The 72,089-nt window shown below is 43.3% G+C and overlaps 1 long non-coding RNA gene across 1 annotated transcript; it reads right to left on the reverse strand.

Annotated features, from left to right (window-relative positions):
- Positions 1-15,713: 15,713 nt before the first annotated feature.
- LOC122559202 (uncharacterized) lies at positions 15,714-40,348 on the reverse strand. The gene is made up of 3 exons (XR_006314362.2): positions 40,294-40,348; positions 22,300-22,382; positions 15,714-16,049 (listed from the first exon to the last, which is right to left on the reverse strand). It is a non-coding gene; the product is annotated as an uncharacterized LOC122559202 (long non-coding RNA).
- Between the last annotated feature and the right edge of the window lie 31,741 nt (positions 40,349-72,089).

Consider the following 72,089-nt stretch of genomic DNA (forward strand, 5'->3'; position numbering starts at 1 on the left):
AACGTGGATAGATGTGGGACAGGAATGGCTATTGGAGGTTCCTGGTTACAGGTGTTTCAGTAAGATTAGGGAGGGTGGGAAAAAAGGAGGGGGAGTGGCATTGCTAATTAGAAATGGTATAACGGCTGCAGAAAGGAAGTTTGAGGGGTATCTGCCTCTGGAGGTAGTATGGGCTGAAGTCAGAAATAGGAAAGGTGCAGTCACCTTGTTGGGTGTTTACTATAGGCCCCCCAATAGCAGCAGAGATGTGGAGAAACAGATTGGGAAACAGATTTTGGAAAGGTGCAGAAGCCACAGGGTCGTAGTCATGGGCGACTTCAACTTCCCAAATATTGATTGGAAGCTCTTTAGATCAAGTAGATTGGATGGGGCGGTGTTTGTGCAGTGTGTCCAGGAAGCTTTTCTAACGCAGTATGTAGATTGTCCAACCAGAGGGGAGGCCATATTGGATTTGGTACTCGGTAATGAACCGGGACAAGTGGTGGGCTTGTTAGTGGGTGAACATTTTGGTGATGGTGACCACAATTCTGTGACTTTCACCTTGGTTATGGAGAGAGATAGGTGCGCACAACAAGGTAGATTTTATAACTGGGGGAAGGGAAATTACGATGCTGTAAGGCAGGATTTGAGGAGCATACGTTGGGAGCATAGGCTGTCAGGAAAGGATGTGGTGGAAATGTGGAACTTTTTCAAAGAGCAGATACGACGTGTCCATGATATGTATGGTACCTATCAGGCAGGAAAGAAATGGTCGTGTGAGGGAGCCTTGGTTGACGAGAGAGGTTGAATGTCTGGTAAAGAGGAAGAAGGAGGCTTACATAAGGTTGAGGAAACAGGATTCAGACAGAGCAGTGGAGGGATACAGGATAGCCAGAAGGGACCTGAAGAAAGGGATTAGGAGAGCTAAGAGAGGGCATGAAAAATCGTTGGCGGATAGGATCAAGGATAACCCCAAGGCATTTTATGCGTATGTGAGAAACCTGAGAATGACGAGAACGAGGGTAGGTCCGATCAAGGACAGTAGTGGGAGACTGTGTATTGAGTCGGAAGAGATAGGAGAGGTCTTGAACAAGTATTTCTCTTCAGTATTTACGAACGAGAGGGACCGTATTGTAGAAGAGGAGAGTGTGAAATGGACTGGTAAGCTAGAGGAGATACATGTTAGGAAGGAAGATGTGTTGGACATTTTGAACAACTTGAGGATAGACAAGTCCCCCGGGCCTGACGGGATATATCCTAGGATTATGTGGGAAGCAAGAGAGGAAATTGCAGTACCGTTGGCAATGATCTTGTCGTCTTCACTGGCAACGGGGGTGGTACCAGGGGACTGGAGAGTAGCGAATGTTGTGCCCCTGTTCAAAAAAGGGAATAGGGATAACCCCGGGAATTACAGGCCTGTTAGTCTTACTTCTGTGGTAGGCAAAGTAATGGAAAGGGTACTGAGGGATAGGATTTATGAGTATCTGGAAAGACACTGCTTGATTAGGGACAGCCAGCACGGATTTGTGAAGGGTAGGTCTTGCCTTACAAGTCTTATTGAATTCTTCGAGGAGGTGACCAAGCATGTGGATGAGGGAAGAGCAGTGGATGTAGTGTACATGGATTTTAGTAAGGCATTTGATAAGGTTCCCCATGGTAGGCTTATGCGGAAAGTCAGGAGGCATGGGATAGAGGGAAATTTGGCCAATTGGATAGAAAACTGGCTAACCGGTCGAAGTCAGAGAGTGGTGGTAGATGGTAAATATTCAGCCTGGAGCCCAGTTACAAGTGGAGTTCCGCAGGGATCAGTTCTGGGTCCTCTGCTGTTTGTAATTTTTATTAATGACTTAGATGAGGGAGTCGAAGGGTGGGTCAGTAAATTTGCAGATGATACGAAGATAGGTGGAGTTGTGGACAGTGAGGAGGGCAGTTGTCGGCTGCAGAGGGACTTAGATATGATGCAGAGCTGGGCTGAGGAGTGGCAGATGGAGTTCAACCCTGCCAAGTGTGAGGTTGTCCATTTTGGAAGAACAAATAAGAATGCGGAATACAGGGTTAATGGTAGGGTTCTTAGTCAGGTGGAGGAACAGAGGGATCTTGGGGTCTATGTACATAGATCTTTGAAGGTTGCCACTCAGGTGGATAGAGTTTGTAAGAAGGCCTATGGAGTATTATCGTTCATTAGCAGAGGGATTGAATTCAAGAGTCGTGAAGTGATGTTGCAGCTGTACAGGACTTTGGTTAGGCCACAGTTGGAGTACTGTGTGCAGTTCTGGTCGCCTCACTTTAGGAAAGATGTGGAAGCTTTGGAGAGGGTGCAGAGAAGATTTACCAGGATGTTGCCTGGAATGGAGAGGAAGTCATACGAGGATAGGTTGAGAGTTCTCGGCCTTTTCTCGTTGGAACGGCGAAGGATGAGGGGTGACTTGATAGAGGTTTATAAGATGATCAGAGGAATAGATAGAGTAGACAGTCAGAAACTTTTTCCCCGGGTACAACAGAGTGTTACAAGGGGACATAAATTTAAGGTGAAGGGTGGAAGGTATAGGGGAGATGTCAGGGGTGGGTTCTTTACCCAGAGAGTGGTGGGGGCATGGAATGCGCTGCCCGTGGGAGTGGTAGAGTCGGAATCATTGGCGACCTTTAAGCGGCATTTGGATAGGTACATGGATGGGTACTTAATCTAGGTTAGACGTTCGGCACAACATCGTGGGCCGAAGGGCCTGTTCTGTGCTGTATTGTTCTATGTTCTATGTTCTATGTTCTACCACCGCCATGGGAACACTGTTCCTGCTATTGCCATCGTCATGGGAACCCTGTTCATCGTTTTGCCACCGTCATGGGAACCCGGTTCCTGCTATTGCCTCCGCCACGGGAACACTGTTCCTGCTATTGCAACCACCATGGGAACCCTGTTCCTGCTATTGCCACCGTCAGGGGACCCCTTTTCCTGCTATTGCCAGCACCACGGGAACACTGATCCTGCTATTGCCACCCCCACGGGAACCCTCTTCCTGCTATTGCCATTGCCACGGGAACTCTGTTCCTGCTATTGCTACACCCACGGGATCCCTGTTCCTCCTATTACCCTCTGCCTCGGGAACACAATTCCTGCTATTGCCACCATCACAGGAAACCTGTTCCTGTTATTGCAACCGTCATGGGACCCCTTTTCCTGCTATTGCCACCCCCACGGGAACCCTGTTCCTGCTATAGCCATCGCCATGGGAACCCTGTTCCTGGTATTGCCACCCCCACGGGAATCCTGTTCCTGCTATTGCCCCCTGCCACAGGAACCCTGTCCCTGCTATTGCCCCCTGCCACGGGAACCCTGTTCCTGCTAATGCCATCGCCACGGGAACACTGATCCTGCTATTGCCGCTCCTACGGGAACACTGTTCCTGCTAATGCCTCTTCCACGGGAACACAGTTCCTGCTATTACCACTACCACGGGAACACTGTTCCTGCTATTGCCACCGTCACGGGAACCCTGTTCCTCCTTTTGCCACCATCATGGTAACACTGTTCCTGCTATTGCCACCACCACGGGAACCCGGTTCCTGCTATTGCTACCCCCAAGGGAACCCCGTTCCTGCTATTGCCTCCGCCATGGGAACACTGTTCCTGCTATTGCCACTGTCATGGGAATCCTGTTCCTGCTATTGCCACTGTCACAGGATTCCAGTTCCTGCTATTACCTTCGCCCCGGGAACACTGCTCCTGCTGTTGCCACCCCCACGGGAACCCTATTCCTGCTATTGCCACCCCCACGGGAACCCTGTTCCAGCTATTACCACCGCCATGGGAACACTATTCCTGCTATTACCACCGCCACGGGAACTCTGTTCCTGCTCTTGCCAATGCCATGGGAACCCTGTTCCTGCTAATGCCACTGCCCCGGGAACCCTGTTCCTGCTATTGCCATCGCCACGGGAACCATGTTCCTGCAATTGCCACCGTCATGGGAACCCTGTTCCTGCTATTGCCATGGCCACGGGAACCATGTTCCTGCTTTTGCCATCATCATGGGAACGCTGTTCCTGCTATTGCTACCCCCATGGGAACCCTGTTCCTGCTATTGCAACCGCTACGGGAACCCTGTTCCTGCTATGGCCACCCCCCACGGGAACACTGATCCTGCTATTGTCACATCCACGGGAACCCTGTTCCTGCTATTGCCATCGCCACAGTAACATTGACCCTGCTATTGCCACCGCTACGATAAATCCTATTCCAGCTATTGCCTTCATCACGGGAACACTGTTCCTGCTATTACCACTGCCATGGGAACCCTGTTTCTCGTTTTGCCACCGTCATGGGAACCCGGTTCCTGCGAATACCACCACCATGGGAACACTGATCCTGCTGTTGCCACCACCATGGGAACCCTGTTCCTGCTATTGCCACCCCCATGGGAACCCTGTTCCTGCTATTGCCACCCCCACAGGAACCCTGTTCCTGCCATTGCCACCATCACGGGAACCCTGTTCCTGCTAATGCCATCGCCACGGGAACACTGTTCCTGCTATTGCAAACACCATGGGAACCCTGTTCCTGCTAGTGCCACCGTCAGGGGAACACTGATCCTGCTATTGCTATCACCACGGGAATCCTGTTTCTGCTATTTCCACTCCCCACGGGAACCCTGTTCCTGCTATTGCCACTCCCCACAGGAACCCTATTACTGCTATTTCCACTCCCACGGGAACCCTGTTTCTGCTATTTCCACTCCCCACGGGAACCCTGTTCCTGCTAATGCCACTCCCCACGGGAACCCTGTTTCTCCTATTTCCACTCCCCACGGGAACCCTGTTCCTGCTATTGCCACCACCACGGGAATACTGTTCATGCTATTGCCAACGTCACGGGAACCCTGTTCCTGCCAATGCCTCTGCCACGGGAACACAGTTCCTGCGATTGACACTGCCACGGGAACACTGTTTCTGCTATTGCCAATGTCATGGGAACCCTGTTCCTCATTTTTCCACCGTCATGGGAACCTGGTTCCTGCTATTGCCACCACCATGGGAACTCTGTTCCTGCTATTGCCTCCGCCACGGGATCACTGTTCCTGCTATTGCCCTCTGCCAGGGGAACCCTGTTCCTGCTATTGCCAGCGCCACGGGAACACTGATCCTGCTATTGTCACATCCACGGGAACCCTGTTCCTGCTATTGCCCTCTGCCACGGGAACCCTGTTCCTGCTATTGCCACCCCCATGGGAACCCTCTTTCTGCTATTGCCACATCCACAGGAACCCTGTTCCTGGTATTGCCACCCCCACGGGAACCCTGTTACTGCTATTGCTAATGCCACGGGAACCCTGTTCCAGCTATTGTCACCGTCACGGGAACCCTGTTCCTGCTGTTGCCATCGCCACGGGAACACTGATTCTGCTATTGCCATCGCAACGGGAACCCTGTTCCTGCTATTGCCACCGTCATGGGAACCTGGTTCCTGCTATTGCCTCCGCCACGGGATTTCTGTTCCTGGTATTACCACTGCCATGGGAACCCTGTTCCTGCAATTTCCACCCCCATGGGAACCCTGTTCCTGCTCTTGCCACCGTCACGGGAATCCTGTTCCTGTTATTACCATCGCCACGGGAACACTGGCCCTGCTGTTGCCACCCCCACGGTAACCCTGTTCATGCTATTGCCACACCCACGGGAACCCTGTTCTTGCTATTGCCACTGCCACGGGAAGCCTGTTCCTGCTAATACCATCGCCACGGGAACTCTGATCCTGCTATTGCCACTCCTACTGGAACCCTGTTCCTGCTATTGCCACCACCACGGGAACCCGGTTTCTGCTAATACCTCTGCCACGGGAACACAGTTCCTACTATTACCACTGCCACGGGAACCCTGTTCCTGGTATTGCCACCCCCACGGGAACCCTGTTCCTGCTATTGCCCCCTGCCACAGGAACCCTGTTCCTGCTATTGCCATGGCCACGGGAACCCTGTTCCTGCTAATGCCATCGCCACGGGAACACTGATCCTGCTATTGCCGCTCCTACGGGAACCCTGTTCCTGCTAATGCCTCTTCCACGGGAACACAGTTCCTGCTATTGCCACCGTCACGGGAACCCTGTTCCTCCTATTGCCACCATCATAGTAACACTGTTCCTGCTATTGCCACCACCACGGGAACCCGGTTCCTGCTATTGCTACCACCAAGGGAACCCCGTTCCTGCTATTGCCTCCGCCATGGGAACACTGTTCCTGGTATTGCCACCGTCACGGGAAACCTGTTCCTGCTATTGCCACTGTCATGGGAACCCTGTTCCTGCTATTGCCACTGTCACAGGAACCCTGTTCCTGCTATTGCCACTGTCACAGGAACCCTGTTCCTACTATTACCACTGCCACGGGAACCCTGTTCCTGCTATTGCCACCGTCACGGGAACCCTGTTCCTTGCTATTGCCACTGTCACAGGAACCCTGTTCCTGCTATTGCCACTGTCACAGGAACCCTGTTCCTACTATTACCACTGCCACGGGAACCCTGTTCCTGCTATTGCCACCGTCACGGGAACCCTGTTCCTGCTAATACCATCGCCACGGGAACTCTGATCCTGCTATTGCCACTCCTACTGGAACCCTGTTCCTGCTATTGCCACCACCACGGGAACCCGGTTTCTGCTAATACCTCTGCCACGGGAACACAGTTCCTACTATTACCACCCCCACGGGAACCCTGTTCCTGCTATTGCCCCCTGCCACAGGAACCCTGTTCCTGCTATTGCCATGGCCACGGGAACCCTGTTCCTGCTAATGCCATCGCCACGGGAACACTGATCCTGCTATTGCCGCTCCTACGGGAACCCTGTTCCTGCTAATGCCTCTTCCACGGGAACACAGTTCCTGCTATTGCCACCGTCACGGGAACCCTGTTCCTCCTATTGCCACCATCATAGTAACACTGTTCCTGCTATTGCCACCACCACGGGAACCCGGTTCCTGCTATTGCTACCACCAAGGGAACCCCGTTCCTGCTATTGCCTCCGCCATGGGAACACTGTTCCTGGTATTGCCACCGCCACGGGAAACCTGTTCCTGCTATTGCCACTGTCATGGGAACCCTGTTCCTTGCTATTGCCACTGTCACAGGAACCCTGTTCCTGCTATTGCCACTGTCACAGGAACCCTGTTCCTACTATTACCACTGCCACGGGAACCCTGTTCCTGCTATTGCCACCACCACGGTTATCCTGTTCCTGTTATTGCTTCCCCCATGGCAACCATGTTCCTGCTATTGCCACCATCACGGGAACCCGGTTTCTGCTAATACCTCTGCCACGGGAACACAGTTCCTACTATTACCACTGCCACGGGAACACTGTTCCTGCTATTGCCACCACCACGGTTATCCTGTTCCTGTTATTGCTTCCCCCATGGCAACCATGTTCCTGCTATTGCCACCATCACGGGAACAATGTTCCTGCTATTGCCATGGCCACGGGAACACTGTTCCTGCTTTTGCCATCACCATGGGAACGCTGTTCCTGCTATTGCTACCCCCATGGGAACTCTGTTCCTGCTATTGCCACTGTCACGGGAACCCTGATCCTGCTATTGCCACTCCTGCGGGAACCCAGTTCCTGCTATTGCCACTGCTACGGGAACCCTGTTCCTGCTATTGCCTCCGCCACAGGAACACTGTTCCTGCTATTACCACCGCCATGGGAACACTGTTCCTGCTATTACCACCGCCATGGGAACACTGTTCCTGCTATTGCCACCGTCATGGGAACACTGTTCCTCGTTTTGCCACCGTCATGGGAACCCGGTTCCTGCTATTGCCTCCACCACGGGAACACTGTTCCTGCTATTGCAACCACCATGGGAACCCTGTTCCTGCTATTGCCACCGTCAGGGGACCCCTTTTCCTGCTATTGCCAGCGCCACGGGAACACTGATCCTGCTGTTGCCACCCCCACGGGAACCCTCTTCCTGCTATTGCCATTGCCACGGGAACTCTGTTCCTGCTATTGCTACACCCACGGGATCCCTGTTCCTCCTATTACACTCTGCCTTGGGAACACAGTTCCTGCTATTGCCACCATCACAGGAAACCTGTTCCTGCTATTGCAACCATCATGAGACCCCTTTTCTTGCTATTGCCACCCCCACGGGTACCCTGTTCCTGCTATAGCCATCGCCATGGGAACCCTGTTCCTGGTATTGCCACCCCCACGGGAACCCTGTTCCTGCTATTGCCCCCTGCCACAGGAACCCTGTCCCTGCTACTGCCATTGCCACGGGAACACTGATCCTGCTATTGCCGCTCCTACGGGAACCCCGTTCCTGCTAATGACTCTTCCACGGGAACACAGTTCCTGCTATTACCACTACCACGGGAACACAGTTCCTGCTATTGCCACCGTCACGGGAACCCTGTTCCTCCTATTGCCACCATCATAGTAACACTGTTCCTGCTATTGCCACCACCATGGGAACCCGGTTCCTGCTATTGCTACCACCAAGGGAACCCCGTTCCTGCTATTGCCTCCGCCATGGGAACCCTGTTCCTCCTATTGCCACCATCATAGTAACACTGTTCCTGCTATTGCCACCACCACGGGAACCCGGTTCCTGCTATTGCTACCACCAAGGGAACCCCGTTCCTGCTATTGCCTCCGCCATGGGAACACTGTTCCTGGTATTGCCACCTTCACGGGAAACCTGTTCCTGCTATGGCCACTGTCATGGGAACCCTGTTCCTTGCTATTGCCACTGTCACAGGAACCCTGTTGCTGCTATTGCCACTGTCATGGGAACCCTGTTCCTGCTATTTCCACCCCCATGGGAACCCTGTTCCTGCTATTGCCACCGTCACGGGAATCCTGTTCCTGCTATTGCCACCGTGACGGGGACACTGATCCTGCTATTGCCACTCCTGCGGGAACCCAGTTCCTGCTATTACCTTCGCCCCGGGAACACTGATCCTGCTGTTGCCACCCCCACGGGAACCCTGTTCCAGCTATTACCACCGCCATGGGAACACTATTCCTGCTATTACCACCGCCACGGGAACCCTGTTCCTGCTCTTGCCAATGTCATGGGAATCCTGTTCCTGCTAATGCCACTGCCCCGGGAACCCTGTTCCTGCTATTGCCACCGCCACGGGAACCATGTTCCTGCAATTGCCACCGTCATGGGAACCCTGTTCCTGCTATTGCCATGGCCACGGGAACCATGTTCCTGCTTTTGCCATCGCAATGGGAACGCTGTTCCTGCTATTGCTACCCCCATGGGAACCCTGTTCCTGCTATTGCAACCGCCACGGGAACCCTGTTCCTGCTAATGCCATCGCCACGGGAACTCTGATCCTGCTATTGCCACTTCTACTGGAACCCTGTTCCTGCTATTGCCACCACCACGGGAACCCGGTTTCTGCTAATACCTCTGCCACGGGAACACAGTTCCTACTATTACCACTGCCACGGGAACACTGTTCCTGCTATTGCCACCACCACGGTTATCCTGTTCCTGTTATTGCTTCCCCCATGGCAACCATGTTCCTGCTATTGCCACCATCACGGGAACAATGTTCCTGCTATTGCCATGGCCACGGGAACACTGTTCCTGCTTTTGCCATCATCATGGGAACGCTGTTCCTGCTATTGCTACCCCCATGGGAACTCTGTTCCTGCTATTGCCACTGTCACGGGAACCCTGTTCCTGCTATGGCCACTCCCCACGGGAACATTGATCCTGCTATTGCCACCGCCACAAGAACACTGTTCCTGCTATTACCACCGCCATGGGAACACTGTTCCTGCTATTACCACCGCCATGGGAACACTGTTCCTGCTATTGCCACCGTCATGGGAACCCTGTTCCTCGTTTTGCCACCGTCATGGGAACCCGGTTCCTGCTATTGCCTCCACCATGGGAACCCTGTTCCTGCTATTGCCACCGTCAGGGGACCCCTTTTCCTGCTATTGCCAGCGCCACGGGAACACTGATCCTGCTGTTGCCACCCCCACGGGATCCCTCTTCCTGCTATAGCCATTGCCACGGGAACTCTGTTCCTGCTATTGCTACACCCACGGGATCCCTGTTCCTCCTATTACCCTCTGCCTTGGGAACACAGTTCCTGCTATTGCCACCATCACAGGAAACCTGTTCCTGCTATTGCAACCGTCATGGGACCCCTTTTCCTGCTATTGCCACCCCCACGGGAACCCTGTTCCTGCTATTGCCACCTGCCACAGGAACCCTGTTCCTGCTATTGCCATCGCCACGGGAACCCTGTTCCTGCTAATGCCATCGCCACGGGAACACTGATCCTGGTATTGCCGCTCCTACGGGAACCCTGTTCCTGCTAATGCCTCTTCCACGGGAACACAGTTCCTGCTATTACCACTACCATGGGAACACTGTTCCTGCTATTGCCACCGTCACGGGAACCCTGTTCCTCCTATTGCCACCATCATAGTAACACTGTTCCTGCTATTGCCACCACCACGGGAACCCGGTTCCTGCTATTGCTACCACCAAGGGAACCCCGTTCCTGCTATTGCCTCCGCCATGGGAACACTGTTCCTGGTATTGCCACCGTCACGGGAAACCTGTTCCTGCTATTGCCACCGTCACGGGAACCCTGTTCCTCCTATTGCCACCATCATAGTAACACTGTTCCTGCTATTGCCACCACCACGGGAACCCGGTTCCTGCTATTGCTACCACCAAGGGAACCCCGTTCCTGCTATTGCCTCCGCCATGGGAACACTGTTCCTGGTATTGCCACCGTCACGGGAAACCTGTTCCTGCTATTGCCACTGTCATGGGAACCCTGTTCCTGCTATTGCCACTGTCACGGGAACCCTGTTCCTGCTATTGCCACTGTCATGGGAACCCTGTTCCTGCTATTTCCACCCCCATGGGAACCCTGTTCCTGCTATTGCCACCGTCACGGGAATCCTATTCCTGCTATTGCCACCGTGACGGGAACACTGATCCTGCTATTGCCACTCCTGCGGGAACCCAGTTCCTGCTATTACCTTTGCCCCGGGGACACTGATCCTGCTGTTGCCACCCCCACGGGAACCCTGTTCCTGCTATTGCCACCCCCACGGGAACCCTGTTCCAGCTATTACCACCGCCATGGGAACACTATTCCTGCTCTTGCCAATGTCAATGGGAACCCTGTTCCTGCTAATGCCACTGCCCCGGGAACCCTGTTCCTGCTATTGCCATCGCCACGGGAACCATGTTCCTGCAATTGCCATCGTCATGGGAACCCTGTTCCTGCTATTGCCATCGGCATGGGAACGCTGTTCCTGCTATTGTTACCCCCATGGGAACCCTGTTCCTGCTATTGCAACCGCTACGGGAACCCTGTTCCTTCTATGGCCACCCCCCACGGGAACCCTGTTCCTGCTATTGCCATCGCCATGGGAACCCTGTTCCTGCTATTGCCATCACCACAGTAACATTGACCCTGCTATTGCCACCGGTACGATAAATCCTATTCCAGCAATTGCCTTCATCACGGGAACACTGTTCCTGCTATTACCACTGCCATGGGAACCCTGTTTCTCATTTTGCCACCGTCATGGGAACCCGGTTCCTGCGAATACCACCACCATGGGAACACTGATCCTGCTGTTGCCACCACCATGGGAACCCTGTTCCTGCTATTGCCACCCCCACGGGAACCCTGTTCCTGCTATTGCCACCCCCACGGGAACCCTGTTCCTGCCATTGCCACCATCACGGGAACCCTGTTCCTGCTAATGCCATCGCCACGGGAACACTGTTCCTGCTATTGCAAACACCATGGGAACACTGTTCCTGCTATTGCCACCGTCAGGGGACCCCTTTTCCTCCTATTGCCACCGCCACGGGAACACTGATCCTGCTATTGCCATCGCCAAGGGAACCCTGTTCCTGGTATTGCCACTGCCACGGGAACACTGTTCCTGCTATTGCCACCGTCACGGTAACCCTGTTCCTGCTATTGCCACTGTCACGGAAATCTGTTCCTGCTATTGCCACCGTCACGGGAACACTGTTCCAGTTATTGCCATCGCCACGGGAACCCTGTTCCTGCTATTGCCACCCCCATGGGATCGCTGTTCCTGCTATTGCCTCCACCCCCACAGGAACCCTGTTACTGCTATTGTCGCCACCCCCACAGGAACCCTGTTACTGCTATTGTCGCCACCCCCACAGGAACCCTGTTACTGCTATTACCGCCGCCATGGGAACCCTGTTCCTGCTATTTTTGCCACCCCCATGGTAACCCTGTTCCTGCTATTGTCGCCACCCCCACAGGAACCCTGTTACTGCTATTGTCGCCTCCCCCATGGGAACCCTGTTCCTGCTATTATCGCCACCCCCACAGGAACCCTGTTACTGCCATTGTCACCACCCCCACGGGAACCCTGTTCCTGCTGTTGTCGCCACCCCCACAGGAACCCTATTCCTGCTATTACCGCCGCCATGGGAACCCTGTTCCTGCTATTGTCACCACCCCCACGGGAACCCTGTTCCTGCTATTGTCACCACCCCCACGGGAACCCTGTTCCAGCTATTATCGCCACCCCCATGGGAACCCTGCTCCTGCTATTGCCACCGTCACGGGAACCCTGTTCCTGCTCTTCCCACCCCAACGGGTACCGTGTTCCTGCTATTGTCGCCACCCCCACGGGAACCCTGTTCCAGCTATTATCGCCACCCCCATGGGAACCCTGCTCCTGCTATTGCCACCGTCACGGGAACCCTGTTCCTGTTATTGCCACGCCCATGGGAACCCTGTTCCTGTTATTGCCAACTCCACGGGAACCCTGTTCCTGCTATTGTCGCCACCCCCACGGGAACCCTGTTCCTGCTATTGCCACCACCCCCACGGGAACCCTGTTCCTGCTATTATTGCCACCACGGGAACCCTGTTCCTGCTATTGTCGCCACCCCCACGGGAACCCTGTTCCTGCTATTATTGCCACCACGGGAACCCTGTTCCTGCTATTGTCGCCACCCCCACGGGAACCCTGTTCCTGCTATTATTGCCACCACGGGAACCCTGTTCCTGCTATTGCCACCACCCCCACGGGAACCCTGTTCCTGCTATTATTGCCACCACGGGAACCCTGTTCCTGCTATTGCCACCACCCCCACTAGAACCCTGTTCCTGCTATTGCCGCCGTCACGGGAACCTTGTTCCTGCTATTGCTACCCGCATGGGAACCCTGTTCCTGCTATTGCCACCGTCACGGGAACCCTGTTCCTGCTATTGCCACCACCACGGGAATCATGTTCTTGCTGTTGCCACCGCCACAGGAACTATGTTCCTGCTTTTGCCGCCACTGTCACGGGAATCCTGTTCCTGCTGTTCCCACCACCATAGCTTTTGCGATGTCCAGTCTTCCAACTGTTTCTTGACATCATGTTGAGTAAATCGAATTGGATGAAAACTGGTTTCTGTGATGTTGGGGATCACTGGAGGAAACCGCTGAATGGATTATCCATTCGACGAATCTGACTGACATTGTACGCTTCCGTCATATCTTTGATATTGATGTGCTCCCTCATCATTGAAGATAGGAATATTTATGGAGCCACCTTCTGTATTGAGTTATTTTATTTTCTACCACCATTCATGACTAAATGTGCCAAGACTGCACAGCTTTTCCCTGAAATGTTGGGTGTGAAATTACTTAGCTCTGTCTATCATTTGTTGCTTCTGCTTTTTGGCATGCAAGTAGTCCTATTTTGTAGCTTCACCAGGTTGACACCTCATGTTTAGATATCCCTGGTGCTGCTAATGGCATGCCCTCCTGCATTCTTCATTAAAGAAATAGGAGTAGGCCATGTGACCCCTCTTGCCCACACTGCCATTCAATAAGGTCATACTGTTCTGATTTCCTATCTATCCCTGATAACCACTGACTCCCTTATTAATCAAGAATCTGTCTCCTTCACCTTAAAAATAGTCAATGATCCTAGCTCCACCTCTCACTGGGTAAGAATTCCAATGTCAAATAACCTTCCAAAAGGAAAAAAAGCTCAGCAATATTCATCTTAAATGGTAGATACCTTATTTTTAACCAAATCCCTTGGACGTACTCTCTCCCACAGGGGAGTATCCTTTCAATATCCACTCTGTCATATCCCCCTTGCATCTTATATAATTCAATATTCTTATTCTTCTATGTTCTAATGTATACAGTGCTAACCTTTACAATATTTCCTCATGAGATAGCATCACTCCTCATCCCAAGTATGAGTTGGGTGAACAATCACCTTCAGATAGCAGTGGTTACACAAGAGTGAGTAGCGTACTTGAAATATTCTGTCTTTGAGGTAGCATAACTGAATGTTCTGGTTGTAAGTTTGCTCACTGAGCTGGAAGGTTCGTTTGCAGATGTTTCATTACTGTACTAAATAACATCATCAGTGAGCCTCCGGTGAAGCGCTGGTATTATGTCCTGCTTTCTACTTTTGTGTTCATGTTTCCTTGGATTGGTGATGTCACTTCCTGTGGTGACATCATTTCCTGTGTTGGTGATGTCATTTCTTGTTCTTTTTCACAGAGGGTGATAGATGGGATCCAAATCGATGTGTTTGTTGATAGAGTTCCAGTTGGAATGCCATGCTTCAGGGAATTCTTATTTGTGTGTCAGTTTGGCTTGTCCTAGGATGGATGTGTTGTCCTAGTCGAAGTGGTGTCCTTCCTCATCTATATGTAAGGATACTAATGATACTGAGTCATGTCTTTTTATGGCTAGTTGACGTTTATATATCATGGTGGCTAGTTTTATGCCTGTTTGTCCAATGTAGTGTATATTACAGTTCTTGCAAGGTATTTTGTAAATGACATTGTTTTTTCTTGTTGTCTGTATAGGGTCTTTTAATTTCATTAGCTGCTGTTTTAGTGTGTTGGTGGGTTTGAGGGCTACCATGATGCCCAAGAAAAAGAACAGGAAATGACATCACAACAAAGGAAATGGCCACAGCACAGGAAATGGCATCAACGACCCAAGGAAACCTGAACACATAAATAGAAAGGAGGCCATAACACCAGCGCTTCACCAGAGACTCACTGATGATGTTACCTAGTATGGTGACAAGTTGTCTGAAAACAAACCTTCCAGCTCAGCGAACTTACTTCCATCCAATACCTCAATCTGAGCTACAAACTCGATAACTGACTGTGCTCCAAAAATTAAGCAAATAAAGAACTGAACATACTATGTTAGTTTAATGAACAAGTTGAAGGTTGCTAAAACTGATGAAATGTCTTTTGAAAATTATTTGTATTGGATACTGCTTTGACCAGTCCTACTTCTTCAAAATGTTTTTGCTTTAATTAACAAGGTGAAGAAAAGAATTTGCTTGTTAAGTTTAGCTAAGGTCAAAAGTGAAGTTAGAGCGCCACCACAATAGTGACACAAGTTTTACACCTTTTGCCAGAGAGCAATGGCAATAGTATCAATTAGCAAGTATCCTGTAGGCAGCACAGCTGAGAGAGCTGGGAATGCAAAGGAGCTGAAGGAGCTATATGACAATGAATGCTACTACTTCAGCCAATCACTGTGAGAATCAGCTTTCTGTAGCAGAGAACTGACATATGAGCAGGTTCAAGGTCGTACAGGGCAATGTCTCAGGTAGATTATTTGGTTATGCAGATTCAAGAAACAATCGATCATTTGTTGCTCTACCAATTGCAGTTAAGGCCACCACTGCCCTCAAATACAAAATGGGGCATCTTAAGTGATAAACGGTTAAATAATATTTGAATTTATAAAGAATCTTACCACATTCCAGAATGTCAAAGCAATTTTCATATTGGATTACTAGTATTCATCATTACTAAGTAGCAATGGCATGAGGCTATAGTGCTGACTGGTTAGTAACATGAACTTTGGAAGAAATCATTGCTATCAATTATGGACAGGGATGAATCCATTCTTGAAAACTTGAGGTTATTTTGACTAGAACAACACAATTGCTGGGTAGGCCCTAATAACTGAAATTCCTCCAGGTGAGAATGCCTTCAATTGCATTTTCTTGTGAAGTCAGTCAGTCTCGTTTTCAGTTTTTGATAGAGTCTGCCTAAAAAACATACACATTGAATGTAAAAATATTGATTGCCTCACAATACTCAATAAGCACAGAAAACATTTGCGCTTGTCCATTTCAACGTTTTTTAAGTGTTGAGTTTTTTTATGCATCACAATATATCTTACTTACTGCCTGTCTGAAAATGAAAATTTAGTTTCTTTTACAAGCATGGAGGCACATTCTTTCAAATTTTGACTCTGGTGGAAATATAAAGGTATTAAAATAGTTGGTTTACATTTTCCTGTTTCTTCTGTTTTTCTATCTCTTAGTCCCAGTTTTCTTTCCATTTCTTTATTTTGCTTTCTGTGCATTATCCTACTCAGTATTAAATATTTGACTTATATTTTCTTTAAAGAATCTGCATATCTTTAATCTGATTAGTTAAAGAGGATGCACTGTTTTTTGTGCTACTCAGATAGGTCTACATTCTCATGAGATGATGCCATACTGTATCAAACGTGTTAACTGTCAATGTTTATATAATAGCTCACAAAACGTTTGTGGCCAGCTGTGAACTAATGTACAGCAAGCATCTTTTGCTTGTGGAACATCTCGGTCATCATCTTCTAAACTTGGTAACATGTATACACACAGAACAATTGTACCCTTTAGGTGGTGATGAACAGTGATAGCTGTGGACCCACTGAAGAGTGATAGCAGTCATGGTTGACTGCTTTTTTACTATCAGGTTTCATTGATGTGCTGGTTGCTCACTTTCCAAATTTCCTTTATTTTCATTCTGCATGTTATTTCAACTATTTCTTCAAGTTCCTTTCCAAGTCTAATGTGTGTCTTTAGTTCTATGTTTACTGCCATTGGTGTCAGCTCCGCCCTCTGCTACTGGATCCTGTGCTTCCTGACCCATGCACCACAATCAGTGAAGACAGACAACTGCACTTCCTCCACGATAACATTAAACACTGGAGAGGCCCTAACCCCTGGATGTATCCTTAGCCCCTTCTGTACTTCCTGTCCACCCATGACTGTGTCACCAAATTCCAAACCTACACCATCTTACTATGACACCCCCATAGTAAGATGAGTCAGAGTACAGAGGGAGATAGAGAATATGGTGACGTGGTGCAATGAGAATAACCTCTCTCTCAACATGGCAAAACCAAAGAACTGATCACTGACTTTAGTAAGAAAGGAGGAGAACATCAACAGAACTAAGATCGAGAGGGTGGAGAGCATCACGTTCCTTGGACTAACCTGGTCTTCCCATGTAGTTGTGACGGTCAAGAAGTCACAGCAACACCTTTTCTGGAAATTTGGCATGTCCATAAGGACCCTCACTAACTTCCACAGATGCACAATTGAAAGCATACTGTCCAGGTGCATAATGGCCTGGTATGGCAACTGCTCTGCCCAGGACCCTAAGAAACTATAGAACATTGTATGCAAAGTCCAGATCATCACAGAAGCCAACCTTCCATCTATGGGCTTCATTTACACAGCTCGGTGCTGTGACACTCATCAATGACACTTTATACCTTGGTAATGATCTCCTACAATCTCTTCCATCAGAAAAAAGATAGAGGAGCCTGAGCATTTGCACAGGTTTAGGGACAGCTCCTTCCCAGAAGCTATTAGACTATTGAATGGACTTTCGAGCCTCAAATAATGCTGATCTTGCTAACTTGGAACTCTCTCGTGCGCCCTGTGCAATGCTACCTGTATGCCTCTGTCTAAATCTTTTGATCCGTACAAACTTGCTTGCTATGTACTGCTTATAAATAAAGATTTTCACTGTATTTTGGATACAAGTGACAATAAATAAATAAATAAATATCTTCGTCACTATCCCTTCAAAATTGTGTCATCCTCAACCGAACCCAATTTATGGGATGGCAATTACTACAAGAAGTGTGGTGAAGTTCCACCACCTTCGTCTCCTGGCAAAGCAGGTATGCAAAACAAATATAGCATGCTGTGTTACAGCTTTAAGAGCTATATGTGTTAATCCGCCAATGACCAGGAGGGACAACATGACCAGCAGCCGTGAGGAGTCCAAGCAGCAGCATCCTAGACTCAGGCTATGAACAGCTCCTCAATAAATGCAAGTTACTAGTTTGTAGGTTAAAGGAAACCTCTTTGAGATTTTGAAGTAAATTGAGCCTGAGAGACGAATCCAGTATGATAGCTTTAATTCAGTGTTAAAGAATATCGCCCAAGTGCATAGCTCATCATAAAACAAATGCTTAGAAAAGCCAATTTTCCACAGTTTTCTTCCTGCTCCAAAATATATCTAACCTGAATTAGTATTTTGTCTTTGGACTGATTTTCTTTTTATTTTAGAGAACCAATATCATTAATTTTTTGACTTTTGCAGCTTTAACATCCACATCAATTGAAATGTGCTAATTTTAAAATATTTTGCGTTTAATCATTCTAATCAAAAACTATACTGTACTCAGCCGAATAATAGTAAAACATGAACCAGATACTTCTTAAATATACCTCACGTTATACTTTGTTATAAATTAACTATTGGTGAGCTGTTTGACCTCTGTACTCAAGCCCACTGCTTGAGGCTATCATAAATACCAGTATTAGCTTCTAACTAGCATATCTTCTGTTTGGACTTTGATGGTGTGAAACAGAATAGAGACCTTACCATCAGCAATGAGTGCTCCAGGCTACTTGTAATTATCACAGTCAAACATTTTCTGTATTTAAAACTATTTTAATGTACTAAATAATGGTTACTAACTGCAAGAATTGATGATCAGTAGTTAAATATTCTGAACTGTATAAATGGTGCAAATACCGGAGACTATTATTGCTCCTAGTTTCATTTCCTAGAATGCAATTACCTGTTATCATTTTTCATTAAATTTATAATAGTTTTGAAAGGATTAATTGAGAAATAAGTCAAACATTTCAATTAAAATCCTGTTTCTATTGATGGAGTTATAGTTTACGGTAAGTTAATATGTGGGATTAGGGAAACTGGAGAGGTAGCAGGCTTCTTTTAGTAATGGCATTTTAACCCAAACTTTCATCACCTGCGTAAGGTGGGTCTTGATACAACAAAGGATAATGATGATGATGGATAGTTTCACTGCTTTCTTATGTGGCGTTCATCTATCACTTGTCAGCATGCTATTGGTTATACATGGCAGCCTTCCACAATTCTAAAATTTTAGTTGAAAGATTTTGTAATTTACTGGGAACAAGAGGAACTATCCCAGTGCTTCAAGAGTGCACAAGTCTTCATTACCCACAACATGGAAATCTTGCTAATAATCTAGTTATGAAAGAAAGTTTGGATGATTTCCTTATGTGTTGAAGCTCATGTCAGACCAGAGTTGTCCTTTCATCAGGCAAAACATAGATATTGGAAAAATGTATTGCATCCACAGCTTAAATATGTCAGAGTTTCACACAGCAAGCAGAGGAATTGACCTGGAATGGAACTTTTTGTATTTTTTGCTGCCCGTAGGGTTTTTTTTTTGTGTGTATTGACCATGAGGAGAATGTCAAATGTGGGTGTACCTGACTTAGTAAGGTTTAATTTCAATACAAAATACAATTTTATAAAATGCAATCTGAAGTAATAAGTATTTACATGTGATATTTATATGCAATAATTGGTGTTTTTGTAATAAAGGTCATTGTGTTTCTAATCACAAACTTTATAAATTCCAATACATTGAAAACAATGGATAGATACTTGTAAATTTTAAATTCAATGGTAATACTCTGGACAATGAGTTAAATCACAGTTATTATTATAACTGGTCTAAAGATGAAACAATAATCTGAATGGTCATTAGTTCAGATCTTGTATGTGAAAAATTAAAAGTTTAAGTTTAAGTAATGAAATGTGATCATTGTACACATAATTGTATAATGATCAAATCTGCAACTTGAAAAAGGTGATAGAATTGTTTCAAACTTCAAGAAAACTGATTGAAATGTAACAATGAAAAAAATCTTAAATATCAATTAAACAACTGGAAAGGAAGATGTGAAGCAACAAAAGAAATCACTTTTTAATGATGAAGGAATATGGAGATATTGGTTTAATTTCTGCTTACTCTTTAAGGTCGTTTTAGGATTATTAGTAGTCAGTATATAAAGTAATAGCATTCCTCTAATTTTAGGTTATATTTAAGAAAATATAGTATGTATATAGTTACTTTGTAGTTTTTAAATGATTTATTCTGAAATACACTTCCACGTAGTCCCTTTCAAATTATTCAACTTGTTCCCCAGTAAGATGACAACCAGATTAACCAGCAGAAGTGTACTTCAATTTTATTATGTATGATAGATTGGCCTGGAGATCTGATAGATTACTCAGTGCAGTACAACATATAACAGTGTATATGGACAATCATTGGGGTTCTGCCCCAGAACAAAGGCAGCTCTATTTGTTCAACTAACATTAAAGTGATATAGGTAAAAATGTCTCTTTGCTGGCTACGTAGAACAGTTGATCTTCCGTAATTACACCGGTACCACTCCCCACCTCTTCCTCCGCTACATTGGTGACTGCATTGGCGCCACCTCGTGCTCTCGCGAGGAGGTTGAGCAATTTATCAACTTCACCAACACATTCCACCCTGACCTTAAATTTACCTGGACCATCTCTGACACCTCACTCCCCTTCCTGGACCTCTCCATCTCCATTAATGACGACTGACTTGACGCTGACATTTTTTACAAACCCACCGACTCGCACAGCTACCTGGATTACACCTCTTCCCACCCTACCTCTTGCAAAAATGCCATCCCGTATTCCCAATTCCTCCGCCTCTGCCGTATCTGCTCCCAGGAGGACCAGTTCCACTACAGAACACACCAGATGGACTCCTTCTTTAGAGACCGCAATTTCCCTTCCCACGTGGTTAAAGATGCCCTCCAATGCATCTCGTCCACATCCCGCACATCCGCCCTCAGACCCCACCCCTCCAACCGTAACAAGGATAGAACGCTCCTGGTGCTCACCTTCCACCCTACCAACCTTCGCATAAACCAAATCATCCGCCGACATTTCCGCCACCTACAAAAAGACCCCACCACCAGGGATATATTTCCCTCCCCACCCCTTTCCGCCTTCCGCAAAGACCATTCCCTCCGTGAATGGTCAGGTCCATGCCCCCCTACAACCCACCCTCCCATCCTGGTACCTTCCCCTGCCACCGCAGGAATTGCAAAACCCTGCGCCCACACCTCATCCCTCACCTCCATCCAAGGCCCAAAAGGAGCCTTCCACATCCATCAAAGTTTTACCTGCACATCCACTAATATCATTTATTGTATCCGTAGCTCCCGATGTGGTCTCCTCTACACTGGGGAGACTAGACGCCTCCTATCAGAGCGCTTTAGGGAACATCTCCGGGACACCCGCACCAATCAACCATACCGCCCTGTGGCCCAACATTTCAACACTCCCTCCCACTCTGCCGAGGACATGGAGGTCCTGGGCCTCCTTCACTGCCGCTCCCTCACCACCAGACGCCTGGAGGAAGAACACCTCATCTTCCGCCTTGGAACACTTCAACCCCAGGGCATCAATGTGGACTTCAACAGTTTCCTCATTTCCCCTTCCCCCACCTCACCCTAGTTCCAAACTTCCAGCTCAGCACTGTCCCCATGACTTGTCCTACCTGCCTATCTCCTTTTCCACCTATCCACTCCACCCTCCTCCCTGACCTATCTCCTTCATCCCCTCCCCCACTCACCTATTGTACTCTATGCTACTCTCTCCCCACCCCCACCCTCCTCTAGCTTGTCTCTCCACCCTTCAGGCTCACTGCCTTTATTCCTGATGAAGGGCTTTTGCCCAAAACGTCGATTTTACTGCTCCTCGGATGCTGCCTGAACTGCTGTGCTCTTCCAGCACCACTAATCCAGAATTAAAGTGATATAGTCTGTTCACAATTAAATTATGTTGACCGTTCACAATTTAAATGCTATTTAAATTACTTCTATCTTCTGTAAAATACTCTTAAATGAAATTTGTCTCATATGTTATACACTAGCCATGTGTGATTTATTTGGAATTGAGATGCAACTAATCATTTCAGATTATTTATGAAAAAAAAATTGACAGTTATTAGGTGTGATCTTAACTCTTATTCTCCGATGTGTGTAGTTTTATAATTTTTCTGTTTTTGTTGATGAAGGTCTTAACAAATACTGTGTAAGCAAGTGGTTGTGTGTGGAATTTAGTGCCAACATTATTGAGTATTTGTCAACATAGTGTGCAACATATGTGAAATATCCTTACTTTGGTGCCATTGAAACACCAGCAACATTGTGTGGTAAGAGCAGCCGTCATTGTGGTCACCTCGGCCAACTAGAATTACAAATCTAGAACAACAGAAAGAAAGCAAACATCACCATTCACAAGTCATTCCATCAACGCAGGTCAGGACAAAGGACAAACTGCATCCAACAGCATTTTAGATTCAGAGTAATGGCAGGTCTGATGTATCGAGATGTGGAAGTCAACATCTGTAGCAATTACTTAATAAAGTTAAAGTTCCACTTACTGTTGGGAAGAAATAGAGAAGCAGCACTGAGATGTGATGTTTCTAATAGATTAGTACTAGATTTTTAAATTTTGATGAACAAAAATACTGAGTTTCTTTATACTGAATTGAAAATATTTAATTAAATACATATATAAAGCATTTTAGTGTAATATGTTTTGAACTAAGGTTACAGCATGTGACTCAAGCATTATCATCCTCGTTACCCCTGTACTAGTTGGTGATTTCTGTTGGACAACACAATTTTAAATGGCTTTATTGATCCTTTGATCAAGACAGTGATCAAATGGTCAAGCCATAAATTACATTTTGTCAGTCAATTTAAAACCAAATAAATAACATTGCTGATGAGTCCTGTATTGGACTCTGCATGGGGTCTCATTCTTGTTATTTTAAGCCCAGCCCAAATCAGTTTCAATACTGTGTCCATTTTCTGTATTGATTTGATTAATAATCCTGTTACTGCCATCAAATTGATTCTCAGTGCTAAAATTTGTTTTCTGGGGGCAAGGGAATATTTGTTTCATTTTGAATCATTCGATATAGTAACATCTGCTATGGTGTGAACTACTAACGTTGAAATCACTTGCAGAAGTATCTGTCCAGATGATGAATTAAATTGAAGGGGACAATAGTGGGTGCCAACATTTCCTTGTAATAACAAAGGGCAACATTGCTTTGGGCTTTATTGACATTATTCCACGGGAACTAAGGTGTGTCATGAAGTAGCATGAAGCTTTCGAAGAATGTAGGTGCCTGGAGGTCTGAATTTTTCTTGCTTGGGGCTTGGCTACCTGTCATACCATTTTTGTCAGAAGTGGAGATATAAGTCATCTAATAGTATTCAGATAGTTCCAAGTGGTAGTTCTGAGTTATTGTAAATTACATTTGATGTCCTGAAGACTGGTGGCGAGACTTCATCAAGCAGAAAAATCCTAGTAGACATTTGACAGAGTTCAGTGTAGAATATAAGTCTTTGCTAGAATGTACTGCAAGAGAAGGTTCAACTGGCTTCGTGCTTTCTGGCTTGGGCTGTTGCATTTAAAGCTCCTGTATTACTGACGGTATCACTTATGGTGCCCTAGCAAGGCCAAGACTTTGATTCTTTGTACCTAAAGTAAAGATGGGTCTGTACATTTATGCCTATTGCTGAAAAGAGTTCTATTCAAATGATAGATTATTTCTTTTCATCACTCAATTAATTTTGAACTCTGCAATTTCCCTGCCATCTTAAAATACTGCGAGTGATTCAATATGACAATTAAATGTTGAATCAAGAAGCCCCCATCATGGATCTGCCAATTTTTTGAAAACGTTTAATCAACTTTGCTTTGTTGTTATGCAGCTATTAAATTCCAATCTTCAATTGGAGACTCTGGATGGAAGCATTTCATTTGCAAGAGAAGACATCTTGGAAGCGTTCAGATTACCAACATAATTTGTTCGCTTCATATGGATAGGTTGATATTAATAGGACAATTATTTTGTTGTCATTGAAAGGTCAGGCTGAATCTTGAGGCTTTGTGGGTCTCACCAAAGATGAGAGATCCATGCTGTCTCTTTTCAAGAAGGCTCACTAAACCACACGCTAATCAGGCAGTGGCAAAGCTAGTGAAGGGCCTCCTCTCATAACCAAGACACTGAGAGCTAAAGTTTCACCTACTGAGAACTGGCCAATCAGTGGCTAGCAAATCTTGTACTCAACAACGCCACTGGTTGCTGCAAGAAGGACAGGTGCTGGATTCCCAGCTTCACTAGAGCGACTAGGCGACAAGTTGTAATATGAAGGTAAAGAGGGGTTTTCATTGGCTGGGAATCACAGAGAGGTGCAGGAAGTCAACAACAAAAGCAGGTAGTGTATCTGTCAGCAGGCCCTTTGTCATTAGGCCATGCATGTTGCATTGATACAGACCTGCCCACCACTGGGTTAATGCCAGCAGTAACGGGAGGCTGACCAGGGTGAGATGCTGGGCCATTTGCCTTCCTGTCCAGAACTGAATTCTGGTGGAACCAGGAGAGCAGCAAGGTTTAGGTGTGCTATCACCCCACTTAATTATATGCCCTTCCTTTGTCCAAGCTCACCACCAGTAGGAGCAAAATATTCTGCCCATCAACATGATTAATATGATGTGTATTTGCTGGGAATTTATGTGGGTTCCATTTTCTTTTTGTCTGTTTTGACAATTTGCTATTCAGAAAAATGGCCAAATTAAATTGTAGTGGCCTAGAGTAACAAATCTTTTGAGGAATGCATGCTATCTGCTCCCAAAGGATATATGGCAATAAATTTCCTGTGACAAACTTAATGATAGGGTTTCATTATGATAAAATGTTTGAACTTGTCTTAAACAAAACAGTGTTAGTTTAGAAAAAACAGACCATAGTTTTTTTTTCTGTTGAGTCTTTCCCAACAAAATGAATCCTGATTGCGGCAGCCATTTTTCTTGCTGTTGTGTCTCAGGATTCAGTATGGAATCTTGGTGAGGTAAATTGTTACATTACAAATATTCATATACAAAAGGTGAAAATCTCACTCTGCTAATATACACTTCCATTTAGTTTATTAGCAGATGTTTGCCTCCATGGTTAACTGCCTCAATAGCTAGAAGTCAATGTATGATTGATGGTTCCTTTTTGTAAAAGCCAAATATTTTTTCAATGGTGATATAGTGGCTGTATCCTCCTCTAGCATAACAACGTTGAAAAATTTCTGCAATATTCCAAATCAAGCTCTTGCATTTTTCTTGCTTTAAGATTGGTAAGTGTGTCTTCAGTCACCTCGGCCTCAAATCTGAAATTTCATTTCTAAACTGACCTACCTGTCTATTTCTTTCTCCTCCTTTAAAATGCTCCTTAAAATCTATCTTTTTAACCAAGCCTTTAGTTACTTGTCCTCCTATTTTGCATCCACATTTCTTATGATAGCTCCTGAATACAGTATTTCAGGTTCCTGGGCAAGCAAGAAGGTTAGAAGACATTGTGGTTCACAAAGCTCAAATGCTAAACTCTCATTCTTCATGTTGAAAAATGTCTATTGCATGGGTGTAGCACGTATATATAAATTACCTTTGATAAATGTTCAATAATAATAATTGCAGAAATATCTAGAAAGTTCCTTTTATTGATATTACTACAGCTATAACATTGGAGGCACAGCATTAGTCAGGTTGCTATGCAACCATCATTCATGCACATTCACTCATGCCACAGGATATTGCTGCAGGAATTCATCAGGATAATGCTCCCATAGTGTTTAGACCCATTTATGGCTTCTCAGATACAGCAGCAAATCCTGTCCATTCACAACAAAAATTGGACAGCTTTCAGATTTGGGCTGGTAAGTGGCCAGTAATATCAATGCCTCACAAGTACCAAGCAATGTCCACCCTCAATTAAAGATAATCCAGCATTTTCCCTGAAATTCAATAGCAATAATATTGCTGAACCCCAACTGACAATATCCTGAACCTTCATGATTTGTGGCTGCCCCTCGGTTCAAGGATGATGTCTACTCAATGTTATGAGTTTCTGCCATGTGTCTTCATGCTACTGAACAAGCTTATTCTTGACCTGCAGAACTTTAATATTGAATTCATAAGCACCATTCATTGTAAAGGCAACAGGGGGACTTAATGACATAAGGTTAGGACCACCCAACAGTGTTGTGTTGTAGAGCATATTCTTATAACCTGCAAATAGTTGCAGAGATGTAATAAACTACATCTCATTTATTCTACAAGACTCTTCTCATTTGACCAAATGGTGGCTACCGTCATACAGATGAGACTATGAATACCCATACAGAATCTACATGCTTTGAAGATATAAATGTCAGCTAACACAACATTAGTATTTATTCTCTTTCTCCCATGGAATATAGAGATTGAGGCAGAGGCATTGCTGATGCAATTCCTCTAGCTCTCTATGTGTTGCTGATAGTCTTTGTGTCACTGCAATACAGGACTATGGTGATGATGACTGTTCATTATATGAGGACTTTTATTACTTAAAGAGCTCTTTTTTCTCAATATCACATTGCCATAATTTGAGGAAAGGTGAACTGGCACAGATATTATGGTATTGGGTTTTTTTGTCAATGGTGGCCTTGTGAGTGAGGTTCTGGATCAATGGTGCTGGAAGAGCACAGCAGTTCAGGCAGCATTGAGGAGCTTCAGCAAAATCGACGTTTCGGGCAAAAGCCCTTCATCAGGAATAAAGGCAGAGAGCCTGAAGCGTGGAGAGATAAGCTAGAGGAGGGTGGGGGTGGGGAGAGAGTAGTATAGAGTACAATGGGTGAGTGGGGGAGGAGATGAAGGTGATAGGTCAGGGAGGAGAGGGTGGAGTGGATAGGTGGAAAAGGAACTAGGCAGGTCAGACAAGTCCGGACAAGTCAAGGAGACTGGAAGTTTGAAACTAGGATGAGGTGGGGGAAGGGGAAATGAGGAAGCTGTTGAAGTCCACATTGATGCCCTGGGGTTGAAGTGTTCCGAGGCGGAAGATCAATGTGGACTTCAACAGCTTCCTCATTTCCCCTTCCCCCACCTCATCCTAGTTTCAAACTTCCAGTCCCCTTGACTTGTCCGGACTTGTCTGACCTGCCTAGTTCCTTTTCCACCTATCCACTCCACCCTCTCCTCCCTGACCTATCACCTTCATCTCCTCCCCCACTCACCCATTGTACTCTATACTACTCTCTCCCCACCCCCACCCTCCTCTAGCTTATCTCTCCATGCTTCAGGCTCTCTGCCTTTATTCCTGATGAAGGGCTTTTGCCCGAAACGTCGATTTTGCTGAAGCTCCTCGGATGCTGCCTGAACTGCTGTGCTCTTCCAGCACCATTGATACAGAATCTGGTTTCCAGCATCTGCAGTCATTGTTTTTACCTTGTGAGTGAGGTGGCTGCCAAAGCATAGGATGTGCTCAATATATGTCTTAGTCTCCCCTCAACATATATGGGAGGTGGAATATTGGGCTGGCCAGGTGTGTGTGTTAAAATGAGTTTTGTTTCTACAATACTCAAGAATGATTTGTGCTTTCTTGTGTGTAAAATTAAAGAAATTGAGGGTGTGTTGTAAGTTTGACACAGTGTGGGTATTAATTCTACAGTCATGTGCAAAGTGTGGATCATATATGTATATGGTGGTCAGTTTAGATTTGACATGGAATCGGCTAGCTGGCTGGCATTTAATATTGATGCCAAAGGGCTTTTCAACTTCCTGAGCTGGATAGCCGCTTTTGGGTAGATTGTAAATAGCATGTAGTGCAAGTATTCCTGACAGAGGATGGTGGTGGAGGGTTGCTCTTCAGACTGGAGGCCTGTAATCAGCAGAATACCGCAAGGATTGGTGCTTGGTCCACTGATTTTTTCATTTCAATGTGAATATAGGAAGTATGGTCAGTAAGTTTGCAGATGACACTAAAATTGATGGTATAGTGGATAGTGAATGTGAGGTGCTGCATTTTGGTAATGCAAATCAGGGTTGGAGTTATACACTTAATGATAAGGTCCTTCGGGGAATGTTGCCAAACAAAGAGACCTTGGGGTGCAGGTTCATAGTTACTTGAAAGTGGAGTCACAGGTAGACAGGTTGGTGAAGAAGGCGTTTGGTATGTTTGCCTTTATTGGTCAGTGCATTGAATATAGGAGTTGGGAGGTCATGTTGTAGCTGTATAACACATTGGTTAGGCCACTTTTGGATTACTGCATGCACTTCTGGTCTCTCTGCTACAGGAAGGATGTTGTGAAAATTGAAAGGACTCAGAAAAGATTTACAAGGCTGTTTCCAAGATTGGAGGGTTTGATCTATAGGAAAATAGCTGGGGCTGTTTTCCATGGAGCATTCGAGGGTGAAGGGTGACTTTATAGAGATTTATAAAATCATAAGGGCCATGAAAAGCCAAGGTCTTTTCCCTGGGGTGGGGGAGTCCAAACCTGGAGGGCAAAGGTTTAAGGTAAGAGGGGAAAGATTTAAAAGAGACCTAAGGGACATTTTGTCACACAGAACATGGTGCATGTATGGAATGAGCTGCCAGAGGAAGTGGTGGAGGCTGGTACAATTACAACATTTAAAAGGCATCTGGATGGGTATATGAATAGGAAGGGTTTAGAGGGATATGGACCAAATGCTGGCAAATGGGGCTAGATTAATTTAGAATATATGGTCGACACAGATGAGTTGGACTGAAGGGTCTGTTTCCCTACTGTATATCTCTATGACTCTGTGACTATGACTATTGAACCCACAGATTTACTGCCCAATTAGATTGACTGGCAGCTGTCAGTAATGAGGCTTCTTGTCCCTAAGGGATAGAAGTTCCACTCTAACCTTATAAAAACCATCCCCATCTCCAAGGCATAAGTCAGGTGTGATGAAATTCTCCCCACTTTCTTGGATGACTGAAATGTCAACAGTATTCAGGAAGCTCAATACAATCCAAGAAAAAGCAGTCTATTTGATTGACACCCAAACCAGCACCTTAATCATTCACTCCCTCCACCATTGATGCACAGTAGCATCAACGCACAGCAGATATAAAAATCCCTGCACCCAATACACTTTGGTTGGCATCTTCCAAACAGCCAAGTGGAAGTATAAGGGTAACAGAACTCCACCATCTGCACTTTGGCCTCCCAGCACACAGCATCTGATGGGGAGCTTTCACATTGTCCCTTCACTGCCATTAGTCAAGTCTTGGAACCCCCTACCTAACAGACATGTGGTTGTTCATGTATCAGATGGATGGCAATGGTCCTACAAAGTGGTTCCCCACCACTATCTCAAGGGCAATCAGCAGTGTCCATTGTCACTCACAGTCACATCCCATAAAAGAATTAAGAAAATTAGACATGGTTTATGAATGTGCAATTTTGGAAACTTTTCCAATTTAAAGGTACATTACATTGATGCAAAAATTTGAATTAAAAGAAACAGAAACCATAAAACAAGTCTGGCAAGATCCATGATAATGCAAATGCAAAACTAAAGGTCCAGAGCTGAACCATATTTAGTGATATGAGGTTTTACTGTCCAAGGTGTAAATTGAGCAGCTCTTGTACTATGTACATGCCATGGGAATGTGGAGAGCTTACTACTTTGGCAATTAGGGTGAATCTTCCCAGGCTGTAATACATTGTTTCTGCTTCTCAGCCATTACTGGCATTGCTTCCAGATCTGGTAAACAGTGTTTGGGATGAGGATTTGCTGTCTACATGACACGTTAATGCCTAATGTTCATAAAGAACATGTATGTCTCACAGGGGTCTTTTACCCCATGCTATAGGCATGTCTACATAATACTGTCATCTTTGAAGGGCCTCACATCATTAAAAAGTAAAGCTTCCCCCCCCCCCCACCCCCCAGAAGGAAACATTTACAAGCCCATTCCAAATCTGATGGCAGCCATCTCGAGTTTCATTGCTTACTTAGTGTTTATAGAATGATAGAAGGAAACAGTATTTGCTTCTCAGGTAACAAGTCCCAGGCTCAGCCTCTTACTCATGGTAAGTCTCCAAATGTACACAGTCCCTCTTTGGTAGAAGCCAGAAGTGCCAAATGGATGATCTATATCCAGTGGTCCCCAGCATCACAGATGCCAGTATTCAGCCAAATCAATTCACTTCAAGTCATATCAAGAAACTGGTGGAGGCAGTGGATACTGCAGAGGCTATGGGGCCTCACAACATTCTGGCAATGATACTGAAGGCTTGTGCTCCAGAACTTGTCACTCTCCTAGCCAAGCTTTTCAAGTACAGTTACAATACTGGCATCAACCTGACAATGCGGAAAATTGCCCAAGTATGTCCTGTACACAAATAGAAAGACAAGTCCAGCTTGGAAAATTACCGTCCCATCAGTCTGCTCTTGACCATCAGTAAGGTGATGGGAGGTGTTATCAACAGTGCTATCAAGCAGCACTTGCTCAATAATAACCTGCTCAATGAAACCCAATTTGGGTTCTGCCAGGACCATTCCGATCCTTATTACAGCCTTGGATCAAACATGGACAAAAAGCTGAAATCTAGAGGTGAGGTGAGAATGACACCTCTTGATATCAAGGCTGCATTCAACTGAGTGTGACATCAAGGAGCCCTAACAAAATTAGAATCATTGCCTATCAGGGGGAGAACTCTCTGCTGGTTGGAGTCATACCTGGCACATAGGAAGCGATGGCCTAGCAGTATTATCACTTGACTGTTGACCCAGGTAATGTTCTTGGGACCCATATTCAAAGCCCCCATGGTGGAATTTGAATTTAATAAAATTCTCGAATTAAGAGTCTAATGATGACCTTGAATCCATTATTGATTGTCAGAAAAACCAAACTGGTTCACTAATGTCGTTTAGGGAAGGAAACTGTCATCCTTACTTGGTCTGGCCTACATGAGACTCCAGATCCATAGCAATGCGGTTGATTCTTAATTGCCTCTGGGTAATTAAGGATGGGTAATAAATGCTGGCTTGACCAGTGACACCCTCATCATATGAATGAATAAAGAAAAAGCATCGGTTATGGTTATTAGAGGTCAATCATCTCAGCTCCAGGACATCTCTGCAGGAGTTCCTCAGAGTAATATTCTAGGGCCAACCATCTTTAGCTGCTTCGTCAATGACCTTCCCTCCATCGTAAAGTCAGAAATGGGGAGGTTGTCCGATAATTGCACAACATGCAGCACCATTTGCAACTCCTCAGATACTGAAGCAGTCCACGCTCAAATGCAACAAGATCTGGACAATATCTTGGCTTGGATTGACAAGTGGCAAGTAACATCTGCATCACGTAAATGCCAGGTAATGACACAAAAATAGGGGAAAACCAAGTTGTGAAAGGGATACAACCAATTTACAGAATGAAATTTTAGTTCAAGTTAGTGGGCAAAAAATTGGCAATTGGAGTGTAATATGGGAAAATGTGAAGATGTTCATTTTGGATAGGAGAACAAAAGAACTGATTTAAATGGAGGAAAGCTGCAATGCAGATGGACTTGGGGATACTTGTGCACAAAACACAGAAAGCAAGCACATAGGTGCAGCATGTAATCAGGAAGTCTAGTGGAATGTTGGCCCTTATTTCAAAGCGGTTGGAGCATAAGGGTAAGGAAGTCTTATTACAACTGTATAAGGTACTGGTGAGACCAAATCTGGAGTACAGTGAGCAGATTTGGTCCCCTTATTTAAGGAAAGATGTTGTTTCATTGGAGGCAGTTCAGAGAAGGATAATCTCGGGTATGAAGGAGCTGTCTGATGAGCAAATGTTAAACAGGCTAGGACTCCACTCATTGGAGTTTAGAAGAAAGAGAAGTGATCTCACTGAAACATAAAGGATTCTTAATGGGCTTGACAGGGTAAATCCTGAGTGAATGGGAGAGTCTTGGACCAGAGGGCATAGTTTCAGAACAAAGGACTGACAATTTAAGATTGAGATGAGGAGGAATTTCTCCTCTCAGATGTTTGGAAGTCTGTGGAACTCCTTGCCACTGAGAGCTGTTGGGATAGAGTCGTCATGTATAATTAAGGCTGACATTATTAGATTCTTGATCAGTAGGGGAATCAAGGGCTATGGGGAATAGGCAAGAAAGTGGATGTAAGGAATGCTGGATCCTATTGAATGGTAGAGCAGACTCGAAGGGCCGAATATCCTGCTCCTGTTCCTATTTCTTATGGTCTTATAATTTAATGTCTTAGCCAAATGACAGTATCTCAGCCAATGAAACATTCTTTCAAAATTGTGTCAACTGTTCGCTTGGATAAGATGCTTTCTAATCATTCCAAGATGACCATATAAACCGCAAACACTTGGCTGGATAGGATGGGTACGGGGGATGAAAAGCAGTTAATATTCTCCCCATTTCATTTTTTTGTTTTCACTCTCCTCACCCTGACTCAACACATTGGAATTGAGCTTTCTTTTGGATGTGATAGTTTTAATACTATCGATTTGTATTTACTGATGCAATCTTTGTTTCAATTTTGTTTAATTCCCCATTCATGTAATGGAATGGGATGTGTAATGTTATTGATCGAAGGGAAGAATACCAAAAAAAATGCAGGTTACTAGTGCACAAGAGGCATTTCATTCAAATTGAAATATTGGATCAGCGCGACCGAGCGAATGATCTTTACCCTTCTCAAGCATTTGTGATTGCCCATCATGATTATTTTATAAACAAACACTTTCAATTCATCGTGCCTTGCATTATTTTCAAACTCACTTACTTTGACGAGGAAAAAATGTTGCAATTCTATTTGAATAGAAGTGCAGTTAAATATGTAGGCATGTGAATTATAAATTCGAGTGCAGTACATTGGCGAAATCAAGGCGCAAATTGCTCAAAACTGAAAAAAAAACACACACAAAAATGTGATTACTTTGCAATAATGATGCAGAACACTGTGAGCCCAAGCAAACTATGAGAATAACCAGAACTCTCATCTCTTCTACACACTTGAAATTACTTTAGCCTTTAAATCCAGAAGTCTGAAAGCCTTAAATTGTGGTAAAAATTATAATCCATTACATAGAGTTGAGGTGTCATGAAAATGATGTGTTGCTGTACTTGCATTCTGCATAATACCTCAGACTAACTCACTGATGCATGAGTTGCATTATGTTTTCACAAAGTAGTATACAACAGAGATTGTTTGAAAAGCCTATAATGGATGTTGGAATGTAGCTATTTTGACCTATGCTTAGATTATGAACCCTGTGGTTGAGTTTGTTGCACCTAACCCTATCTTACAGTCAAAAAAGCACATTCTTGAAAGTCTTGCTGCGTTAGAACACTGAACTGGAGCCAGAAATGACTGAATGTGGCTCTAGTGGCCATCAGCAACTGGTGGTCCCACTAAGCATTTGCTGAAAGATCTGTAAAACCATAACTTCTTGAAAGCATCAGTTGTGTGGTATGAATGTACATTGTTTGTACTTTGCTGTTGCACTCTAAGATCACATATTTTAGGGATCGGTTTAGTTCTTATCATTGTTCAGTCTTAGTATCAATTACACTGATTTTGGTGATTGTAGTGAGTAAATAGCATATGATTATTACATATTCAAAGGTCAGCAATATCTGTGCATCAGAACAAAACCTTTCCTACTTCCGAGAAGTTGTCAGCAGCAGGCATTAGCATGACAGTTATAATAATAGTTTATAGAGTAACTCTAGCTCAAAAAAAATGCCTTATGCACTACTCAAGGCCCTACTTTCTTCTATAGCTATTAAATATTTCCAAAACTGGCACTGGCTTCTTTATAACCTCTTTCAATGGGCTGAATTTTGCCAAAAGAATGGTTGTGATAACTTTGGGAAGTTTCATGGAAGATTCCTCTCTGTAAGTTTCATGAAATTTTATGGTGTTTACCTTATTACTTATGCACCATACACCCTGGTACTGGTCTCACACAATCTTACACTCACCAAGGGCCGGTGTGCTCACTGCTGCTGGGGTCTTCCAGGTTTCCCACTACCCAATCATTGCATAACCATTTCAGCTTATTGAAATGTATTGACTTTATTACGTATAAACTTTATTTACTTTATTTCATTTACTAAAAGTTGTTCTGAACAGTGAGGAAGATAGCTCACTCACTTATTTGCATCAATAACCATAATTAAGTGGAGATAAATTGGCTCTGTGAATTTGATCTCAGAGACCATGCCCAGTGTGGGGGGGAGATCAAGCCCAGCATGGGGGAAAGATCGGGCCCAGCTTGGGGAAGAGATCAAGCCCAGCGTGGGGTAGAGATCAGGCCCAAACTGGGGGAGAGATCACGCCCAGTGTGGGGAAGAGTTCAGGCCCAGTGTGGGGGAGAGATCAGGCCCAGTGTGGGGGCGGGATCAGGCCCAGCGTGGGGGCGGGATCAGGCCCAGGATGGAGGAGAGATCAGGCCCAGCGTGGAGGAGAGATCAGGCCCAGGGTGGGGGAGGGATCAAGCCCAGCATGGGGGAGAGTTCAAGCCCAGCATGGGGGAGAGATCAAGCCCAGCATGGGGGAGAGATCAAGCCCAGCATGGGGGAGAGATCAAGCCAAGCGTGGGGAGAGATTAAGCCCAGTATGGGGGAGAGATCAAGCCCGGTGTGGGGGAGAGATTGGGCTCAGCTTGGGGGAGAGATCAGGCCCAGCGTGGGGAGAGATCAGGCCCAGCATGGGGAGAGATCAAGCCCGGTGTGGGGGAGAGATCGGGCTCGGCTTGGGGGAGAGATCAGGCCCAGTGTGGGGAGAGATCAGGCCCGCACTGGGAAAGCCCAGCATTGAATGACTGCAGGCCCACAGCTAAAGAAGGACTGTAATTTGGAACTTTTATCTTACTGCTTTATACTGAGAAAAACTACAATATTGAACTTTTAACTTATTTCTTTTGCTACTTTTTAACCTCAGGTTTTGTACCTAGGTACCTTGTACCTAAGATGGCGCTGTGAATTGTAAAGTTTTCACTGTACTCTTCTATTCCTGTACTTGAGTCCAAGTGACAAAAAAAACTAATTCCAATTCTCATTCAATGCCATATTTAAAGCACAGCTGTGCATTTGGTCAAATGTTGAAAGCCAGGAGTTGCCCTTTGCAATTCCAGTGGAGGAGGGATTGCACCCAAGGTGGCCGACAGACGTAAGTTTGGGTTTGTAAAGAAGAAGGTCATCTTCTTTCTTCAGGACTGCCAGAGAAGACCTGTTGAAAGACATCACATCGCACAAAAGTAGAGCCCACACCCCCACAAATGAAAAACAAAGACATTTCCTCTACCTATTTGGGTGCACTGTAAGCCATTTTTCACTTTGATTGCATCCTTGTGATTTTTGTGAGGATGGAAGATGAGACAGGTAACATTTCACAAAGTATGTCACAGGCTCAGCCTATCAATCTGTTTAAACTCCCCCCAAATCACCATGTGCCTTTCTCCCTTGCACTTCCTGTTACTCCACCAGATTTCTTCATTCCATCTCCCCAATTTCCTCTTTGAGCCCATGGCCTACAGCTTTGCTCTGCTGATTATGCACTGTCTCCCCATTGAGGTCAGGGCAGTGTTGATAGTTTATGACAGCCACTTGCACAGTATCCCATGCACTTGCCTGTTCTATCATTATATGTTGAGCTTCCCCCTTCAACATGTTTTTACAGTCTACATCCCAGCATGCTGCTTCCAATCCCTGAAATTGATTTCCCCATCTTCCCTATCACAGCAGTGGCCCCAAAAAGCACCTCTGCTGTGCAGTGAACAGACCGACTAGACTAACTGTGGTCTGTCCCACTGACCGATTTCGGGAGATGCCCTGACTAATGAGTAGTAGACTCCAAAAGATATTTGTTCAGCTGTCTGACTGATCACTCATCCCCAGACTGGTCATACTGCACTAGCCATACCCCACTCTCCAGGTAGTCATGGAACCACAGACACTGAATGCTCCAAGTAGACAACTGACCAATTCCAGGGTCCTGGACTAATATAGGATGATGAAGCCTGTGACTAGGCCAGTACCTACTACCTAATGACAATCCGCTTGATTAGACCGAGGATGGTTCCCCATAGATTCCGAGATTTCATTGTTTGATTGCAGCATATGCAGTGTGTTTGCTGCATAAGCTGCTGGCTCATGGTACAGGTGTGGCATTGATGTAACACAGTGCCAAACAGCAACATATCTGTTGCCTTCACTGATCATTGCTGGTGAACATGGCAAGCTGCTTGGTTTTGTGTTTGTGCTAAAAGGCAAAGCATGGGAGAGGTATAGTTGGTATCCAAATAGGCACAAAGTAAGAGAACAAGCTAATAACAGCTCAGGATTGCTTTCTGGTCCAATGCATGCAACACATGCCTGGCCCTGCACACAAAGCAGCCTGCCCACACCTCCTCCCTCACCTCTATCGAAGGCCCTAAAGGAGCCTTCCACGTCCATCAAAGTTTTACCTGTGCATCCACCAATATCATTCATTGTATCCGTTGCTCCCGATGTGGTCTCCTCTACATTGGGGAGACTAGATGCCTCCTAGCAGAACACTTTAGGGAACACCTCTGGGACACCCGCACCAATCAACCACACCGCCCTGTGGCCCAACATTTCAACTCTCCCTCCCACCTCTGCCGAGGACATGGAGGTCCTGGGCCTCCTTCACCGCTGCTCACTCACCACCAGACGCCTGGAGGAAGAACGCTTCATCTTCCGCCTTGGAACACTTCAACCCCAGGGCATCAATGTGGACTTCAACAGTTTCCTCATTTCCCCTTCCCCACCTCACCCCAGTTCCAAACTTCCAACTCAGCACTGTCCCCATGACTTGTCCTACCTGCCTATCTCCTTTTCCACCTATCCACTCCACCCTCTCCTCCCTGACCTATCACCTTCATCCCCTACCCCACTCACCTATTATACTCTTTGCTACTTTCTCCCCACCCCCATCCTCCTCTCACTTATCTCTTCACCCTTCAGGCTCTCTGTCTGTATTCCTGATGAAGGGCTTTTGCCCGAAACGTCAATTTTACTGCTCTTCAGATGCTGCCTGAACTGCTTTGCTTTTCCAGCACCACTCTAATCTGGACTCTGGTTTCCAGCATCTGCAGTCATTGTTTTTACCCAGCAGCCTGGCAGCACCATTGCAATGAAGGTACTGGGGAGCTCCTAAGTACAGTTTTGTACTGTATTAAAGTGAGTCAAATTGTGTCATGATGATGTGGTGAGACTGGTTCTCAGTTGATACCAGCCTCCATGAATAAAGGATGCAGGTGCTCACTGACCATGGATCATACCCTGAGATACTGGTGAAAACTGGCCAATGTGGATGCCCAGAGAAGATGCTAGTGTGCTGAAGGTGCCAAGGAAGCTGCTCAGATTTTTATGTCAGGAACTGTTATTGTCTAGTTTCTCTGCACTTCTTGGAAAAAGAGAAAAGTGCACATAAATAAACCAATCATGCATGTTAATATATGCAAATCAGCCCTTGATGTTGACCAGTGACATTCTTACTCAGCTGCTGAAACTTTGGATAGGAAAACAGAATTTCTTTCACTAATATTGGGAATCCAATTTTTCAGTTCTCACCACATTTTCCCAACTAATTTGCCATTATCAATGTCCATAAGACCATAAGATGTAGGAGCAAATGTAGGCTATTTAGTCCATCGACTCTCTTCTGTCATTGAATGAGATTGGGTGGCACAGTGGTTAGCACTGCTGCCTCACAGCGCCAGAGACCCAGGTTCAATTCCCGCCTCAGGTGACTGACTGTGTGGAGTTTGCACATTCTCCCCGTGTCTGTGTGGGTTTCCTCCGGGTGCTCCGGTTTCCTCCCACAGACCAAAGATGTGCAGGTTAGGTGAATTGGCCATGCTAAGTTGCCCGTAGTGTTAGGTAAGGGATAAATGTAGGGGTATGGGTGGGTTGCGCTTCGGTGGGGCGGTGTGGACTTGTTGGGCTGAAGGGCCTGTTTCCACACTGTAAGTAATCTAATCTAATCATGGTTGACCTGATAATCCTCAATTCCATTTTCATGCCTTTTCTCTATAACCCTTGATTCGGTATCAGTTTACGTATTGGGTATAAACTCTCCTCTGACATGTGAACATCATGTGTGTGAACCAGCTTCTGCAGCAAGAAACTTTCTTACTCTCCTGAGTATTTCCTATTTTGGTTTAATATTTCTGTTCATTTATCTGTTAAATTCAACCCTTTTAAATCATTTATTCACAAGATATGGATGTTGCTGAGGCCAGCATTTATTGCCAATCTCTAAGTCTCCTTAATATGATGAGCCACCTTCTCGAACCACTGCAGTAAGATAGTCCAGAATGCTGACATAGCTACAATGAAAGAAAGGTGATACATTTTCAAACCAGAATGCTGTGTAACATTCTAATGAAAAATTTTATAGAAGAATGTACCAAATCATCCACTTGCATTCTTCAGTAGCTTAATTTTCAAAACTGTAATTTCATTTGCTTTGATAAAGCAAAAAAAGTTTTTAACCAATTAATTGTAATGATTTATTGCACTAGTTTGCTAAATACATACTAAAGAACTGTATTCACTGGCTAGGAGGTAACAGTGAAAATAATGGCAATACAATTGCAGAAGAAAAAGAACAAAGCAGCTTGTATGCCTTATATATATGTAACTAGTGCAATGAAATCAGATGAAAAATAAATTTCACAATTAGGTGCTATAGATCCATAGAATAGAAACTCTTCATCAAATATAATTTTTACAATCCTTTGAAGTTATGATTTTAATAATTCATTGAAATCCAAATTAAAACTCCTTGGAAGTTTGAGAATCCTGTATCAAGAAACTTGTAACAAACTCAACTGTATCCATGATTCTGAGTTCCTGTTACCAGGAAGCTGCTGTGTAACAGTCTTAAACAATGGTGCATTTCTTCCCTTAAATTTTGCTGTTAAAGTTTAACATGGAACATTTTTCTAACATGTTGATTGCTGCTGACAAATTTGACAGTTAATAGATATGTACAATGAGAAGCATTTGTACAAAATGTGAACTTAGCCTTTGATTACGTCTGTTTTGCAGGAGATATACTGGCTCTTTCCATTACCAAGGTTAACCATGGCTAGATAAGTAACATTTTCTCATTTTAAGTAGGTTTATCACATCAAAAACTTGAGCTTGCTTTTGAGAAAATATCCTTTCATTGGGGAAATTAATGGAGTGTTAACGCAATCTAGCCAAAAGAAAATTTTGTAGAAGCTGCAAGAGTTGGCAAGAAAAATCAGAGTGACAGCAAGACAATACCATTGTAATAGGTTTTTGTTGTAATTTATGGCCAAACATTATCTGATTAACAAATTTAATTAGTGGTGTGATGTGGCTTTGGTTTTACCTTGAACTTTGAAACAGAGTAAGTGCTTCTGAACTTTAACTTAACAGCTCAAGTAATTCTGCAATGAAATAATCAAATCTTTAAAAGGTAAGAAATTTTAACAATGCAAGTATTCTACATCAATGGTAAAAACATAGGCTGATCATTATTGTTATTCCATTTTTTAAATGTGTACGTCTTTAGCTGTAATTACTCTTCACTCAATGTTGTCAGGTCTGAAGAATGTATCACTCATTCCCCAAGAAGTCATGTGAATCTCCCTATTTAAATCTCATCAATCATTTTGTCAAGTCTGGCAGAAACTTCAGTGTAATTGAAAGGCAGAGAAGTTCACCAACAGGCCTTTTGTACCAGGGTATTGGCAATGTTGTGAAACCTATTTAGGGAAAAAGAACTATTCTTTTTGTATTTAATTTATTTAAAATAAGTTATCAAATGTATTCATCAGCTGATCATGTCCTCATTTTCTGACAGATGTAAAGTATCTGACAGATGTAAAGTATCTGACAGATGTAAAGATGATAAGCTAACATAAATTTGCCTTCTCTGCACCATTGGCAATGGTTTATTTCTTTAAAATGTAACCTGCAATTTAAAAAGCAAATTGTGTAATTCTTAAAATTAATAAAGTGACCTTTGAACAGAATTATTTATATAGCAGCAACTTTTTTCCATTGGTATGGTTTATTTTGTCCTGTGTTATGATATATACTTGAGAGTAAAGCTCCTTCCAAATTTCAGTAAAAGTACTTATTTGAATTGTTCTCTGCCCAATTATCTTGTATCACTATTTTTTCTCCTTCATGATTACTTGCTTTGTCCTCTCTTTCTGCAGGAGTAGACAAGAAACTTTTCTGAAGTAATTACAAGGAAGCATGAAAGTAAAAAAAAAGTTAATATGTTTACCTGCAATAGATGATATAAGTGAAAGTATCAACTTGTCATGCAAACTTGAGGGAATACCAAAAGACTGCAGATCTTGGAAATCTGAAATGAAAACAGATAACACTGGGCAATCTTAGTAGGTCAGGCACCATCTGTGGAGAGAGAAACAGTTAATGTTTCAAGTCCAATATGAGTCTTCTTTGAAACTGAGGAGAGTACTGGGAAGTAATGGATTTTTTTTCTGTAGAAGAAAGGTGGGAACAGCAAATGAAACAGAAGAGAAGGTCAGGGAAAGTTACAAGTTGAACAAAATTAGGCATAAAAGAAACAGACACAAACTGGAAATAAAGTTCACAGTAGATGTTGCTGAACTTAGTGTTGAGTCCAGCTTGTATTGGGCTTCACTGGAGCACAGCAGCATACCGAGGACAGAAAACTGAGTATGAGAGCAAAATGCTATATTAAAATGGTCATACTTGCAGATTGATCAGAGATGTTCAGAAAAGTGATTATACAGTCTTCATTTCATGTCCAGTGTAGAGAGATGTACAGCAAATAAAGTAGACTAGATGCAAAGAAGTTCAAATAAGTGAGTCAAATAAAACAAACAACTGCAGACGCCAGAAATTTGAAACAAAAATAGAAATTGCTGAAGAAAATTGGTAGGTCTGACAACATCTGTGGAGTAAAAGCAGACTCAAGATTTCAGGTCCAGTGACCATTCAGTAAAATTAATAATAGCTAGGAACAGGTGGCATAAATGCAATTAAAGCAATTAAGGAAGTGAATATCCTTAAAGCATTTTATAAAATCTTCATTTCTTTTACTGCCATGGGTTTTGATATATTAATGGTTTTGTAGAAATGATTGTGATTCCTTCAATTATGTGCCTTACCCTAAATATTAGTATCATAACGGCTCAGCTAGTGAGTGTGCAGACTTCAGCTTTGATTTAGGTCACTGGTCAGATGAATGTGAAAAGGATTTAAACTTGAAGTTGAAATGCAATAGAAATGCAAGTTTGGATGAAAATCTTAAATTTCAACTGTAGATTCTATTATGGTATTTTAAAGTATTCACAGTATACAGTATTCACAGTAAATCAGAAACTGTGACAAATTGTCAGTGTACCGCATGTACTTTGTTGGTTATATAATATTGCTTCAAAGTAAGGTGTTAAAATCCAACACAAAGATATCATGAAATGTAGGATTCCAGTAGTCAAGGTGGAGATAAGTCTGGTCAAGTTAAAGCTGACAGTTTGGGAATATCTCAGTTACATCAGGATACTATGTCACATGTAGAATAGTTTGATAATAGCAGTAAGATGTAAGTCTTGGCAGAAACTTAAGATTTCCCCAACCTCCAGCCCCAGCACCAATAATGATGTCTAAGAAAAATGTGACTGACAGGAACACAACTTGAAGCCTTAGAATCTATTTTACATTTTGACGTAAACCAGTGTTATCAGTTTGATTTGGCAACCAATTCCTTGGTTTGGAGAAGAAACCCCGATGGGTAACTGTAAATGTGAGATATTGCATTTTGGTAAGACAAATAAGGGCAGGACTTATACAGTTAATGGTAGAGCCCTGGGTATTGTTGTTGAACAGAGAGTCCTACAGGTTCAGGTACTCAATTATTTGAAAGTTGCATCACAAATAGACAGGGTGGTTGAGTAGACATTTAGCATGCTTGCCTTAATTGCTCAGTAAAGGAATTGGGATGTCATATTGAGATTGTACCGGATATTAATGACTCCATTTTTAGAGTACTGTGTACAGTTCTATCGGAATAATTTTATTAAATTGGAAAAAGTTCAGAAAAGATTTGCTTGAATTAGAGGGTTTGACTTATAAGTAGAGGCTGAATGGGCTGGAGTCTAGGACGACTTTATAGAGGATTATAAAATGAGGGGCAGATAAGATGAACAGTAAAGGTCTTTTTCATGAGAGTAGAGGAATTCCAAATTAGGCGCATATTTTTAAAGCAAGAGGAGAAAGATTTAAAAGGCAGCTGAGGGACAACTTTTTCACACAGAGGGTGATTTGTATATGGAATAAACTGCCAGAATAAGTGGTAGATGCAGATGGAAACCAAGTGAAATGGATTGCACACAGTGTTAACTAAACACACTCTTATATCTCATAAGATAGATATGTCAGATGTGGCTCCATTTTGGACAAATTTGATGTTCCCAGGCAACTTAGCTGACACAACAGAAGTGGATTAAATAGCGCTGCTTTAGATGGCAATCATGATGGGATCACTGATATATAAATATTGACTGATTTTAAATTTTTTGTGAAATAATTAATATTATGATGATAGTTTTAGATTTAATTCCTGTCCAGTTCTGAATTAGCTATTCTCAATCTGTTTGTATCAGTGTTAGTTGTTCAGGTTTAGAGAGACTGAAATATCTCAGGTTTCCTGCTCCTGATTGATAGTCAGCAATTCTTCACTCCTCTTATGGACCAGACAGACCCCCTCAAAATATTTCAAGAAGGTAGCCTAGACCCTAACTCTTTCTTATTTTTAATGGAAAGTGTAATGTGCTGTGTTCTAGACGCAATTTGACTAGTCAAACTACTCAACATTATGGAACACACAACTTATTCACACACTAGTTGAAATACACCAAATGAAAGCAGAACTTGAGAATAACTTAACTCTATTGGCAACCTTAACAGAATAATAGATACAGTAACTATTACTAATTAACTGTTCCAAGAGATTAACATCCTATAAACACACCCATTGTCAAAAAGGCAAATTCAGAGATCAGATTTTATCAGATATGCAACCCAAGAGCAGTGAAAAAGAAAGAAAACAAGCGAAAATTCAGAGTAGGAACCAGGTGTCATTTACTGCAGTTTCCAACCATGTTGAGACTTTAACAGCAATTGCTGCTGAATCTCAAAGGTCTTTTAAAGCTGGCCACACCCATTCAGGCTACTTCTATTATTCCAACTTAAAAAAAACTAAGGCATCACAAAGTGTTTCCATTGCCACAGACTGCTCGTCTCTCCTTCATCTCTCACTTAAACCGGAACAAAATACATCTCTTAAAGCCACAGCATCATTACATTGTGCATGAGTGTGTTTGAATGTGTCAGACCACATGTGGATATGTATGTAAGGCTGTTCAAATTGAGGACGAAAATGCTAACATCAGAAGTTCAGACTTCAAAGAAAACTGCCACACTCTGACAAGGAGTGAGACACTCTGATTTCAATGTATATCAGAGCCCTTCTTAGAAAACAGAATGGTAAGTGGAGGTGTTCAAAATTAGGAGGAATCTAGACCAAGTAGATAGGGAGAAATTATTTCCGTTGGTGCAAGGATCAAAAGCCAGAGATCACAGATTTAAAGTGAATTAGCTTTCACATAGTGAGTGGGTAGGATCTAGGAGCGAGATGGAGGCAAATTCCACCTTGACATTGAGTAAAAAGGAATTATGTAGTTACTTGAATAGATAAGAATTACAGGGGTAAAGGTAGGGAGATAGGATTAATTAAGTTGCTCTTATCGCCATTGGGCACAGGGATAGTGGACTCAAATACCTCTGAAACTATAAGGTAGACAATGCAATACATATAAATGTAATTTATTTACAGTTTGGATTTTTGAATTACTGACATGTTTTTTTCTGTATATGTAGTGATTAACTTTTGGGTATTTCTGTAGCTGGACTGATTTCTTTTAAAATATCTTGTGATTTCCTTACTTTAGGAGGGTTTATTATTGAGCAACATAAACTATTATGAATCAAGGGTTCTGTTTTTGGTTTCTGAATAAGTATGGATCTTTTCAACTTAAGGGACAAACCCATGGCATGGAAAAAATTCTTCATTTTAATTTTTCAGTTTGGGGGCAGTTCTTTAAAATTATTGGATAAAAGTTGGATGTATAAAGTAGTTCACCTGAGAAGATGAGATGATAATAAAACTAGATTAACTTAGAGCAAGGAATTTAATGCTTGTGCCAGATCAGAAGTGTTTGGATATAAACCTGGAGAAATTATTTGAAGCTGTGAACTTTTAAACTCAGATGTATGACAGCTCCAGGAAAAGGCTATTAAATTTTCTAGACTGGGAGTTGAAATCACAGTTAAAATAAACTTACAGGTGTGTTAGAGAAAAGGATTTTTCTCTGGTGTGCGTACAGTACAAAAGTTGATTTTGGCTAATGTACAAGGAATGTTTTCTGCAATTTGTGAAGGAGTGTTTTAGGAATTAATAGGATTATAGTCTACGGTACGTTTCAAACTTTATAAACTTGTGTTATGTGTGAATAGTTTAAGTTTATGTGAATTTATCAGTTGTTTAAGAAATAAACTTTTGTTTTATTGTTAACACTAAATCTGCAACATTGAAAGTGAAAGACCACCTCATTAAAACCAAACAAAACAAAATATGATCTATCAAGCTAGATTTCAATCTGATGTCTGACTTGTCCAGAATATTACCAGCTGGGATCTTAATAAAGCCATTCTGAAACCTATTTTGGAGATGCTTTAGGAACCTGTTTGGTGGTCCAATGCTCTGGTTTATCTCAGTTGTTCGGTTATGGAGGGGTGTCATCAGCCATGTCTAGAAGTGATAGCTCCTGTTCCCTAGGTGCAAGCTTCTGAAGTTCCTTAATTAGGATTAGTCATTAAACGAGTGACTGGTTTAGGATAAAAGTACTTGCTCCTGAAGACTTGGTAAATGCCTGCATCATTCTGTGCTGATATTATTGACCACTGCATATTCATGAATGAAATGTTAACAAATGCTGCTGACAGGTTGTCTGGTGCAGTTTATGTTTCTGGCAACTGATTGAAACAAAAAAAGGTATGGTTAATATAACAGCAGGTGGAAATCAAGCAAAAATGGGAAATCGGTGCTCCCGTTGAATTGTAACTCTGATTTCTTTTGAGTAGGATGTGGTTGACAGCACCCCTTCACTGTTGGATATCAGCCACTTGGGTGAGGCTGTGCAATTAAACAGCAAAAAGATATATTTTTGAAAGAGGATAATAGGGGAAAGTAGGAAAAAAGAAAATAAGTTTAACAACAATAGGAACTGTATCTTGGGTTTTTTTTCTTTAATATGAAGGAACTCCTTGCTGAAAAGAATGGAATTGTGTGAGTATGATTAATGATATTCAAACTTCTCACATCCCTGAAAAGAAGTAGCAGCCATAACAATTATGAGATTGTTTAGAGTTTATGTAACACATCAATATTGATCAGGCACAAACATGTTTAAATTTGTGAAGTATATGTCTATCACACAATATAAATAATATTGAAGTTTGTTTAGATTTAATGAAAGCCTTTAACATTTAATTTACTGCAATAGTGTTTTAAAAGTATCACAATAATCTTAGCCCAGAGGCATATGGTGTAAACCAATTATAATGTATGATTAAAAGCTTCAAGTGCTGACACAGTAATGTAATAAATATGTATTTTGGAAGTGTCAGTGCCAGGGGGGTTTTTAAAGGAATTTACAATTCGTTTTGTAAATGAGAGCTGTTTGCAAAGAGCAAGCTAGGTTAAAGTTCACTAGCAGGTAACGCTACCCCAAAACTGTTCTTTTGTCTGTTCAACAGAAAGAGAAATTGTGTAAGATTGGAACCATCTACATTGTAGCCATAAAGTAAGAATAAGGCAGGAAGTGTCTGCAAAGAACCAAAATATTAACAAACATATATATCTAAGCTCTGTCATATTGTAAATTGAAAGAAATAAAAGTGCATCAACAATGAACTAGTGTACATGAGTCCAACTTACCTTTAGTCCTTTATAGGATACATCTTATTGCCTAATCATTAAACTTGGTTGTTCTGAGATTTACTTAAACCACGCCGAGTTTCACTTATTGATCTTTGAGATCATGAAAGGTTCCTCCTCTTACTAATTCTGAATGTCGAGATGCAGATGATATATGGAGACATAAAAATGAGGCTTTGCATATTTATGATAAGTTACATGTGGACAGGAACACTGGTAGTTTACAGAAAAAACACTGATTTGAGTTGTGAAGTTGGGGGAATCATAGGAGATAAGCATAACATGTAAGAAAACAAGCTTGTCCAAACTTACTGCTTTAGTTCTGCATAGAACCCTTAAGCCCTGGCAGTGCAGTCCTTGAAGCCCAGTTATCCCAGTGGCATTTGAATCTTTTTTATTTGCTAATTTGATCTGGAGCTTTGAGGATGGTGTCTTTAATGATGTCATCCTATCAGCCAGTAATTTATAAATCAATATATCAAGAGTGATATAGGAGAGAGGGCTTCAGATAAGTCAATCACTGGGATATCTTCCAGGGCAGATGGGACCTGTGCAAGAAGGATAAGTTGCACCTAAACCAATATTCTGGCAGAGACATTTGCTAGTGCCACTCAGGCGTGTTTAATCTAGTGTGGCAGGGGGATGGGAACCAGAGCAATAGGTCAGCAAATAACATAACGAAGGAGGAGTCTGAGATTTAGGCCAGTAAGACGAAGAGGAAGGACAGATAGGGAGAGGTTACTGAACTGGCCTGAAGTACATTTGTTTTAATGTGAAGAATATGACAGGTAAGGTAGATGAACTTACAGCTTGGATTACACATACAACTATAATGTAGCATCTATTACAGATATTTCAATGAGAGAAGGTCAAGACTGGCAGTTTGTAATGTCCAAGATTTAGATGTTTCAGGCAAAGTAGAGAGGGAAGTAAAAGAGGTGGAGTTGTATTACTGATTGAGGAGAATATTACAGCTCTACTGAGGGAGGACACCTTGGAGAGTTCATCCAGCGAGGCCATATAGATAGATCTCAAGAATAGGAAGTGTGCAATCACTTTGATAGGGTTGCACTACAGGCCTCACACAACCAGTGAGAGATGGAGGAACAGGTATGTGGACAGAAATGAAAACAAGAGGCTTGTTGCTGTGGATGATTTTAATTGCCCTTATATTGACTGGGACTTGTTTACTGCCAGGGGCTAGAATGGGGGAGAATTTCTTAGGTGTGCCTCGGATGGTTCTTTGAAACAATGTGTAAATAGTCCAACTAGAGAGGGGGTCATACTAGAGCTGATATTGGAGAATAAGCCAGGCCAGATGACCAAAGTTGCAGTAGAGAAGCATTTCAGGAACACTGACCAAAATTGTTCAAATGTTATGTGTCTTATGGATAAGGGTAAGAGTAGTTCTCAAGTGAAAGTACTAAATTGGGAATGCTAACAACAACAATATTAAGCAGGAACTGGGGAAGGTAAACTAGAGCCTGCTGTTCGGTGTTAAATCCACATAGAACATGTGGGAAACTTTTATCGGTCAGTTGTTAATCAATTGATTACAGTTCAGGACCAGCATGTTCCTGTGAAAATGAACGATAAGGATGGCAAGATTCAGGAATGTTGGATGACAAGAGAAATCAAGAGCTTAGTCAAAAAGTAAAAGGAGGTACATGTAAAGTCTAAGAAACTGAAGACAGACAGAGCGCTCGAAGAATACAAAGATAGCAGGAAAGAACTCAAACAAGAAATTAGGACAGTTAAAAAAAAAGCATGAAATTGTCCTCAGCAAACAGAATTATGGAAAATTCCTAGGCATTTTTATAGATATACAAAGAGTAAGAGGGTGGCTAGGAAAGGGTAGACCCACTCAGGGACAAACATGAGAATTTATGCATGGAGCAGGAGGAAAAGGGTGAGATCCTTAACAAATAATTTGCATCAGTGTTCATAAGGAGACTGACATGGTGGATGGTGAATCTTAGGAGGGATATGTTGATACTCTGGACCATTTAAGGATAAAAAAGGGAGAGATGTTGGTGTTTTAAACAGCATTAAGGTAGTCAGCTCCCCAGGACCTGATGGGATCTATTCCAGAATCCTGAAGGAGGCAGATGAGGAAACTGCTGGGGCCTTGTATGAAATCTTTGTATCCTCTTCAATCACAGATGTCCCAGAGGATGCGAGAATAGCCAATGTTCTTCCTTTGTTTAAAAAGGGCAACAGGGATAACTCAGGAAATTGTTGTCCGGTGAGCCTCATGTCAGTGGTAGGGAAACTATTGGAGAAGATGTTAGGGTTAGGATTTACTCACATTTGGAAAAAATCTGGAAAAATTATTAGCAACCGTCAGCAAGGCTTGGTGCAGGAGAGGTCATATCTCACAAAACTGACTGAGTCTTTTGAGGAAGAAACAAAGCTGATTGATAGGGACAGGGTGGTAGGTGTTATCTATATAGAGTTTAGCAATGTCTTTGACAAGGTCCCTCGTGGCAGGCTGATACGAAAGGTGAATTCACATGGAATCTGTGGTGAGCTGGTAAGATGGATAGAGAACTGGCTTAGTCATAGAACACAGAGTAGTAGTGGAAGGGTGTTTTTCTGACTGAGATCTGTGACCAGTGTTGTTCCTCAGGGATCAATGCTGGGACCCCTGCTGTTTGTAATATATAGAAATAATTTGGACGAGAATGTAGGTTGTCTAATTAGTAAATTTACAAATGACATAAAGATTGGGGGAGCTGCGGATAGTGAAGAAGATTGACAGAGGATACAGCAGGATATAGATAGGCTGGAGACTTGGGCAGAGAAATGGCAGATGAAGTTTAATCCAGTCAAATGTGAGGTGATGCATTTTGGAAGATTGAATAAAGGAGGGAATTTAATGGTAGAACCCTTAGTAAAATCACCATATGGAGGGAACTAGGCATGCAGGTTCACAGTTCCTTGAAAGTAGCAACACAAGTGGATAAGGTGGTCAAGAATGCAGATGGCATGCTTGCCTTCGGTTGAGGCATAGAGTATAAAAGTTGGCAAGTCATGTTGCAGCTGTATCGAACTTTAGTTTGGACACATTTGGAATATTGCATACAGTTCTGCTCACCATACCACCAGGAAAACAAGGAGGCTTTGGGTAGATACAGAGGCAGTTTACTAGGATGTTGCCAGGTTTTGAGTGTATTAGTGATGAGGAGAGATTGGATAGTTTGTTTTCACTTGAACATTGTAGGATGTAAGGTGACCTGAAAGAAGTTCACAAAATTATAAAAAGTATGGATAGAATGGATAGTCGAAGTCTTTTTCCTGGGGTAGAAATATCAGTAACTAAAGGACATAGGTTTAAGGTACAAGGGGGTAAGGTTAAAAGAGTTGTGAGAGGCAGTTTTTTACACAAAGGATGGTAAGCGTCTGGAATGCGCTGCCAGAGGAGGTGTGGGAGGCAGAAACTATAGCAACATTTAAGAGACACCTTGACAGATATATGAATAGGCAGGGAATAGAGGGATACAGCTCACATGAGGCAAAAGATGTTTAATTCAAGAAAGGCATCATGAGTCAGTGTAGTCTTGGTGGGATGAAGGGCCTATTCCTGTGCTGTACTGTTGTTTGTTTCCTTTGTTCTTTGTGCATTGTTTAGTGTTCAATTGTTATATGTTTGATTATATTTGTTGGCCATGTGCTCTAAATTAACTGTCATAATTCAGCCAGTAGGAACAATCAGATTTGTTGTCCCACTTTTTCACTGGTCACAAGCACATTTGAAGTTAAAAAAGATTGCCAATTCCTGATGCAGTAAGACCCTGGAGCAGAGTGACCGGTGGTAGGACTTGGGAGCGATGGTAGTGAGCTTAAAAGGAGCAGTGAGGGTGGAGTATTCCCAGACGTAGACAGACCGGCAGTGAATCATGTGGGACTCAGGAGCGATGGTAGTGAGGTTAAAAAGAGCCGTGAGGGTGGAGTTGTCCCAGACGTAGACAGATCGGCAGTGAAGCTGCTTCAACAAAATCAAAGTGTGGCATCAGAGGAGAGCAAAGGTAACTGATGGGTATTACACTCTTGTCACTTGTGACTGGATGTTAATTTATGTCAAGACTAGAACTGCAGCTTCAAAACTTCAGATAGATAATTAATATTTAGTATTTCAAAACTAAATGTCTTCCCTTGATAGAATTAAGGGATTCTGGTTGTTTGTCTGACATAAATAAGAATAACATTTTCCTCATCTATACTTAAGGAGGAATAAGGGTAAAAATAACAGCAAGCCTCTTTATTCTATTTAGTTCCGATATGTCTGGGGAGCTCAGCCTTGTGCTTTGTATTTTCTGCACAGTGTGGAAAATCCTGGCAGTCTGGTTGACCAGATTATACACAAGTGTCTCCAGCCAGACCATCCTGAACTCCAGATTTGGGAGCTTGACTAGGAGCTGCGATCACTAAGGTATACTTGCGATGCTGAGAGGATCGCACTTCAGGATGTGGTCATCTTGCAGCTTAAGGAGGTGTAGGCAATGAAGGAATGGGTGACCATTAGACAGAAGAAAGGATCAGGCTGGTAGTGAGATAATCACTGAGTCTGTCTCACTTGCAAACCATTTCTCGACCTTGGAAAATGGTGACATTGAAAGTTCCTGTGTCAAGGCCAGCCAGAGCCAAGACCATGTAGATGGTGCAGCTACCCAGGGGCAGGGTAGGGGAAAAGGACTGAGTTTGGGAGGACAATAATGGTCAGGTGCTTCTGAGATTCTGGGATTACATACTGCCTTCCGAAGGCCAGGATCAAGGATGGCTGCAAGACGATGTCATAGAAAGAAAAATAAATTAGTTCCTGTGAACAGACTTTAGGGAGCTAGGTGAGAAATTGAAAAGCAAGACTTCAAGATAGTAATCACTCGATTATTCCCATTGTCATGCAGAAATGTCTATCAGAATAGATGTGTACAGCAGATGAATACATAAGTGGAGAGATAATGCAGAAGAGACAGCTTTAAATTCCTGAGACATTGGGACCATTTCTGGTAGGGGTGGGGGTGGGGGGGGGGGGGGGGGGGTGGTGGAGGCTGTGGTGGAGCTGAACAAGTCAGACAGATTATATTGAATAGGAAGAGAACAAACATCTTCATGGCCAGGATGTTAATGCTAATTGCTAATGCTGTTGGGGCAGATTTAAAGCTAGATTACCAGGGGATAGGATCCCATCAGGTAGATTGAAGGGTAGTGATGTTGAGAATGCAATTAGAAGTTAAAACACTAGAAGGGCTACACAGTGGCTCAGTGGTTAGCACTGCTGCCTCACAGCACTAGGGACCCAAGTTCAATTCTAGTCATGAGCGACTGTCTGTGTGGCATTTGCACATTCTCATCGTGTCTGCGTGGGTTTCCTCCCACAGTTCAAAGATGTGCAGGTTAGGTGAATAGGCTATGCTAAATTGTCCATTGTGTCCAGGGACGTGTAGGTTAGGTGGATTAGACATTATATTAGGAAGTATGGGGTGGGGTTGAGTCTGGGTGGAATGCTGTTAGGAGAGTTTGTGGATTTGTTGGGCTGAATGGCCTGTTTCCACATTGTAGGGATTCTAAAAATAAGTGAATCTGGAAGGAAGAAGAATCTAGATAAGAAAGAGGAGAGATTAGCAAAGCAAAATGGAATATTTGTTAACAGACAGGCACATGAGAATTTGATATCATAGCTATGATCAGTTGATTGAAGAGGAGATTGCGATATTGATCAAGGAATCAACTACGGCAGTGAGAAGTGATAATGACTTTAAAGGATTTTCAAATGAGGCCATATGGGTAGACACAAAATGGGCAAAAACACCATTGAGTTTTTACTACAGGAACAGTTGGGGAGAGATAGAGGATCAAATGTTAGAGATATGTAAGAATAATAAGGCAGCAATAGTACTGAATTTTAACTACCCAAATAATAACCGAGATAGTTAAGTGTGCAAAGTAGTGAGGGAGCAAAATTTTAATTTCATTGAGGAGAATTTTTTTTAGCCAGTATATAGAAAGTCCAACAAGGAATGGAATAGTTCTGAACCTAATATTTGGAAATGAGCCCAGGAGATTAAGGAATAACAATAGGGGAGTATTTTGTGGATAATGACCATAACTGGTTATAGAAAGGATAAGGATGAGCCAAAAATTACAGTTCCAAATTGAGGAAAACCTCATTTCTAAGATAAGATACAATTTGGCTGAAATGCAGTGGGAGCACAAATTACAAATAAAACTCTGTCTTAGCAATCAGTGTAGAATCCCTACAGTGTGGAAACAGGCCATTTGGCTCAACAAGTTCACACCAACCCTCCAAACAGTATCCCAGCCAGACCCATTCCCCTATACTTCCCCTGACTAATGCACCTAGCCTACACATCCATGAACACTATGGGAAATTTAGCATGGCGAATTCACCTAACCTGCACATCTTTGGACTGTGAAAGGAAGCCAGAGCACTCAGAGGAAACCCACACAGACACAGGGAGAATGTGCAAACTCCACACAGACAGTCACCCGAAGCTAGAATGGAACCAGGTGTCTGGTGCTGTGAGGTAGCAGTGCTAACCACTGAGCTACCATGCCACCCCAAGGCATTGACTGAGGAAATACCGAGCTAAAGGATGGGACCCAGACTGGAGATCCCTTCATGTCAACGAATATAAATGTTTGAATGAAGAAAAAAAGTGAAGCCCATGGAATCTAAACTTTGCCACTTGCACTTATGTAGAAAGAATTGATGTTTCAAACCCAATAAGACTTTTCTTCAGAACTGAACATGAACTCTGTTTCTGAAGTTCTGCAGAAGGGTGACTGAACCTGAAGCATTAACTCTGCTTTCCCTTCACAGGTGCTGCCAGACCTGCTGAGCTTTTCCAACTCCAGTTTGTTTTTGACTAACTGTTTCTCTCTCTACAGATACTACCACACCTGTTGTATTTCTCCAGCAATTTCTGAGTTTGTTACAGATTTCCAGCACCTGCTGTATTTCACCCTTTAATGTTCATTGATATTAGCACTGCTGAATCGTCTAGTGTTAACATCCTGCAGGTTACCCATGAACAGAAACTGAGCTGGATTAACCATATAAATGCTGTAGCTACGAAAAGCAGGTCAGAGACTAGGAATCCTGCAGCAAGTAACTCATCTCCTGACTTCCCAAATCCTGCTTACTTTCTACAAGGCACAAATCAGGAGTGTGATGACATATTCCCCACTTGCCTGGATAGATGCAGCTCCAACAACACTCAAGTAATTTGACACCACCCAGAAAAAGCAGCCTGCTTGATTGGCACTACATCCACGAACATCCATTTCCTCCATTCCGCCATGCTTAGTAACAGCATTATGTACTTTTCCCAAGATGCATCTTCCGAATCACAACACCTTCCGAATCACAACCTCTTCCACCTAGAAGGGCAAAGGCAGCAGATACATGGGAATATTATCACTTGCAATTTCCACCTGGGTAATCCAAGATGGAGGACCAGAAAAATTTCTGGCTGTAACAAGCTGCTCCTTTTTTGAGGTATTTTAGGTGTTGGAGGTGATTTCCTCAAATTCCAGGAGCAGCAATTACTGTTTGAAATGCTGTTGCATTGTTTTGGAGCTTTAGAGGAAAAAAAATCAAAACAACAGCACTTTTAAAAATGAGAGGAACAGACAAAGGCAGCACATGGTCTGTGCAGGAGAGAGAGAGAGAGAGAGAGAGAGAGAAAGAAAGAAACCCACACTGCTAACTGACACAGCGGTGAACTTGCACAGTTACTGCCTTTGCTGTTGAATTCATGTATCGCAGGACATTGGAGTGCATCTAGGAAAATTAACAAACACTGAAATTCACAACTTATCTTGGAGGAACCTTTTTGGGAGAGGTCACAGCACAGAGACAGATAAGTGAATAGATTTAAGTGTGGCCTTGGAGTCTTGCTGTAAGTCTGCAGTAGTGAGTAGAGTACACAACCTTTCTTGATTATGTATTTATTGAGATATGCTGTTAATTAAACTTAAAAATATAAGCCATAATTATTAAGTTAGTATGGAACAGTATTTTGTGGAGGAATAAGATGGTGCTATTTTCTGAGTTTGTAGATTGGAAGAAGCAAAAATGGCTCTTAGTAGAGCAATATGCTCTTCTTGTCGGATGTGGGAGTTTAAGGAGAGTTAATGTGTTACTGAGGATTATATCTGACTGTATCTGCAACTTTTCTCCTTTCCTATAACTGCGAATCCCATCACATTAGATGGATCAGTTGGAGCGACAGTTAGAGGCAATGAGGAATTTACAAGAGCAAGCAGATGTGACGGATGGCAATTATAAGAAGGGAGAAAAGTTGCAGATATAGTCACATCAAAGGGTTAACTCCAGGAAAGGTAAGAGAGGGAGGCAGGTAGTGCAGGAGTCTTCTGTGGCTATCCCCATTTCAAACAAGTACACTGTTTTGGAAACTGTAGAGGGTGACAGACTCTCAGGGGAATGTAGCACGAACAGCCAAGTTTCTGGTATTAAGATTGGCTCCAATGCATTGAGGGGTATGTCAGGTTCCAAGAGATTGATTGTATTAGAGGAGAGTGAGGAAAGAGATCAATCTGAGACTGTACAGTTGAGAACAGAAGCAAGTCAAACAGTCAGGGCAGGCAGAGACAAAGCAGAGAACAAGGTAGGACTGATAAATTGAGCTGCATTTATTTCAATGCAAGAGGCCTAACAGGGAAGGCAGATGAACCCAGGGCATGGTTAGGAACATGGGACTGGGATATCATAGCAATTATAGAAATGTGGCTCAGGGATGGACAGGACTGGCAGCTTAATGTTCCAGGATACAAATGCTACAGGAAGCATAGAAAGGGAGGCAAGAGAGGAGGGGGAGTGGCATTTTTGATAAAGGATAGCATTACAGCTGTGCTGAGGGAGGATATTCCCAGAAATACATTCAGGGAAGTTATTTGGGTGGAACTGAGGAATAAGAAAGGGATGATCACCTTATTAGGATTGTATTATAGACCCTCTAATAGTCAATGGGAACTTGAGAAACAAATTTGTAAGGAGATCTCAGTTATCTGTAAGAATAATAGGGTGGTTATGGTATGGGGTTTTAACTTTCCAAAAATAGATTGGGACTGCCATAGTGTTAAGGGTTTAGATGGAGCGGAATTTGCTAAATGTCTACAAGACAATTTTCTGATTCAGTATGTGGATGTACCTACAAGAGAAGGTGCAAAACTTGACCTGTCCTTGGGGAATAAGGCAGGGCATGTGATTGAGGTGTCAGTGGGGGAGCACTTTAGGGCCAGCGACCATAATTCTATTAGTTTTAAAATAGTGTTGGAAAATGTTAGCTTAGATCTAAAAGTTCAAGTTCTAAATTGATTGAAAGGTCAATTTTGACGGTATTAGGCAAGAACTTTCGATTGCTGATTGGGGGCAGATGTTCGCAGGTAAAGGGACGGCTGGAAAATGGGAAGCCTTCAGAAACAAGATAATGAGAATCCAGAGAAAGAATATTCCTGTCAGGGTGAAAGGAAACGCTGGCAGGTATAGGGAATGCTGGATGACTAGAGAAATTGGGGGTTTGGTTAAGAAAAAGGAAGCATAAATCAGGTATTAACAGGATAGATCGAGAGAATCCTTAGAAGGGTACAACAGCAGTGGGACTTTATTTAAGAGAAAAATCAGGAGGGCAAAAAGGGGATATGAGATAGCTTTGCCAAATAGACTTAGGGAGAATCCAGAGGGTTTTTACAGATACATTAAGGACAAAAGAGTAACTCTGGAGAGAATAGGGCCCCTCAAAGAGCAGCAAGACGACCTTTGTGTGCAGCCACAAGAGATGGGTGAGATATTAAATGAGTATTTTGCATCAATGTTTACTGTCGAAAAAGACATGGAAGGTATAGAATGTAGGGAAATAGATGGTGACACCTTGAAAAATGTTCATATTGCAGAGGAGGAATTGCTGGATGTCTTGAAATGCATTAACGTGGATACATCCCCAGGACCTGATCAGGTGTACCCTAGAACTCTGTGGGAAGCCAGGGATGTGATTGCTGGGCCTCTTACTAGTATCGATAGTCACAGCTGGAAGACTGGAGGTTGGCTAATGTGGTGCCACTATTTAAGAAGAGTGGTAAGACAAGCCAGGGAATTATAGACCAGTGAGCCTGACGTCGGTGATGGGCAAGTTGTTGGAGGGAATCCTGAGGGATAGGATGTACATGTATTTGGAAAGGCAAGGACTGGTTAGGGATAGTCAACATGGCTTTTTGCATGGGAAATCATGTCTCACAAACTTGATTGAATTTTTTGAAGAAATAACCAAGAGGATTGATGAGGGCAGAGCTTTTGACATGATCTATATGGATTCCAGTAAGGCATTCGACAAGGTTCCCCATGGGAGACTGATTAGCAAGTTTAGATCTCATGGAATATGCCATGGAGAACTAGCCATTTGGACATAGAACTGGCTCAAAGGTAGAGGATAGAGGGTGATGGTGGAAGGTTGTTTTTCAGAATGGAGACCTGTGACTAGTGGTGTGCCATAAGGATCGGTGCTGGGTCCACTACTTTTCATCATTTATATAAATGATTTGGATGTGAGCATAAGAGGTATAGTTAGTAAGTTTGCAGATGACACCAACATTGGAGGAATAGTGGACAGCAAAGAAGGCTACCTCAGATGACAATGGCATCTTGATTAGATGGGCCAATGGGCTGAGGAGTGGCATATGGAGTTTAATTTAGATAAATACGAGGTGCTCATTTTGGGAAAGCAAATCTTAGCAGGACTTATACACTTAATGGTAAGGTCCTAGGGAGTGTTGCTGAACAAAGAGACCTTGGAGTGCAGGTTCATAGCTCCTTGAAAGTGGAGTCGCAGGTAGATAGGATAGTGAAGAAGGCATTTGGTATGCTTTCCATTATTGGTGAGAATATGGAGTACAGGAATTGGGAGGTCATGTTGCGGCTGGACAGGACATTGATTAGGCCACTTTTGGAATATTGCGTGCAAATCTGGTCTCCTTCCTATCTGAAGAATGTTGTGAAACCTGAAAGGGTTCAGAAAAGATATACAAGTATGTTGCCAAGATTGGAGGATCTGAGCTATAGGGAGAGGTTGAATAGGCTAAGGCTGTTTTCCCTGGAATGTCGGAGGCTGAGGGGTGACCTTATAGAGGTTTATAAAATCATGAGGGGCATGGATAGGATAAATAGACAAGATCTTTTCCCTGGGGTGGGGGAATGCAGAACTAGAGCACATAGATTTAGGGTGAGAGGGGAAAGATATAAAAGCGACCTAAGGGGCAACTTTTTCAGGGTGGTGTGTGTGTGGAATTTGTTGCCAGAGGAAGTGGTGGAGGCTCGTACAGTTGCAACATTTAAAATGCATCTGGATGGGTATATGAATAGGAAGGGTTTGCAGGGATATGGGCCAGGTGCTGGGAGGTGGGATTAGATTGGGTTGGGATACCTGGTCGACATGGATGGGTTGGACCGAAGGGTCTGTTTCCATGTTGTACATCTCTGTGACTCTATGACCCTAAATCAGTCACTATCCTGACTTGGAAGCATACCATCCTTCTTTCTAGGTTAAACCCCCATTCCTCCTGTACTGAGGGTTTACTGGAGATGGACATTGACTGCAGTTCAATGAGTTCTCTCACTATTACTTTATCAAGGGCAATTGGAATGGGAAGGTAGAACTCAAAACACAAACATATCAGCCGTGATCTTATTGAATTCCAGAGCAGACTCAAAGTGCTGAATGGGATCCCTCTGCTTTTATTTCTGTTTGCTTATATGAAAATAGAAATAGATAATAAATGCTGATCTAACCAACAAAATTCACATCCCCTGAATGAGTAAAATAACAACTGGAGTTGGAGTTTATCTGCTTCTAAGTAATGATTTGATTGGAGCAAAGGTATCCGCTTTCCAAACAATCACAGAAAGGCTAAATGTTGTCAAAGGGTCAGAAACAGATATTAGAAAAGATTCCAAGAAATTTTATTTCATGTCTAATGATCTAAGAATTAGCTAAATAAAGCCCATCATCAGAATTCGAATTGACACCACATATTTAGTTATCTGAAACCTCCAGTGGTGATTTGGATATTCCAAAGGAAATGTTCAATCAAAATCTTCATTGATCGAGGTTCAGCAATTCAATGCAGAGTTAAACAGAGGCCAGTCAACTCAAACTGAAGTTGAAGCTGAATGGAGTTTCAGAATGCTACGATATTAACAATGGGATCTGATGACAAAGTGTTGATATCCTTACAGACCTACACATGGTGTCAGATTACCAGATAGTGCTACTGTCTACATATTTTCAAGAAATGTTAAGGATGGTCCATGAAATTCCTGTGATGGGGTGTGCAAAGATCTAAAAGATCCAAGCATATATAAGTTGACAATTTTATTGGCTGATTCTTCACAAGGTGAAATTTTGTATAACATGCTTTATGTGCTAGATTGTGGGAAAACCACAACATGCAATCAAGTTGTCACCTTTAATTCCTATCGTAGCTTATGAGGTACCATTTAGTCAGGCGTTCATTGGCTGTTTGGGATCCTTACTGAAAATGAAGGTAGGAAGCCAGGGTGTCCCTACTATTATAGATATGCCTATTCAGTTTCCAGAGGCCCTTGAGAACAATTACTGTTAATGTTGTGGGAGAGAGATTAATCCAGTGCTTCACTTGATATTGATCACTGATGGGGATCCAGTCTCATCAAGGCACCAACATTAAAGACTCAGAGTCATACAGTTCAACAGCACAGAGACAGGCCCTTTGGTGCAAACTGGTCCGTGCCAACCAAAAAGGTCCATCCACGCTAACCCCGTTTCCCTGCACTTGGCCTATAATCTTCAAAACTTTTCCTAACTATGTATTTGTCCAAATACCTTTTAAGTGTTGTTAATGTACTCACCTCAACCACTTCCATTGGCAGTTCATTCAACATGCGTACCACCCTCTGTGTAAAAATGTTGTCCTCAGATTCCCTTTTATTCTTTCACCTCTAACCTTAAACTGATGCCCTCTAGTTTTTGATTCCCCAACCCTAGACAGAGTGCATTCACCCTATCCATGCCTCTTTATGATCTTATACACTCTATAAGATCCCCCCTCAATCTCCTACGCTCTAAAGAAAAATGTCCTAGCTTGTCCAACCTCTCCCTATAACCCAGACCATTGAGTGCCGGCAACATCCTTGTAAATTTCTTCTGCACTCTTTCCAGTTTAATAACATCCTTTCTATAGCAAGATGATCAACACAATACTCCAAGACTGGCCTCACCAACATCCTGTACAATTGCAACATAACTTCCGAGCTTCTATACCCAATGCCCTGACTGATGAAGTTAAAAACTACACAACACCAGGTTATAATCCAACAGGTTTATTTGGAAGCACTAGCCTTCAGAGCTCTGCTCCTTCATCAGGTAGCTGTAGAACAGGATCATAAGACACAGAATTTGCAGCAAAAGATTACAGTGTCATGCAGCTGAAATGGTAGATTGAACAAACCAAGATTGCTGTTGAGTCTTTCATCTTTTAAAATGGGTTGCAGGTTCTTTTAAGTCATATTCTCGAGATAACTCAAGGTTTTATACAGAAAGGTGACATCTTAGCTCAGACATTGTATTAAAGGTATGAGGTTAGAGTTTGTCTGAATCTCGATCTTGAGTCAGACTGGTTCTTTTTCCAAAGTGGCAATTTATAAAATATTACATGGATTGACTGCCCGCATTGATTGCCTGCAGAGTGTTCACATTTTAAGCAAAATAGAATATATCTGCAACTATAATTGTGCAAATTAAATTCACCCTATAGACGTATGTGTGTGTGTGTGCATGAGAGAGAGTATGAGTGTGAATGCACGTGAGAGAATGTGTGTTTGTGTATGTGCATGCTTCGCAAAGTGTGTGTGTGTGAGTGTGATGGAGTATAAGCCTGTGAAAGCATATGTGCGTGGGTGTGAGTGTGGGGGGGCGGCGGTGGTTTATGCGTGTGTGCATGAGAGACGTGTGTATGAGAGAGGGTCTGCATGAGTGTGTATGTAAGAGTGTGTGTGTGTGTGTGTGTGTGTATATGTGTGCTTATGTCTGTGTGTTTGAGAGAGTGTGTAGTGTAGTAGGGTCATCTGTAGCATGCCATGAAGCCAAGGTCCCAGTTGAGGCCATCCTCATGGGTTCCGAACTTGGCTATCAGGCTCTGATTGGCCACTCTGCATTTTTGCATATCCTGAAGTCTGCCTTGGAGCTTGGACACCCGCAGATCCGAGGCCGAATTCCTGACCGCGGAAGTATCCCCCAACCGGGAGGAAATATTTTATAAATTCCACTTTGGAAATAAAATCAGTCTGACTCAAGATTGGGATACAGACAAACTCTAACCTCACACCTTTAATACATTGTCCAAGCTGAGATGTCACCTTTTTAAATAAAACCTTAAGTTATCTCGGGAATGTGACGTAAAAGAAGTTCTGGGATTTACATATTAATAAACCGAAAAGCACAACCCATTCTAAAAGTTTAAAGACTCACCGGCAATCTAGAGTTTGTTCAATATATCATTTCAGCTGCATGACACTGTAATCTTGTGCTATGAAATCTGGATCATTGGATCTTGTTCCACAGCTACCTGATGAAGGAGCAGTGCTCCGAAAGCTAGTGCTTTCAAATAGACGTGGTGGACTATAACCTGGTGTTGTGTGATTTTTAACTTTGTCCACCCAGTCAAACACCGGGATCTCCACATGCTGACTGATGAGGGTCAGTGTGCCAAAAGCCTTCTCCACTGCCCTGTCTACCTGTGACTCCATTTTCAGGGAAACCGTGCACCTGAACTCCAAGGTCCCTCTGTTCCACTACACTCCTTAAGGCCCTAATATTCACCATGAAACTCTGACTTTGATTTGACTTTCCAAAATCCAAGACCTCATACTTAGCTATATTAAACTCCAGTTGCCATTTCTCGGCCAACTCCCCCAGCTGATCAAGGTCCTGCTGCAATTTTTGATAACCTTCCTTACTGTCCACAATACTGTCTACTTTAGTATCATCTGCAAATTTACCAATTATGCCTTATACATTCTCATCCAAATCGTTGATATAGATAACAAACAGTAATTGGCCAAGCACTGACCCCTGAGGCACTCCACTAGTCACAGGCCTTCAGTCCAACAAGCATCCTTCCACAATTACCCTCTGCTTCCTACCATCAAGCTAATATGGGCGGCACGGTGGCACAGTTGTTAGCACTATTGCCTCACAGCACCAGAGACCTGGGTTCAATTCCTGCCTCGGGCAACTGTCTGTGTGGAGTTTGCACATTCTCCCCATGTCTGCGTGGATTTCTTCCGGGTTCTCTGATTTCCTCCCACAGTCCAAAAAGATGTGCAGGTTAGGTGAATTGGCCATGCTAAATTGCCCGTAGTGTTAGGTGAAGGAGTAAAGGGTGTGGGTGGGTTGCTCTTTGGAGGGTCGATGTGGACTTGTTGGGCCGAAGGGCCTGTTTCCACATTGTATGTAATCTAATCTAATTGTGTATCCAATTTGCCAGCTCCCTCTGGATTCCATGGTGGGCGGCACGGTGGCACAGTGGTTAGCACTGCTGCCTCACAGCGCCAGAGACCCGGGTTCAATTCCCGCCTCAGGCGACTGACTGTGTGGAGTTTGCACGTTCTCCCCGTGTCTGCGTGGGTTTCCTCCGGGTGCTCCGGTTTCCTCCCACATCACAAAGATGTGCAGGGTCAGGTGAATTGGCCATACTAAATTGCCCGTAGTGTTAGGTAAAAGGGTAAATGTAGGGGTATGGGTGTGTTTCGCTTCGGCGGGTCGGTGTGGACTTGTTGGGCCGAAGGGCCTGTTTCTACGCTGTAATCTAATCTAAATCTAAATCTAAATCTAAAATCCATGTGATTCCATGTGAGCTAACCTTCCAGAGCAGCCTACCATATGGAACCATATCAAAGACCTTACTGAAAGCCATATAGATCACGTCTATCCCCCTGCCTTCATCACCCTTCTTGGTCACTTCATCAAAGAACTCTAAAAAAATGGGGAGGCATGATCTCCCAGTCACAAAGCCATGCTGACTACTTCTAATCAAACCTTGTCTTTCCAAATGCATGTATATTTTATCTCACAGAATCATCTCAAGTAACTTACCTACCACAGATGTCAGGCTTACTGGCCTATAATTCCCAGGTTTTCTTTGCAGCCCTTGTTGAATAAGGACACAACATTCGCTAACTTCCAGTCTTCTAGGACCTCACCAGTGGCTAAGAATGTTGCAAAAATATCAGCCAAGGCCCCCGCAATTTCTTGCCTAGCCTTTTGCAGTGTTCTTGGATATATCTGGTCAGGGCCAGGAGATTTATCCATCTTCATACGTTCTAATACATCCAACACCTCCTCTATTGTGATATGGACTATCCCAAAGATATCACCATTAAATTCCCCAAATTTCCAATTTTTATATCTATCCCCATGGTAAACAGAAGAGAAATATTCATTGAGGACCTCACCCATCTCCTATGGTTTTACATATACATGTCCACTTTGGTCCATGTTTTCTCTCTAGTTATTCTTTTTCCTCTAATACATGAAAAGAACCTCTTTGGTTTCACCCTAATCTACTCAGCCAAAGTTATCTCGTGCCCCCTTTTTGTTGTCCTATGTCTAAACTTTTCAAGATGTTATGAGGAGCCTGGAGTAACACAGTTAAAGGCCCCAGCATACCCGCAAAAACAGAAGGAGCTTGAAAAGGTGCCAGCAAACTCTCAAACCAATGATTAGGATATGCTGTCATGAATATCCTCATGACTGGGACATGGGACTGGAATTACTTTAATTTGTCACACAGGATTCACTGAAAGCAGTGGCTGGTTTTATTCCTTTTAATATAATTTATAGACATAAGGTAAGAGGTCCTCTGAAATTAACCAAATAAATATTTTAGGGCAAAAAGTTGAACCTCCATTTTGATGGAGAAGCTCAAAGGAGCCAGCAAAATAGCTGAAGGATACCTTAGAACATCACAAGCCATAAGGAAATGGGCAAGTAAACAGGTTCTAATACTAAGTGTGTATAATTATAAGTTGGAACACTGTTTGGGAGGCCATGTAATAAATAAAGATGCAGTGAGCCTTTTCCCCATGGCAGGTACACCACGACTGGAAGAGTCCATAATGATTTTAAATCTTCTGGACACACGATCAGTCACCGCTGACAATATCAGAAAGATCTGGTCCTGGCAAAACTGAAAGAGCTGGGGGGGATGGGGGAAATCCAGAATTGAAATCTTTTTGGACCCGGAGAGACCAGTTCACAGTAGATATTACTATGGGAAACAAGAGTGATTGTCTCAAGCAAATGTCCTGCCAGATACTGGCTGAACTTCACCAAGGTCATACAGGGGTTTCCAAAAAGAAGATGTTGGCAAGAAGTTATGTCTCGTGGCCAGGATTGTGTGTAGAACCAATAGTGTTGATGGGGCAGTGTCCAGAGATTTTGGATTTTCAGCTGAAGAAAGCTTGCTGCAGACCAGGCTGCTCAGCTCGTGCCTCCTGTTTCGGAATGACTATTGATTAGATTCCCTACAGTGTGGAAACAGGTCCTTCAGCCCAACATGTCCACACCGACCCTCCAAAGAGTAACCCACCCAGACCCATTTCCCTCTAACTAATGCACCTAACACTATGGGCAATTTAGCATGGCCAATTCACCTAACCTGCACATCTTTGGACTATGGGAGGAAACCAGAGCACCCAGAGGAAACCAACGCAATCGCGGGGAGAATGTGCAAACTCCACACAGACAGTCGCCAGAGTCTGGAATTGAACCTGGGTCCCTGGTGCTGTGAGGCTGTAGTGCTAACCATTGAGCCACCGTGCTACCCGTATGATAGCATGGTGAAAAGTGTTTAATCCTCTGGAGGAATGACTAGAAGAACTTATTAATTATGAATTTGCTGAGCAAACTGTGTTTGCCAGGACCCCAGAGAAACCACAGGATTAATCACTTGACCACAACTTAAGAACATTAGATTGATAGACTTGGAACATTCGATATTTTAATTTAGTTTTTGGGCTTCAAGAATAATCACCATTGGCCAACATACATTTTAATTCTAAAAGAAGTCTCTGCATAGAGAAATGTATGTTTCTCTCCACTTTACCTGCTGAATGTGCGGTTATGTATGTCTGTGTTTTGGGTTAGTTATAAGGGTAAATATTTATATTTTCATTTTATAAATTGTATGTGTTAATCAACTCTGTATCTTCATTGAATAGGTCTTGTTTGGTAACAGTGATAAATTTGTGTTTATTAAACAAATGTGGTTGATGTATCTTTTCATGCTATATTTAATATAGAGAAAGTATATGTCTGGCCATATCAGAACATGTGTAAAATGTTTTCACTTTATGTTGGCACCAGTGGAGTATTGGGACCAAGGTGACAGTACATTCATTCCATTTCAGTTGTAACAACAATCAGTATAGGATGAGATGAAGGCAGACTCAGCCCAGTCATTGTAGTACATTCCTCTCAGGCTGATGGCTGATAGATACTCAAGGTAGTGGCATCATGTAAATCACCATTAACAAAATGTTCAAATGTACCAGTCATATCAACAGAGTAGCTATAACAGCATGAAGGAAACTAGGTTTTTCACAACGAATAGTTCACCTCAAAGCTCCCTACAAGTCTCAAGACAAAAGTGTGATAGAAGACTTACCATTTGTGTAGATAAATACAGTTCCAACACTAAAGGATGTGAACATCATAGAATAATTGATTTAATCAGCATCATTACCTGTGACTTACTTCTTTCACCACCTGTGATTGTAAGATGTATAATCTATAGGAAGTACTACAGCAGGTCCTTCTACAATCAAGGACGAGAAAAACAGAGAACACTGGGATCTCTAGATTTCCCTCCAGTTTGGACACTAGCCTGCCTTGATGTTTTTGCTAGATCCTTAATAAAATGTAGAACAAAAAAACATTTACCAGACCCTTCCCACTACCTCTGGCTAGATTCAGCATAATACGGACAAGGCTACACTGGATGTTAACATTGCGTTGTGTTGCTGTTGATATCAAACAGCCATTATTTGTTATGGACTGCCTTCCTGTCTGCATCTTGCAAAGAGTTACAGTGGTGTGGGCAGTAACCATCGAAAATGTACTATGAACACCCATTGCCCCGACCCCATTAACATCCCTCCTGCCTTAACTACCCAAGTGACACCCCCACTGCTCACAATGGTCCCAGTGGAGTATAATCCAGGCTCATAGGTTGTAGATGATATAAGTCTTTTATCTCACTAAAGTTTAGAGAAATTACTTCAAATGACACTCGGTAAGACTGGCTCCATTATGGTTTTGTTTTTATTTTGTCTATTGTATCCCCTTAAGGCAGCTTTAAGCTTGATGGATTCAAAGCTGAACACTTTAAAACTACTTTATCAGACAAATTGTCCTACAGTTTCTGGGTCTGCCAAAGTCTGTTTCAAACAATGGAAGCAAAATATTGCCTTTTGTTCTGTGCATCAGTAGTAATAGCCATATTAACATTGATATTTGCAGTTAAGTATATGTTATTTAGCATCATAAGGCAGAACCTTATTACTATTTTAGAACAGCAAGAAAGGAATGACCACACATGTTGTGAGACAGGCAATTTCATGCAGCCATAAAATATTTTTTTAAATCTAGTAATTAGAGACAATGAGCTGAACCCTATGTTTTTTGGCCAGGTCTGAGTTGAGTTGAATTGAGATTTTTTGGAAGAATGCCTGTCGTGAGACCTAGCAAGTTTTCTTGTTGTATCTTACCAAACTGGTGACATTAACTACTCACTCTGCCCTATTGAGTCTTTCACATCCAATTCCTGTCCCATCCTACCACACACCATTCCCAGCATAACTGGCCACTCACTGGATAACTGCTAAAAGACCAGCATCCCTTGCAGCCATGCCATTGTTAAAAAGCCACTCAGCGCTCTCGCATCAGTTGGTCCTGTAGTCTCCTCCCTCAGAGCTCGAGGCACTTAGCTGGCACACTCCAACTGTAGTCACAGCCATTTTCTTGCCCATTGCAATGACTGCTCCTTGGCCAGTGGCTTCAAGCATATGCCTTTATATATCAGTGAGCTCTCAAACATCCAAATCTCTGCTCTAGTAGCACTTCTCATAAACAAAATGGGCGACAAATTCTCCCAGGTCCCCACACCATGCGTATAGATGAACCTGCACTGATCCACATTTGCCCCACTCTTATTAGGTGATCATGCCAAGGTATATCATATGCAGTCTCTTCCCATTGAAGGTAGGATGCTCCTGATCATGGAAAAACAGCCCAAATGCATGAGCAGTGCCCATCCATACTTTACAATATCATCCCCTTGCTGATAGAGATACTGATAGAGTCATAGAGTCATAGAGATGTACAGCACAGAAACAGACCCTTCAGTCCTACTCGTCCATGCTGACCAGACATCCCAACCCAATCTAGTTCCACCTGCCAGCACCTGGCCCATATCCCTCCAAATCCTTCCTATTCATATACGCATCCAAATGCCTTTTAAATGTTGCAATTGTACCAACTTCCACTACTTTCTCTGGCAACTCATTCCACGCACACCACCTTCTGCGTGAAAATGTTACCCCTTAGGTCTCTTTTATATCTTTCCCCTCTCACCCTAAACCTATGCCCTCTAGTTCTGGACTCCCCCACCCCAGGGAAAAGACTTTGTCTATTTACCCCATCCATGCCACTCATGATTTTATAAACCTCTGTAAGGTCATCTCTCAGCCTCTGACGCTCCAGAGAAAACAGCCCTAGCCTGTTCAACTTGTCCCGATAGCTTAAATCCTCCAACCCTGGCAACATCCTTGTAAATCTTTTCTGAACCCTTTCATGTTTCACAACATCCTTCCACAATATTCCAACAGTGGCCTAACCAATGCACTGTACAGCCACAGCATGACCTCCCAACTCCTGTACTCAATACTCTGACCAATAAAGAAAAGCATACCAAACACCTTCTTCACTATCCTATCTACCTGCGACTCTACTTTCAAGGAGCTATGAACCTGCACTCCAAGGTCTCTTTGTTCAGCAACACTCCTAGGACTTTACCATTAAGCATATAAGTCCTGCTAAGATTTGCTTTCCCAAAATGCAGCACCTCACATTTATCTAAATTAAACTTCATCTGCCACTCCTCAGCCTATTGGCCCATTTGATCAAGATCCCATTGTAATCTGAAGTAATCTTCTTCGCTGTCCACAACACCTCCAATTTTGGTATTATCTGCAAACTTACTAACTATACTTCCTATGTTCATATCCAAATCATTTATATAAATAATGAAATGTAGTGGACTCAGCACCAATTCTCATGGCACTCCACTGGTCACAGGCGTCCAATCGGAAAAACAACCCTCCACCACCACCCTCTGTCTTCTACTGTTGAGCCAGTTCTGTATCCAAATGGCTAGCTCTCCTTGTATTCCATGAGATCTAACCTTGCTAACCAGTCTCCCATGGAAAACCTTCTCAAATGCCTTACTGAAGTCCATATAGATTCCTGATGAAGGGTTTTTGCCTGAGACATTGATTTTCCTACTCCTGGGATGCTGTCTGACCTGCTGTGCATTTTCAGCACCACACTCTTAGCTCTAATCTCCAGCATTTGCAATCCTCACTTTGGCTCCATATAGATCATGTCAAACACTCTGCCCTCATCAATCATCTTTGTTACTTCTTCAAAAAACTCAATCAAGTTTGTGAGACACGATTTCCCAAGCAAAAAGCCATGTTGACTATCTCTAATCAGTCCTTGCCTTTCCAAATACATGTACATCCCGTCCCTCAGGATTCCCTTCAACAACTTGCCCACCACCGATGTCAGGCTCACTGATCTATAGTTCCCTGGCTTGTCCTTATCACCCTTCTTAAACAGTGGCACTACATTAGCCAACCTCCAATCATCCAGCACCTCACCTATGACTATCGATGATACAACTATCTCAGCAAGAGACCCAGCAATCACTTCCCTAGCTTCCCACAGCGTTCTAGGATACTGATGCCCCACCCCATTGACAATCGGCATCTCCACATTGTCCCCAGCCTGCAGTCCCCAGTCCCAAAGAATAACATGCCAGTTCTCCTTACCATGGCAGCTAGATGGTACTCCACCCACCCACATCCACACATACCCACACACACACACACGCGCGCAATTGAACCACAGGACTAATTGGATGTAGGTTGGCTCGCTGAGCTGGAAGGTTCATTTTCAGATGTTTTGTCACCATACTAGATAACATCATCAGTGAGCCTCCGGATGAAGGGCTGGTGGTATCACCTGCTTTCTATGTATGTGTTTAGGTTTCCTTGGGTTGGTGGTGTCATTTGCCTTGGTGATGTCATTTTGTATTCTTCTTCTCAGGGGGTGGTAAGTGGGATCCAAGTCAATGTGTTTGTTGAGAGAGTTCCAGTTGGAATGCCATGCTTCTAGGAATTCTCATGTGTTTCTCTGTTTGGCTTGTCCTAGGATGGATGTGTTGTCCCAGTCGAAGTGGTGTCCTTCCTCATCTGTATGCAAGGATACTAGTGAGAGTGGGTCATGTCTTTTCATGTCTTCTGGTGGCTATTTTTCTGCCGTTTGTCCATTGTAGTGTTTGTTACAATTCGTTCAAGGTATTTTGTAAATGACATTAGTTCTGCTTGTTGTCTGTATAGGGTCTTTCAAGTTCATTAGCTGCTGTTTTAATGTGTTGGTGGGTTTGTGGGCTACCATGATGCCAAGGGGTCTGAGTAGTCTGGCAGTCATTTCCGAGATGCCTTTGATATAGGGGAGAGTGGTTAGGGTTTCTGGACGTGTTTTGTCTGCTTATTGGTGTTTGTTGCCGAGAAATCAGCAGACTATGTTCATTGGGTACCCGTTCTTTTTGAATACATTGTATAGGTGATTTTCCTCTGCTCTGCATAGTTCCTCTATGCTGCAGTGTTTGGTGGCTCATTGAAATAATGTTCTAATGCAGCTTCGTTTGTGGGTGTTGGGATGATTGTGTTGTTTTCCTGTAGACGCTGGTTTGAAGTTCCCCATTGGCTGTTCGCTCTATCTAGAAATGCCAGTTTGTTCTTGTTTTCCTCCTCTTTAGTGAATTTTATGCCAGTGAGGTTATTATTGATGGGTCTTGAAGGTTTCCTCTAATTTGTTTCGTCTAGTGATGACAAAGATGTCATCCATGCAGCGGACCCAAAGTTTGATTGGATGTTTGGCAGAGCTGTTTGTTCGAGTCTCTGCATTACTGCCTCTGCTAAGAACCCTGATATCGGAGATCCCATGGGTGTTCCATTGGTTTGTCTGCTGATTTTGTTGTTGAAAGTGAAGTAGGTGGTAAGGCATAGGTCCACTAGCGTGTCAACATTGTCCTTGCTGATGAAGTTGGTGGTGTTTGGTGTATATGTCCTTGGTTCTTCAAATAATGTAGTCAGTGTTTACTTGGCCAGGTTGATGTTGATAGATGTGAACAGGGCTGTTATGTCAAAGGAGACCATTATTTCATCCTCTTTTATCTTAGTGTCTTTGATGTTCTTCAGGAATTCTTGGGTGGAGTGGATGGAGTGGCGTGAGCCTTCTACTAAGTGTTTTAGTCTTTGGTGTAGCTCCTTGACCAATCTGTAAGTTGGTGTTCCAGGTAGCGAGACTATGGGTCTGAGGGGGGCTCCTGGTTTGTGAACTTTGGGTAATCCGTGGAAGTGTCATGTGTTGGATCCATCTGGTTTCATTTTTTGGAAGTCAGTCTTATTTATTTCTCCAGATTTCTGAAGTTTTTGAGTAGAGCTGTGAATCGGTTCTCTCGTTGTGGGATCGGGTCTATCCCATTTGTTGGTAAATGTTGGTATATACAAGTAGTGCGTTCACTTTCTCAGTGTAGTCTCTTCGATTTAGAATGACTGTCAAGCGTCCTTTGTCTGCAGGGAAAATAACAATGTTTTAATGTTTTTTCAGTCTTCATAGCGCTTTCCTTTCTTGTGTATTGAGTGTGTTTCCTTCCATTTTCCTGCTTAATGTTGGTGCGACTGTCAGCCTGATGATTTGTCAGATGGACTCACGCCACTCCATCCAATCCTGGAGACAACCCTGGTAATTATAGACCAGTGAGCCTTACTTCAGTTGTGAGTAAATTGTTGGAAAAAGTTACAAGAGATAGGATTTATAATCAGTTAGAAAGGAATAAGTTGGTTAGGGATAATCAACACGGTTTTGTAAAGCATAAGTTGTGCCTCACAAACCATATTAAGTTCTTTGAGAAGGTAACCAAACAGGTAGATGAGGGTAAAGCAGTTGATGTGGTATATATGGATTTCAGTAAGGTGTTTGATAAGGTTCCCCATAGTAGGCTATTGCACAAACTACAGAGGCATGGGATTGAGGGTGATTTAGCAGTTTGGATCAGAAATTGGTTAGCTGAAAGAAGACAGAAGGTGGTGGTTGATGGGAAATGTTCATCCTGGAGTTCAGTTACTAATGAGGTACCGCAAGGATCTGTTTTGTGGCCACTGCTGTTTGCCATTTTTATAAATGACTTGGATGAGGGTGTAGAAGGATGGTTGGTAGAGTTATGCCAAAAGATGTTGTGGGTTACAGAGGGACATAGATAAGCTGCAGAGCTGGGCTAAGAGGTGGCAAATGGAATTTAATGTGAAAAATTGTGAGGTCATTCACTTTGGAAGGAGCAACAGGAATACAGAGTACTTGACTAATGGTAAGATTCTTGATAGTGTTGATGAAGACTATGATAAAGGGCTTATGCCTGAAATATCGATTCTCTTGCTACTTGACCTGCTGTGCTTTTCCAGCACCACACTCTCGACTCTGATCTCCAGCATTTGCAGTTCTCACTTTCACCCTACTGCGAAGCCTCTTCCAAGGATGCCTACCTTGAAGAAATTATTCTCCCTCTCTCTACAAGGGTCTCAGTGATTCTCTCTCCATCAATAAACCCCTCAGGTCATCTCTTCTGCCCTGAAGCTCTTCAGCCACGTCCTGAAGCAGACTTGCTAACACAGCCATATCTCCTTCTCAGTACCTGCCTAGGGAACTGAGTGATCCCATATGGACTCCAGACTACATTCAGACCAACACAATTTGGACTTGAGCAGGACAACCACTACACACTACAAATCCGAAATGTCTGATGAAGGGCTTAAGCTCGAAATGTCAATTCACCTGCTCCTCGGAAGCTGCCTGACCTGCTGTGCTTTTCCAACACCACACTCTCGACTCTGATCTCCAGCAGCTGCAGTCCTCACTTTCTAGTGTAGGTGAACAGAGAAATCTCGGTGTTTATATACATAGATCCCTGAAAGTTGCCACCCAGTTTGATAGGGTTGTTAAGAAGGCATACAGTGTGTTAGCTTTTCCTGGTAGAGGGATTGAGTTTCAGGGCCATGAGGTCATGCTGCAGATGGATAAAACTCTGATACGACCGCACTTGGAGTATAGTGTACAGTTCTGGTCACCGCATTATAGGTAGGATGTGGAAGCTTCAGAAAGGGTTCAGAGAAGATTTACTTGGATGCTGCCTAGCATGGAGGGAAGGTCTTATGAGGAAAGGCTGAGGGACTTGAGCCTGTTTTCAATAGAGAGAAGGTTGAGACGTGACTTAATTGAGACATATAAGATAATCAGAGGGTTAGATAGGGTGGACAGTGAGAGCCTTTTTCCTCAGATGGTGATGGCTAGCACGAGGGGACATAGCTTTAAATTGAAGGGTGAGAGATATAGGACAGATGTCAGGGTAGTTTCTTTACTCAGAGAGTAATGGAACGGCCTGCCTGCAACAGTAGTAGACTCGCCACTTTTAAGGGCATTTAAATGGTCATTGGATAGACATATGGATGAGAATGGAATAGTGTAGGTTAGATAGGCTTCAGATTAGTTTCACAGATCAACACAACATCAGGGGCCAAAGGGTTGCAGGTGAGTTCAATTTTTGTCCCAGCTTTT

Source organism: Chiloscyllium plagiosum, unplaced genomic scaffold (genome assembly GCF_037043375.1).
Source record: "Chiloscyllium plagiosum isolate Xiang-an unplaced genomic scaffold, Cpla_swu_hap1 HiC_scaffold_14, whole genome shotgun sequence".
NCBI lineage: Eukaryota > Metazoa > Chordata > Chondrichthyes > Orectolobiformes > Hemiscylliidae > Chiloscyllium > Chiloscyllium plagiosum.